Source organism: Salvelinus alpinus, chromosome 27 (assembly GCF_045679555.1).
Source record: "Salvelinus alpinus chromosome 27, SLU_Salpinus.1, whole genome shotgun sequence".
NCBI lineage: Eukaryota > Metazoa > Chordata > Actinopteri > Salmoniformes > Salmonidae > Salvelinus > Salvelinus alpinus.
Window position 1 is genome coordinate 15426411 of NC_092112.1, and position 72089 is coordinate 15498499.

At 42.8% G+C, this 72089-nt stretch overlaps 4 protein-coding genes across 9 annotated transcripts in view; 3 read left to right on the forward strand and 1 right to left on the reverse strand.

The window, feature by feature from the left end:
* Nucleotides 1-32404: 32404 nt before the first annotated feature.
* LOC139556000 (uncharacterized) lies at nt 32405-37985 on the forward strand. The gene is made up of 2 exons (XM_071369458.1): nt 32405-32556; nt 34707-37985. Exon 2 carries the CDS (start codon nt 34841-34843, stop codon nt 36659-36661), a length of 1821 nt encoding a protein of 606 aa, XP_071225559.1. The 5' UTR covers nt 32405-32556; nt 34707-34840; the 3' UTR covers nt 36662-37985.
* A 2079-nt stretch (nt 37986-40064) lies between these two features.
* Nucleotides 40065-46090, reverse strand: LOC139556002 (zinc finger and BTB domain-containing protein 25-like). 2 transcript variants are annotated; one of them, XM_071369461.1, is made up of 3 exons: nt 45422-46090; nt 44124-44260; nt 40065-43560 (listed from the first exon to the last, which is right to left on the reverse strand). In XM_071369461.1, exons 2-3 carry the CDS (start codon nt 44144-44146, stop codon nt 42312-42314), a joined length of 1272 nt encoding a protein of 423 aa, XP_071225562.1. In that variant the 5' UTR covers nt 44147-44260; nt 45422-46090; the 3' UTR covers nt 40065-42311. The 2 variants fall into 2 exon arrangements, with proteins under 2 accessions (XP_071225562.1, XP_071225561.1); XM_071369460.1 differs by having other exon boundaries at nt 44124-44313.
* A 115-nt stretch (nt 46091-46205) lies between these two features.
* Nucleotides 46206-53042, forward strand: zbtb1 (zinc finger and BTB domain containing 1). Its single transcript, XM_071369459.1, has 2 exons — nt 46206-46397; nt 47740-53042. Exon 2 carries the CDS (start codon nt 47744-47746, stop codon nt 49838-49840), a length of 2097 nt encoding a protein of 698 aa, XP_071225560.1. The 5' UTR covers nt 46206-46397; nt 47740-47743; the 3' UTR covers nt 49841-53042.
* Nucleotides 53043-55468: 2426 nt separating this feature from the next.
* The window catches only part of LOC139556005 (coiled-coil domain-containing protein 9B-like), a 17110-nt gene continuing 489 nt past the window's right edge, over nt 55469-72089 (forward strand). Inside the window, exons 1-6 of one of the 5 annotated variants that reach the window (XM_071369462.1) lie at nt 55478-55647; nt 55892-56052; nt 56228-56335; nt 56649-56795; nt 57178-57330; nt 72056-72089. The exon at nt 72056-72089 is cut by the window's right edge and continues 489 nt beyond it. In XM_071369462.1, coding sequence (XP_071225563.1) covers nt 55969-56052; nt 56228-56335; nt 56649-56795; nt 57178-57330; nt 72056-72089 — 526 coding nt within the window. In that variant the 5' untranslated portion in view covers nt 55478-55647; nt 55892-55968. Of the gene's footprint in view, nt 55648-55891; nt 56053-56227; nt 56336-56648; nt 56796-57177; nt 57331-72055 lie in introns of all 5 variants that reach the window. The other 4 variants (XM_071369463.1, XM_071369464.1, XM_071369466.1 and 1 more) reach the window with 4 other exon arrangements.

Sequence of the window (72089 nt, forward strand, 5' to 3'; positions counted from 1 at the left end):
TTCCCCTAGTGCTAGTGCAAGGGGTCCCCAACTACATTCAGCAGCGAGCCGATGTTTCATTTTGCCAATGGTCGGGGGGTCAGAACATAATTACAAAGAGTTTGGACACTGCAAATTGACCGCAAGAAGCCCAAACAGATATAATATTTGAGTAAAATATAATGAGAGAAAGAGAGAGAGAAAGAAAGAGAGCGAGAGAGAGGGAGAGAGAGAGGACTGTTGATGGCAAATCTCTATGGTTGTCAGAATGATGGGAAAAGGAAGAGAGTGGGAAAGAGAGAGAGAGAGAGAGAGAGAGAGAGAGAGACCCAGACCATTTCCTAACACAACAACCCAATACAGCAAAGTGAGGAGAGAGTGAGAAAAAAGAGTGGGCAGGAAAAATAACGAGGGATAAGAGAGAGTGACAGACATCTGGCAGGGGTGTGCCTGTGCACACTAAACGGAAGTTCCCTATTGGTTTTCTCCCCAATCTTTTCCATAGGTCACGACGGGTTCATTCATGGGGAAGTAGTACACAGCGGAGGTAATTTCCCCATGGCTTCACAGCCATGCTCAAAACCCTCCTCTCACCTGCAGCTGCCACAACACACACACATACACATACACACTCACACACACACACATACACACTCACACACACTCACACACACACACTCATACACACTCACACACACGCACCTACTGTATACACACTCACATAAGCACTCCATTCTGTGGAGATAGAATTTGAATTTTAAAACAACCATTGTTGAAACAATTCAACCTATTTTCAACCTATTTGTAAAATAAGTATCATAACAAAAAAGTCTGAAATCACAAATGCTCATATTCCTGCCATCTTTCTGAGCGATACAAAATTAATCTATATTAGGTCAGAGTCAAACAGGAAGTTGTTTCAGAGTCACTTTGAGTTGCTGTGTCTGTCTGCAGAACCTGACTTTACTGAAGAATGGCTGAGGTCACCTGAAGAGGCAGGTGGAGAAGGCCCAGACCTTTGGCTCCTTACCATCAACACCTTCAGGTAAGCCATTGTCTACAGTGTTCATATTCCAGACTGCTGTTTGGTTGTAAATCAGGGGCTTTTCAATAGCATAACTTGAAAAAACTGTGTGTGTCACTGTCTTCAGTCTGTCTCAGGGTATTGGTCTGGTTTTCAGGCCAAGGACGTTACCTTATTCATGAGCTAGTGACTCTTTACAGACCTTTTCAATAGATAAAAGATACTCGTGACTCTTTACAGACTTTTTCAATAGATAAAAATGTATTTCCCAGACTGGGATCTGATTATTTGGATCTGATTATTCCCTTTTCCATTCAGTTCATTCAGAGTTCAAAGGTCCCCAGCGGGATTTAAATGGAATTTACCCCAAGAACACTTTCGTGCCTCCCTGACACTTTCCTGCCTCCTGTCAAAGGTTAAAAAAAATCTTACTGTTTAACCTTGCATCCGCCTCATTGGTATATTTCTCCTTTGTCTACCACAGCACCGACATTGACGCAGAGTTGGACCTGGTCTGTGTACAGGTTTACTGTAACTGTTGGGGGCCATGGAAGCGGTGCCATGCTCACACTGGGCTGGAGGGGGTGCCGGAGCTATGGAGCTGGGTCAGAGGCAGAGGCAAAGAGAGGATTTACTCCGCCCAAAATCATTCCACGAAATAAGACCACGAAGTGAGGAATTTTAGTATGGAAGTCAGTGAGTGCCTTCTCATTGGCAGGTTGGCATTTATTGTCATGAATCTTGCCCTAGAGGCAGCTCTGCAGAGTGGTGACTCGCTGTCACAGCCACAAAGTGTTACAATCTGATTTTAAACCTAACCGTAACCAAACTGCTAACCCTAATGCCTAACCTTAACCTTAAATTAAGACCAAAAAGCAAATGTTTGTTTTCATGAATTTTTACGATATAGCCAATTTTGACTTTGCAGTTGGCCTATCTAGTAGAAATTGTTCAGTTCTGCCTCCAGGGCAAGATGCATGACAGTACACGTTAACATGCCTCTCATTGGCTAGAATGGCTAGAACCTGATCATTGGCCAAAACCTGATCAAACCTCCTCCCATCTGCCTTTCATTTTTGAAGACATGTATTTCCATTCTTAGTCACTCGACTATCGTGTCACTATAATAGACAGAGGGCAGGAGAGACACCACACCAGATTAACTTCCTGTATGACCTGGAGGTCAAAAGGCCCTCACTATCAACCATGGTGTAGGGTAAAGTTTCTCCTGGACGCTGATCTTGGGTCAGTTTAGTATTTTCCCCACTAATGGTTAAGGTTAGGACGGGGGACTTCATTGTAGACTACATCCTCTCAGAAACATGACTGAAAGCACTTGGATCTTGATCAATATGTGAGTGTCTAAAGTGATAAAACTTTTACCTTTCATCAACTCCACATTTAGATGTGTTTCATTATTGCTCCTGTTCCTGTAATGGATGTATTATGGAAATGTCATTGAGACTCTCTAGCTCTTAGCACTTCAATGATACTAGTGGCAAAACTGCTATTGTGTTGTACATTTGTTAGAAAAATGACAATGTAGTTCAAACAAGTTCTGCTTGTGCCAGAGTCTGGCAAAGTGGTTAGCCATGAGTATGACATGAGTATAAATCCCCTCTCAGCCTTTCCTCTCTGTCTCCCTCTGTATCTGTCTCCCCTCTACATTCCTACAATCACTGTCCAAAAAACAATAAAATATATATATATATACAGTGGGGAGAACAAGTATTTGATACACTGCCGATTTTGCAGGTTTTCCTACTTACAAAGCATGTAGAGGTCTGTAATTTTTATCATAGGTACACTTCAACTATGAGAGACGGAATCTAAAACAAAAATCCAGAAAATCACATTGTATGATTTTTAAGTAATTAATTTGCATTTTATTGCATGACAAGTATTTGATCACCTACCAACCAGTAAGAATTCCGGCTCTCACAGACCTGTTCGTTTTTCTTTAAGAAGTCCTCCTGTTCTCCACTCATTACCTGTATTAACTCGCTTTTTTTCTGGCGTCCCCAGTGCTTTTACCTACACACTGCTACTGTGGCAAACCAAGCCAGCTCAGTACAGCTTGGTTTGGCTCGGCTCAGTTTAGTGTGAAAAGCCCCAAAGAAACAAAAACCCAACCAAGAACAGGTCCCCAGACAATCACGCCTCTTCGGATGAAGTCACTAAAATAAAAGGACACGTTCAAATATGTCACGAGGGCTTAGAAGAACCCGCCCCCACCCAAACGCATACGCACACACACATACACACACTTCAAGTGAGGAGACGAATGGATTGAGTTTCTGATAGGTGTTCACATACAGTACGTGGGTGAGCTGTCAGAGCAGTGTGGTGGAGAAGACGAAGCTGAGACACCTTGGTTTCTACTACCCAGAGGATATTTTTACCGAGAGTTGCTAGGTTGCACTGGCCGGGGTTCTGAATATAGATGTTTAGGGAAGAATACTGCTATCAGTTGTCTGTCCCAAGGTGTTATCACTGCTATCAGTTGTCTGTCCCAAGGTGTTATCACTGCTATCAGTTGTCTGTCCCAAGGTGTTATCACTGCTATCAGTTGTCTGTCCCAAGTTGTTATCACTGCTATCAGTTGTCTGTCCCAAGGGGTGTTATCACTGCTATCAGTTGTCTGTCCCAAGGTGTTATCACTGCTATCAGTTGTCTGTCCCAAGGTGTTATCACTGCTATCAGTTGTCTGTCCCAAGGTGTTATCACTGCTATCAGTTGTCTGTCCCAAGGTGTTATCACTGCTATCAGTTGTCTGTCCCAAAGTGTTATCACTGCTATCAGTTGTCTGTCCCAAGGTGTTATCACTGCTATCAGTTGTCTGTCCCAAGGTGGTATCACTGCTATCAGTTGTCTGTCCCAAGGTGTTTTCACTGCTATCAGTTGTCTGTCCCAAGGTGTTATCACTGCTATCAGTTGTCTGTCCCAAGGTGTTATCACTGCTATCAGTTGTCTGTCCCAAGGTGTTATCACTGCTATCAGTTGTCTGTCCTATGGGGTGTTATCACTACTATCAGTTGTCTGTCCTATGGGGTGTTATCACTACTATCAGTTGTCTGTCCCAAGGTGTTATCACTGCTATCAGTTGTCTGTCCCAAGGTGTTATCACTGCTATCAGTTGTCTGTCCCAAGGTGTTATCACTGCTATCAGTTGTCTGTCCCAAGGTGTTATCACTGCTATCAGTTGTCTGTCCTATGGGGTGTTATCACTACTATCAGTTGTCTGTCCCAAGGTGTTATCACTGCCATCAGTTGTCTGTCCCAAGGTGTTATCACTGCTATCAGTTGCCTGTCCTATTGGGTGTTATCACTACTATCAGTTGTCTGTCCCAAGGTGTTATCACTGCCATCAGTTGTCTGTCCCAAGGTGTTATCACTGCTATCAGTTGTCTGTCCCAAGGTGTTATCACTGCTATCAGTTGTCTGTCCCAAGGTGTTATCACTGCTATCGGTTGTCTGTCCCAAGGTGTTATCACTGCTATCAGTTGTCTGTCCCAAGGTGTTATCACTGCTATCAGTTGTCTGTCCCAAGGTGTTATCACTGTTATCGATTGTCTGTCCCAAGGTGTTATCACTGCTATCAGTTGTCTGTCCCAAGGGGTGTTATCACTGCTATCAGTTGTCTGTCCCAAGGGGTTATCACTGCTATAAGTTGTCTGTCCCAAGTTGTTATCACTGCTATCAGTTGTCTGTCCCAAGGGGTGTTATCACTGCCATCAGTTGTCTGTCCCAAGGGGTTATCACTGCTATCAGTTGTCTGTCCCAAGGTGTTATCAATGCTATCAGTTGTCTGTCCCAAGGGGTGTTATCACTGCTATCAGTTGTCTGTCCCAAGGTGTTATCACTGCTATCAGTTGTCTGTCCCAAGGGGTTATCACTGCTATCAGTTGTCTGTCCCAAGTTGTTATCACTGCTATCAGTTGTCTGTCCCACGGGGTGTTATCACTGCTATCAGTTGTCTGTCCCAAGGGGTGTTATCACTGCAATCAGTTGTCTGTCCAAAGGTGTTATCAATGCTATCAGTTGTCTGTCCCAAGGGGTGTTATCACTGCTATCAGTTGTCTGTCCCAAGGTGTTATCACTGCTATCAGTTGTCTGTCCCAAGTTGTTATCACTGCTATCAGTTGTCTGTCCCACGGGGTGTTATCACTGCTATCAGTTGTCTGTCCCACGGGCTGTTATCACTGCTATCAGTTGTCTGTCCCAAGGGGTGTTATCACTGCTATCAGTTGTCTGTCCCAAGAGGTGTTATCACTGCTATCAGTTGTCTGTCCCAAGGTGTTATCGCTGCTATCAGTTGTCTGTCCCAAGTTGTTATCACTGCTATCAGTTGTCTGTCCCAAGGGGTGTTATCACTGCTATCAGTTGTCTGTCCCAATGGGTGTTATCACTGCTATCAGTTGTCTGTCCCAAGGTGTTATCACTGTTAAAGATTGTCTGTCCCAAGGTGTTATCACTGCTATCAGTTGTCTGTCCCAAGGTGTTATCACTGCTATCAGTTGTCTGTCCCAAGGTGTTATCACTGCTATCAGTTGTCTGTCCCAAGGGGTGTTATCACTGCTATCAGTTGTCTGTCCCAAGGTGTTATCACTGCTATAAGTTGTCTGTCCCAAGTTGTTATCACTGCTATCAGTTGTCTGTCCCAAGGGGTGTTATCACTGCTATCAGTTGTCTGTCCCAAGGGGTTATCACTGCTATCAGTTGTCTGTCCCAAGGTGTTATCAATGCTATCAGTTGTCTGTCCTATGGGGTGTTATCACTACTATCAGTTGTCTGTCCCAAGGTGTTATCACTGCTATCAGTTGTCTGTCCCAAGGGGTTATCACTGCTATCAGTTGTCTGTCCCAAGGGGTGTTATCACTGCTATCAGTTGTCTGTCCCAAGGTGTTATCACTGCTATCAGTTGTCTGTCCCAAGGGGTTATCACTGCTATCAGTTGTCTGTCCCAAGGGGTGTTATCACTGCTATCAGTTGTCTGTCCCAAGGTGGTATCACTGCTCAGTTATTGTGTGTGTGTGTGTGTGTGTGTGTGTGTGTGTGTGTGTGTGTGTGTGTGTGTGTGTGTGTGTGTGTGTGTGTGTGTGTGTGTGTGTGTGTGTGTGTGTGTGTGTGTGTGTGTGTGTGTGTGTGTGTGTGTGTGTTCGCATGCATACAAGTGTGTGTGCTTTTGTACTTGTGTGTTCGTGACTGTGTGGTGAAGATTGCACTCAGACCCTACACATTGGGTAGACTGGGGCCAATTGTAAACAGGAGGCAATTGTAACACCTTGAATTTCTGTGATGAGTGATGAAAAGTTACAGTCAAATTTCTCACTATTTATTTATGGGCAAATGAAAAAAAAATATCCTCCGGCTGTATTTTTCTTATACCGTCCTGATCCTAATGTCCAATAATTCAAACTAGCATAATTTTCCTCAATATCTGTTGGCTAAACATTGACATGAATAACATGTCACTGTTGTAGTCTCTTGCTAGGTACATGTTGTCATAGCTGCTGGGTTGATAAAAACAAGTGATTTTAACTTTAAGATTGTATAATTTATACATGAATTATACAAGTAATAACTTTAAATAGCCTTGGGGTCCTGTAGAGTGTCAAATAAGTTGTAAACAGATATATCTGGGTACCATCAGACTATTCAGATGTTTTGAGAGGAACCGAATAGCACAGATATGGGTGTTACTGTAATTGTTTGGTTACAGACATAGAAATAGTCATATGTCTTGCAAAATCATTACATACGTCTATTATAATATGGTAATTTATAAATATGAACGTTTTTGAAGTTAATTTATTTGGTTTATTTTTTTAGGTGTTACAAACACACACATACACACACCAATGAGGTAGACAAAGCTCCTGTTGCTTTTGTCATAATGTTTCTCTAATTTTCACTTCCTTTGTCAATACTCCTCATTCTGGAAACCCTACAGCATACCCCTCCACTACTTTACACCCTGTTAATCACAGTCTGCTCTAGCAACCAGCACTAGAAATAAAAACAGATAGCAACCTGCTGCTCTCCAGTTTGTACTGTTGTATCACCTTATCTCCCTCTATCCGTACTGTACTAGATGAGCGCACCACCCCAATCTCCGGCCTTCTCCTGTTTCTATGACAACGACCTCAGCAGGGAGAGCAAATAGTCCCTGCCTCCTCTCGGGTGAGTTCACAACGGGTTGAATGAGCAAATCACTACCACTACTCTGAACTTTGTTTGATATAGGTAGGTAGCCTAGTGGTTAAGTGCGTTGGGCCGGTAACCGAAAGTTTGTTGGTTTGAATCCCCTAGCTGACTAGGTGAAAAATATTTTCGATGTGCCCTTGAGCAAGGCACTTTACCCTAATTGCACCAGGGTTGCTGTCAATAACGGCTGATCCCTGGCTGTGACCCCACTCTTCGAGGATGTCTCAGGGGGAGTGTGATATGCAAAAACCACATTTCCAATTTACTTGTACATATGTGGAATAGGACAAATGAAATCACCCACCCACCGAATTGATTCATAATTGGAATCAAAATGGAAATTCCCCTACGATCATGAAAGAGGTTGTGTTGTGCCTCCACTCTTGTGAATGATTTGATTGTTTCTCATTTGAAGAGTAATGTTTCGCTTTCAGCCTGTGAGTCAGGCAATAACAGAATCACAATAGTCGCCGACCATATGGCCAATGTTAAAAGACAAACATGCTGGTAGAGGGAAGTAGGCATCGAATCCATTTCAGTTTGAAAGCTAATGGAAAAAACAGGGACTACATCCCAAATGGCACCCTATTCTCTATATAGTCCACTAGTTTTGACCAAGAGCCCTATTAGTGCACTACATAGGGAATAGAGTGCTATTTGGGAAGCAGAGAAAGGATCCGTGTAAGGCTATGAAAACAGATTTTTTATTACGGCATTTATTGCTGACTGTATTGGTTACCTGTTTGTCAACGTGTAAGAGCAGCTAGCTATCGTTCCTTTAAAGATACACTGTGACAACCCCTTTCATTAATGTGGACCAAACAAAGAGAAACATCTAAAAGACATGAGGGAAGAAAGAAGGCAATAATCATTATAAACTGGCTGGTTCGAACACTGAATGCTGATTGGCTGACAGCCATGGTATATCAGACCATATACCACGGGTATGACAAAAAATACACGTTGCGTCATGCCTAAGCACAGCCCTTAGCCGTGCTATATTGGCCATATATCACACCCCCTTAGGCCTTATTGCTTAAATGGACCATGTTCATTTCTCTCCCTTCTACTTACATTTTTCCATGTGAAATAACCCCATTCTCCATGTCCTTTGCAACTTAATCATAGCTATTGATACGAGCTAGGTAAATGAGTAATCCCTTTGGATAAGGGCTTTGTAAATGGTGGTCACACCAGATACTGACTGGTTTTCTGATCCATGCCCCTACATTTTTTTGTATTGATATATTTTATTGTACCTTTATTTACTCAGGCAAGTCAGTAAAGAACAAATACTTCTTTACAATGACGGCCTACCCCGGCCAAACCCGGATGTCACTGGGCCGATTGTGTGCCGCCCTATAGGACTCCTAATCACGGCCGATTGTGATACAGCCTGGAATCAAACCAGGGTCTGTAGTGACACCTCTAGCACTGAGATGCAGTGTCTTAGACCGCTGTGCTACTTAGGTGGTATCTGTGAACAACAGATGCATGTCTATATTCCCTGCCATCTGAAATCCATAGATTAGGGCCTAATGAATTTATTTCAACTGACTGATTTCCTCATATGGACTGTAACTCTTTGAAATTATTACATGTTGTGTTTATATTTTTATTCAGTGTAGTTCCTTTCAGTTGGTATAGCCTACATTAATATTCCCTGTAATTACATTGTTTTCGTTTACCTTAATTTGCTTCCTCTGTAAACGCCGTCACGGCCGTGTGGTTGTTGCTGAGGATCATTAGTAACAGTTGATCATATATAAAGAAAAGACATGTCGGCTAATTAAATCAGTTATGGAGCGGAGCGCAGACCAAGCCGTAACAGTTTGAACCTGACGCATGGCACATTACTTGGCCTTGTCGTCACACAGTTCCATGGTTAGTGCAGGCAATAGACAAGAGTATATTTTACTATTGTACACTATCCTCCCTATTATAATTCTATGTACACTAATCTTTCAATATTACCATGGGTTGAATCATTTTCAGAGTGAATCAAACCACCGTTTTCTTTCTTTTGTGCATAAAGGCTCTCCTAAAAAACAGTTTTTTATGATCCATCAATACTCTCCCAAATCTAAAATATCAGAGTATTTTTTAATATACCATTTGGAGTCTGTCGACAAAATTCAAACAAAAAAGTACAACATAGGGGATGGCTTAAGATACTGTACTGAAAACCATATTGAATGAAAACTCCACGACAACATCTGTTGCCCAGCAAGTGGGAGGGGTTTCAGTAGTAGAGTGAAATGTATTCAATGCGTGCAAGTTAGCCACACCTGCAGAGCGTGATAAGCGACTAAATAAGGTAAACCTGAATACCAAATACTGAGAAGTGCGTAAGAAAGGTGTGCATAGGAAAGGTGTACAATTCCTAAGTCTGAATAGGTCTCTCTCCTCCTCGCCAAGCCTACCCAGAAATATATTTTATTTATTTATTTTTATTTAACCTTCATTTAACTAGGCAAGTCAGTTAAGAACAAATTCTTATTTACAATGACGGCCTACCCGGTAGGGAAGTGTGAAAGTGGTAGGGAAGTGTGTGTGTGTGTGTCTGTGTGCACACATTTGCTTGCTCAAGATTTAATATGCTGTTTTGTAAGCGCTATTCGAGATACCATAGGACCAATGACACGCTGTTAAATATGATCCAATGCAGACTTTAAAAAAAAATAAACAGCACTTTTAACAATGTTAAGTTGATATTTTAATACTTTCGATATCACCAAAGAACCTTAGGCCTTTTCTTACTGCTGCAGGCTTTCATGATTTACTTTTTATTTGTAAATGTCATTTTGACACAAAAGTATTACAGCAATGTGAATACATAACTAAAGACTTGAATGAAAGTTGTCTTGGTGGTTGTCTTGTAGCTACGCTGCCTTTTATTGTCAAAAATTGTATACAGTTCCTTCAGAAAGTATTCACACTCTGTCACGCCCTGACCTTAGTGAGCCTTTTTATGTCTCTATTTGGTTTGGTCAGGGTGTGATTTGGGTGGGCATTCTATGTTCTTTATTTCTTTGTTTCTGGCCGAGTGTGGTTCCCAATCATCATTTCGACGAGCGTGACACACCCCTTGACTTTATCCACATTTTGTTGTGTTACAGCCTAAATACAAATTGGATTAAATTGAGATATTTTGTCACTGGCCTACACATAATAATACACATAATAATACACATGATAATACACATAATAATACACATAATAATACACATGATAATACCCAATAATGTCGACATTTTTACAAATTAATAAAAAATGAAAAGCTGAAATGTCTTCTCAATAAGTATTCAACCATTTTGTTATGGCCAGTCTAAATAGGTTCAGGAGTAGAAATATGCTTAACAAATCCCATAATAAATGACATGGGCTCAATCTGTGAACAAAAATAGTGTTTTTAACATAATTTTAAATGACTACTTCATCTCTGTATCCCACACATAAATTATCTGTAAGGTCCCTCAGTTGAACAGTGAATTTCTAACACAGATTCAACCACAAAGACCATGGAGGTTTTCCAATGCCTTGTAAAGATGGGCACCTATTGGTAGACGGGTTAACATTTTTTTAAAGCAGACACTGAATATCCCTTTGAGCATGGTGAAGTTATTAATTATTAAATACACTTTGGATGGTGTATCAATACACCCAGTCACCATAAAGATACAGATGTTCCGTGTGGCTCATTTGGTAGAGCATGGTGATACAATGTCAGGGTTGTGGGTTTGATTACCATAGGCAACCAGTATTGGAAAAAGTACATAAGAGCATCTACTAAAATGTGTAAATGTATAATGTCCTTCCTAACTCAGTTGCCGGAGAGGAAGGAAACCGCTCAACAATTTCACCATGAGACCAATGGTGACTTTTAAACAGTTGGCTGCGGTAGGAGAAAACTGAGGATGGATCAACAACATTGTAGTTACTCCACAATATTAACCTAATTGACAGAGTGAAAAGAAGGCCTGTACAGAATACAAATATTCTGAAACATGCATCCTGTTTGCAACAAGGCATTAAAGTAATACTGCAAAAAATGTGGCAAAGCAATTCCCTTTTTGTCCTGAATACAAAGTGTTCTGTTTGGGGCAAATCCAACACAACACATCACTGAGTACCACTCCATATTTTTAACCATAGTGGTGGCTGCATCATGTTATGTGTATTCTTGTAATCGTAAAGGACGGGGAAATTGTTTTAGAATTAAAGAAACGGAATGGAGCTAAGCACAGGCCAAATCCTAGAGGAAACCCTGGTTCAGTTTGCTTTCCATCAAACACTGGGAGATGAATTCCCCTTTCAGTAGAACAATGACCTAAAACACAAGGCCAAATTTAGTCTTATTTAGCTCTTATTTAATGTGAAAAAATATTACACCGCTCTGAAAACTCACTAAACTATTCCTGAGATATTTACTTACTAGAAACAATTTTAATATCAAACTCACAATTCCATAGTGTAGCTTGTTATTTACATTTGATTCATTTAGCAGAAGCTCTTATCCAGAGCATTTAGATTACGATTTCTTTCACCTAGTCTGCTCGTGGATTCAAACCAGCGACCTTTTGGTTACTGGCCTAACGCTCTTAACTGCTAGGCTACCTGCCACATGTAATCACTGTGGGATTTGACCCAATTACTGATGTTGCTTGCAGGCACCACACTTACCAGCTCAGCCACACACCATGGTATTACATTCAACCTAAGGCGTTTAAAATCTGTATGCAAAGTAAATAAACTGTTAAGTTAAGAGCTGAAGCAGCAAACATTTGCTTACTGCACTATTGTAAAATGGTCACTGGTACAGTACATCCCACATGAACACATTTACTCACTTATCAACATAATTCAATTCAACCATTTTGCATTTTATAATTGACAATAAATATGCCTAATTAATTAATTAAACATGTAGTCATTCTCTAAATTAAGAAGCTGTGAGAACATGTTCAAAATCACCTTTTAGAGTGATGTCTTTCTGATGTTGACAATCTGGAAAATCCCCAAGAGACAAAGTGTCCTCATGCATAGAACCTTAATGACTGAATGTTTACCCTAACCCTAACCCATAGAACCTTAATGACTGAATAGTAACCCTAACCCTAACCCATTGAACCTTAATGACTGAATATTAACCCTAACCCATCGAACCTTAGTGACTGAATATTAAGCCTAACCCTAACCCATCGAACCTTAATGACTGAATAGTAACCCTAACCCATCGAACCTTAGTGACTGAATAGTAACCCTAACCCTAACCCATAGAACCTTAATGACTGAATAGTAACCCTAACCCTAACCCATCGAACCTTAATGACTGAATATTAACCCTAACCTTAACCCATTGAACCTTAATGACTGAATATTAACCCTAACCTTAACCCATAGAACCTTAATGACTGAATATTAACCCTAACCCTAACCCATCGAACCTTAATGACTGAATATTAACCCTAACCTTAACCCATCGAACCTTAATGACTGAATAGTAACCCTAACCCTAACCCATAGAACCTTAATGACTGAATATTAACCCTAACCCTAACCCATCGAACCTTAATGACTGAATATTAACCCTAACCTTAACCCATCGAACCTTAATGACTGAATAGTAACCCTAACCTTAACCCATCGAACCTTAATGACTGAATAGTAACCCTAACCCTAACCCATAGAACCTTAATGACTGAATATTAACCCTAACCTTAACCCATAGAACCTTAATGACTGAATAGTAACCCTAACCTTAACCCATAGAACCTTAATGACTGAATATTAACCCTAACCTTAACCCATAGAACCTTAATGACTGAATATTAACCCTAACCCTAACCCATCGAACCTTAATGACTGAATAGTAACCCTAACCCTAACCCATAGAACCTTAATGACTGAATATTAACCCTAACCCTAACCCATCGAACCTTAATGACTGAATATTAACCCTAACCCATCGAACCTTAATGACTGAATAGTAACCCTAACCCTAACCCATAGAACCTTAATGACTGAATAGTAACCCTAACCTTAACCCATAGAACCTTAATGACTGAATAGTAACCCTAACCTTAACCCATAGAACCTTAATGACTGAATAGTAACCCTAACCCTAACCCATAGAACCTTAATGACTGAATATTAACCCTAACCCTAACCCATAGAACCTTAATGACTGAATATTAACCCTAACCCTAACCCATCGAACCTTAATGACTGAATATTAACCCTAACCCTAACCCATCGAACCTTAATGACTGAATATTAACCCTAACCTTAACCCATCGAACCTTAATGACTGAATATTAACCCTAACCCATCGAACCTTAATGACTGAATATTAACCCTAACCCTAACCCATAGAACCTTAATGACTGAATAGTAACCCTAACCTTAACCCATAGAACCTTAATGACTGAATAGTAACCCTAACCTTAACCCATAGAACCTTAATGACTGAATAGTAACCCTAACCCTAACCCATAGAACCTTAATGACTGAATAGTAACCCTAACTCTAACCCATAGAACCTTAATGACTGAATATTAACCCTAACCCTAACCCATCGAACCTTAATGACTGAATAGTAACCCTAACCCTAACCCATCGAACCTTAATGACTGAATAGTAACCCTAACCCATAGGACCTTAATGACTGAATAGTAACCCTAACCTTAACCCATCAAACCTTAATGACTGAATAGTAACCCTAACCCATAGAACCTTAATGACTGAATAGTAACCCTAACCTTAACCCATAGAACCTTAATGACTGAATAGTAACCCTAACCCATAGAACCTTAATGACTGAATAGTAACCCTAACCCTAACCCATCGAACCTTAATGACTGAATATTAACCCTAACCCTAACCCATAGAACCTTAATGACTGAATAGTAACCCTAACCCATAGAACCTTAATGACTGAATATTAACCCTAACCCTAACCCATAGAACCTTAATGACTGAATATTGACCCTAACTCTAACTCTAACCCATAGAACCTTAATGACTGAATATTAACCCTAACCTTAACCCATAGAACCTTAATGACTGAATAGTAACCCTAACCCTAACCCATCGAACCTTAATGACTGAATATTAACCCTAACCCATAGGACCTTAATGACTGAATATTAACCCTAACCCTAACCCATAGGACCTTAATGACTGAATATTAACCCTAACCCTAACCCATCGAACCTTAATGACTGAATAGTAACCCTAACCCTAACCCATCGAACCTTAATGACTGAATATTAACCCTAACCCTAACCCATAGAACCTTAATGACTGAAAGTTAACCCTAACCCATCGAACCTTAATGACTGAATATTAACCCTAACCCTAACCCATCGAACCTTAATGACTGAATATTAACCCTAACCCATAGAACCTTAATGACTGAAAGTTAACCCTAACCCATAAAACCTTAGTGACCGAATATTAACCCTTACCCTAACCCATAGAACCTTAATGACTGAATATTAACCCTAACCTTAACCCATAGAACCTTAATGACTGAATATTAACCCTAACCCATAAAACCTTAATGACTGAAAGTTAACCCTAACCCAAACCCATAGAACCTTAATGACTGAATGTTAACCCTAACCCTAACCCAAACCCATAGAACCTTAATGGCTGAATGTTAACCCTAACCCTAACCCAAACCCATAGAACCTTAATGACTGAATGTTAACCCTAACCCATAGAACCTGAATGACTGAGTTTGATGATAATTGAAACACACATACACATATACACACACCACACATGTTATGTTCTTCTGCCCATGTGGGGACCTAAAATTAATTTCCATTCAAAATCCTATTTACCCTAACCCTAAACACTAACCCTTACCCTTACCATAACCCTAACTCTAACCCTAACCCTAACCTTAACCCATAACCCAAACCCAAACCCAAAACCTAAACCTAAACCTAAACCTAACTCCTAAACCTAAACTTAACCACTAACCCCTAACCCTAATTCTATCCCTAACCCTAATTGTAATCTTAACCCTAAACCTAACCCCTAACCTTAAATAGATGTTGTCCTCATGGGGCCTTTGAGGGAGAACTTTTGTTGTTTTACTATCCTTGTGGGGACTTTGGGGTATTTTAGGTCCCCACAAGGATAGAAGAACACACACACATACACACACACACACACACACACACACACACACACACACACACACACACACACACACACACACACACACACACACACACACACACACACACACACACACACACACACACACACACACACACACACACAAACACAAACACAGAGACAACTAAACAACTAAAAGCACAGCTGACAGGGAAAGCACAGAAAAGAGGCAATTGGATTAAATTAGGGCATCACAATGTTTTGTAATAAAGCCTTCTCCCTCAGTGGTGATAATAAGAAATCGGTTGTGTTATTCACCATTAAAATGACCCCCTACCTCAATCTCCCTGCATACACAAACACACAAATATGCATATGCTGTAGACAACCCCCCCCCCCCCCCCCCCCCAAAAACATGCACACACACACGCACACACACACACACACACACACACACACACACACACACACACACACACACACACACACACACACACACACACACACACACACCTTTCCCCATATTGACTTCAGAGAGAGGCCAGTGGAAGCTTTGTTCTCCCAGGAGCAGACTGTGGAATCCCATATCTATTTTATCTTCTCTTGGACAAATGAAATCTCTTTGTGACCTTTTAGAAAGCCTGCCGTTGCTATAGCGACACGACTAATGATGCGATTGCATCGTGCGGATACGCCAGCATTTGTCCTTTATCTGCCCGTATCTCCCATTTCCGAATACAAGTCTGTTGTGGATGCTGTATGGCCATGTCAACTGAGGAAGAATTGGCTTAGCCTCAGGGGGAAGGAGGGGGATTCATTGGGGATCTTCAATGATTTATTTAACGTTTTCTGAATTATTCTGTTTTAATATTTGATGTGGTATAAATGTGTTATTTGTTTAAGGAGCCCGAACAGGAACCTGAGGCTATACAACTTGCCAAAAGACTGTGTTAGCCCAGGCATTAGCTCGGGAGATAATGCAAGTCTTCAGGTTTCACCTCTCACCATCGTTGCTCTGCTCACTAGAACCACCAACCAACAATTTTTCTGCCCTCAAATTTGTTCGTTTACCATCAGGTGCATGTATTCAGCGTGTTCTTCTAAAGGTCAGCATGCTTCTGTTCAGCTAGGTGAACCCAACCAGTGTGCTGGTATACTCCCTTAAAAGACAAACAATATTACCACGGGACAGTAGAGGGCGATGAGCTGGTTATATAAATCTACGGCCAAACAAGAAAGTGACGACACCAAAACAAGGACAATAAAATAGTGTACATAGAGAGACTCTTGACTGGGGGAAGACTACACACATTTGGCGAGCATGGAGAGGTCAGAGATAGCCAAAAATAGTAAATTGGGCTAAGGAAAATAAGTTGGGTATTGGAGAAAGGCCATCAAATCAAATCAAGTTTATTTTATATAGCCCTTCGTACATCAGCTAATATCTCGAAGTGCTGTACAGAAACCCAGCCTAAAACCCCAAACAGCAAGCAATGCAGGTGTAGAAGCACGGTGGCTGGGAAAAACTCCCTAGAAAGGCCAAAACCTAGGAAGAAACCTAGAGAGGAACCAGGCTGTGAGGGGTGGCCAGTCCTCTTCTGGCTGTGCCGGGTGGAGATTATAACAGAACATGGCCAAGATGTTCAAAATGTTCATAAATGACCAGCATGGTCAAATAATAATCAGGAATAAATGTCAGTTGGCTTTTCATAGCTGATCATTAAGAGTTGAAAACAGCAGGTCTGGGACAGGTAGCACGTCCATTGGACGTGCTACGCACTGCGGTGCGTGTTCTGCAAACAATACAGTGGATGATGGCGCGACATGAGCGTGGTGAACGGATAGACGTGGTTATGGACAGGGAGGAAGAAGGAGAAAAGCAGAGCGCAGAAAGAAGTGTGTGTTGAGGAAGATTGGCGCCAAGTACAAACCGTACTCTGCTGTCTCTGATGGCTCGGAAATTGAATCTGACGAGAGTGAGGATGAGTTACCTGCGGTAGTAGGTGTGGTGAAGACCTCCGATTCCGGACTCATGCCGATGGTCATGCAAAGGATGATTCTGGCCCAGTGGGAGTGACATTTTTGGTGAAAGTGGATCTCTGCCTTTTGGCTGACCTATATGTAGTCTCAGGCTGGGTAGAAAATAATTTGGGTACTGTTAAACCGGTGAAGGTAGCTCAAAGTGGACTAGTGAGGATTTTTCTGGGTTTCTTCTGACCAGAGGGAGCAGGGGCTTCACGTCACGCTCCTTGGGACAAGACCTGTGACTTACTTTGCTCTCCGGAACAGGGCACCTTTGAAAGGAGTGCTTACTTTCGTGGCGTTAAGTGTTGAGGTGGAACAATTGAAATTGAAGATTCCCTGTGTCTGTTACACCCGACGTTTGGTGTGATGCAGACCCGGTGGCGAGCGTGGTGAAACTGAGAGGACACTGTCTGTCCTTTTGAGTTTTGAGTCTTTAGCTGACAAAGTGATGTTAGGATATGTCAGTTATCCCATGAGAGCTTTTGTGCCGAACCCACTAAGTTGTTAAATACAGTAAAGATTTTACTGAGTTACAGTTCGTATGAGGTAATCAGTCAATTGAAATAAATTCATTAGGCCCTAATCTATGGATTTCACATGACTGGGAATACAGATATGCATCTGTTGGTCACAGGTACCTTAAAAGAAAGGATGTCATCACGGTATTTCTGTGCATTGAAATTGCCATTGATAAAATGCAATTGTGTTCGTTGTCTGTAGCTAATGCCTGCCCATACCATAACCCCACCGCCACCATGGGGCACTCAGCAAAGCGCCCGCTCACACGACGCCATGCATGTGGTCTGCGGTTGTGAGGCGCAGACCACATCTGAGACATCTGTGGCATTGTGTTGTGTGACGAGACTTCACATTTATAGTGGCCTTTTATTGTCCCTAGCTGTGTAATGATCATGCTGTTTAATCAGCTTCTGGATATGCCACACTTGTCAGGTGGATGGATCATCTTGGCAAAATGCTCACTAACAGGGAAGTAAATACATTTCTGCTCAACATTTTAAAGAAATAAGCTTTTGTGCGTATGGATAATTTCTGGGATCTTATATTTCAGCTCATGAAACATGACCAACACTTTACATGTTGCGTTCATATTGTTGTTCCGTGTAGATCCCAAGCTTATGGTCATGTTGCAACAGTGTGTAGGAGGGAGATTCAGAGATGTGAGACGTATGCAGGAGGGCACGGGACAAAATAATGTGTAGTATCGGTGGAAAAAACTGTGCGTGTCAATTGTGGGTGTGCCCATGTTGATGGGGATCAGATGTGCCCGGTGCGAGAGACAGGCTGAGGTTGCCAGGGAGTAGAGGATGATGGGTCAAGAGTAAATAGGAAGCCTAGGCCAATAGAGTAATACAAATTTGTGCTTCAGTAAGGTTGAATACAGCTCAGTGTTCAACACCATAGTGCCCTCAAAGCTCATCACTAAGCTAAGGACTCTGGGACTAAACACCTCCCTCTGCAACTGGATCCTGGACTTCCTGACAGGCCGCTCCTAAGTGGTTAGGGTAGGTAACAACACATCTGCCAAGCTGATCTTCAACACAGGGGCCCCTCAGCGGTGCGTGCTCAGTCCCCTCCTGTACTCCCTGTTCACCCCAGTCATAGGCTGTTCTCTCTGCTACGGCACGGCAAGCGGTACCGGAGCGCCAAGTCCACCTCAATTACCTTGACTAACCGGTGCCCCCGCACATTGATAAAAGGGGCATATAAGCAGACAATGAAAGCTCTTACAATATTCGATGATGACATTTCTCTAAAACAGGCTACAGGCTTCATGTGCACCACCAAGTCAGAACAGTAGGCTAAATTATGAGGGGTAAAGGTACCAAATTATTAGGATGAGTCACATGGACTACTAATGGCTAACCTTCTTAGCATCATTTATGCATAATTTATGCAGCAGCATACAAGACATTGTTGGACTCACCTTGTTCGGCTGTGCTCACTTGAACAGGAAGGTGGCGCGGCGGTCCTTCGTGGGCAAACTTTGTCATCAAAGTCTGGCATTCTCTGGATTTATGGTGCTTTCAAGACAACTGGGGACTCAGAAATAAACAAGGTAAAAAATGACGTCAGTGATCTTCAGGTCGGAGCTCTAGAAAGAGGCCCGAGTTCCTGACTTGGAATTCCAAGTTGGATGACTGTTCAAAATGTATTTTCCCAGTCGCAGCTAATTTTTTCCCAAGTTCCCAGTTGTCTTGAATTCATTGAAGTCAGATTTCCCAGTTCCGAGTTTCCAGTTGTTTTGAACTCTGCAGAAGTCATGCTGGATTGACAGCATGGCCAATGTTGAATGCTTATCCTTTTAAGCTTGGAAAAGTGACCCTTAAACCCAGACTTGGCCCACACACCATCTCCATTGAATAGCAGGCTAGTGATTGCTTTGCAACGCTTGCAGTTAGCCACTGATTCCTTCCAAACCACTCATTGTTGAATTTGCGATTACCAACTTGTTGTGTAATGTTTATGTCCAATGGCCGATGAGCACCGATATGTTTTATCTATAATTTCTCTTCATCATTAATCTTCATATGACAAGGATTGAAAAGGATTTGCCAGTTTATTGTCGATTTGATTCATGATGATGACTGTTAGCTTGTTAGCTAATATTTTTAAAGTATTGTGTTGACATGATCAGTCCAATCAAAAGTACAGTAGATATAACGTGATTTGATGTAATTTTATCTGTGGCCAATGACCTTGAGTCTTCTTTGATGGGCACTTCTAATGTAACTCTATGGCAGGACCCAAGGGTCTTGAATTTGAGCTCTCCCCGTACATTTTGCGGTGACGTAGTGTCCCCATGAGTGACAGAACACTGAGCCAATCACAGCGCAACTAGAGAACATTACCAACCCCTACGCTCCGTATTTTCCGCTGGCTGCCCCACCACAGAAAGCACTAAGCTAGGCTGAAACACCTGCATTTTGGAGCTGACTTACTCAAGAAAGAAAAAGAGAGACCATGTTTGTATGCGGCTTTATTAACTCAGTGATATTCATTTTTTTTTTTTTTTACATTGTTTGCAAACTGATGTGTGACATATATTAATGCCAAAATAACATGCAAAAAAGGCCCAAAAATAAATAATAATATATATACTACCGTTCAAAAGTTTGGGGTCACTTAGAAATGTCCTTGTTTTTGAAAGAAAAGCACATTTTTGTCCATTTAAAATAACATCAAATTGATCAGAAATACAGTGTTGACATTGTTAATGTTGTAAATGACTATTGAAGCTGGAAACGGCAGATTTTTTTATGGAAAATTTACATAGGCATACAGAGGCCCGGTATCAGCACGTTGTGTTCGCTAATCCAAGTTTATCATTTTAAAAGTCTAATTCATCATTAGAAAACCCTTTTGCAATTATGTTAGCACAGCTGAAAACTGTTGTGCTGATTAAGAAGCAATAAAACTGGCCTTCTTTAGACTAGTTGGGTATCTGGGGCATCAGCATGTGTGGGTTCGATTACAGTCTCAAAATGGCCAGAAACAATGAACTTTCTTCTGAAACTCGTCAGTCTATTCTTTTTCTGAGAAATGAAGGCTATTCCATGCGTGAAATTGCCAAGAAACTGAAGATCTCGTACAACGCTGTGTACTACTGCCTTCACAGAACAGTGCAAACTGTCTCTAACCAGAATATTAGCTAAACTTAGATTAGCTAACACAACGTGCCATTGGAACACAGGAGTGATGGTCACTGATAATGGGCCTCTGTACGCCTATGTAGATATTCCATTAAAAATCAGCCGTTTCCAGCTACAATAGACATTTACAACATTAACAATGTCTACACTGTATTTCTGATCAATTTTATGTTATTTTAATTTCATAGTTTTTATGTCTTTATTATTATTTTACAATGTAGAAAATAGTATAAATAAAGAAAACCCCTTGAATGAGTAGGTGTGTCCAAACTTTTGACTGGTACTGCAGGTGTAGGGTGAGTTGGTGGTATGTAATAGTGGTATGTAGATGCTAGTTGGTGGTATGTAATAGTGCTATGTAGATGTTAGTTGGTGGTCTGTAATAGTGGTATGTAGATGTTAGTTGGTGGTATGTAATAGTGGTATATAGATGTTAGTTGGTGGTATGTAATAGTGGTATGTAGATGTTAGTTGGTGGTATGTAATAGTGGTATGTAGATGTTAGTTGGTGGTATGTAATAGTGGTATGTAGATGTTAGTTGGTGGTATGTAATAGTGGTATATAGATGTTAGTTGGTGGTATGTAATAGTGGTATGTAGATGTTAGTTGGTGGTATGTAATAGTGGTATGTAGATGTTAGTTGGTGGTATGTAATAGTGGTATGTAGATGTTAGTTGGTGGTCTGTAATAGTGGTATGTAGATGTTAGTTGGTGGTATGTAATAGTTGTATGTAGATGTTAGTTGGTGGTATGTAATAGTGGTATGTAGATGTTAGTTGGTGGTATGTAATAGTGGTACATAGATGTTAGAGATTCTTGGACTCTGGAGCAGTGGAAACATGTTCTCTGGAGTGATGAATCAAGCTTCAGCATCTGGCAGTCCAAAGGATTAATCTGGCTTTGGCGGATGTCAGTAGAATGCTGCCTACCCCAATGCATAGTGTCAAATGTGAAGTTTGGTGGAGGATCAATAATGGTCTGGGGCTGTTTTTCATGGTTCGGGATAGGTCCCTTAGTTCCAGTGAAGGGAAATCTTAACGCTACAGCATATAATGACATTCTAGACGATTCTGTGCTTCCAACTTTGTAGCAACAGTTTGGGGAAGGCCCCAGCATGACAATGCCCCCATGCACAAAGTAAGGTCCATACAGAAATGGTTTGTCGCGATCGTTGTGGAAGAACTTGATTAGCCTCAACCCCATCGAACACCTTTAGGATGAATTGGAACGCCAACTGCGAGCCAGGCCTGATCGCCCAACATCAGGAACCGACCTCACTAATGCTTTTATGGCTGAATGGAAGCAAGTCCCCGCAGAAGTGTTCCAACAGCTAGTGGAAAGCCTTCCCAGAAGAGTGGAGGCTGTTATAGCAACAAAGGGGGGACCAACTCCATATTAATGCCCATGATTTTGGAATGAGATGTTCGACGAGCAGGTGTCCACATACTTTTGGTCATGTAATGTATGTTCAGAGAGTCCCTGGTTCGAGCCCAGGTGGGACGGAAGCAACACTGTTACACTGTATATCTGTTCAAACCACGCACATGTTAGAGAGAGAGTGAGAAAGAGGTCTGTTATTGATCAGCTGCCTTTGCTCTCACCAACTCACCAACGGCTACACCCCAGGCAGGCGTGCCAGTCGTCAGATATGAGTGATTTACGACCAATCAAAAACAGCAACACTAATGTGCTCCATTCCTTGCTCTCGGTTAGTGCCAATTATCCTCACACATTAGACACATTTGGGGTGGTCCCGTGTGGCTCAGTTGGTAGAGCATGGCATTTGCAATGACAGGGTTGTGGGTTTGATTCCTACGGGGCACCATTATGAAAACGTATGAACTCGCTCTGGATGAAAGTCGCTCTGGATAAGAGCATCTTTTAAATGACTGAAATGTAATTGATAACAGGAAATATCCTCTTGTTTCTTTCAGGCATTCGAGTTGAGAAGGGGGAATCTCACAGCTTTGTATCGTATGACTATGGACACACATTGTACATTCAATATTCTTAAAAATATAAATGTTATTTTAATTTAATTTAAATATTAGTAGAATTGAATGAGAGTGGAGAGAGAGATGGAAATACAGATTACCGGAGGTTCCAGGATTCAAACTTTTACGCTGCTTTTTGACTGTAACACCAGTGTTCCACTATTGGTGTATACACCATGATGTTATAATAGGGTAATTGCGTTTCCATAGCTATGGTTGACAGTGAGGACTTGTGAAGAGAAGAATCAACAACCTCTGCATTATCAAGACAGTTGCTTTGTTCGAAAGGTGTTAACTGTCAAAGGTGTAAACCCGTGTTCACAAATCAAATCAAATCAAATCAAATTTTATTAGTCACATACACATGGTTAGCAGATGTTAATGCGAGTGTAGCGAAATGCTTGTGCTTCTAGTTCCGACAATGCAGTAATAACCAACAAGTAATCTAACCTAACAATTCCACAACTACTACCTTATACACACACAAGTGTAAAGGGATAAAGAATATGTACATAAAGATATATGAATGAGTGGTGGTACAGAACGGCATAGGCAAGATGCAGTAGATGGTATAGAGTACGGTATATACATATGAGATGAGTACTGTAGGGTATGTAAACATAAAGTGGCATAGTTTAAAGTGGCTAGTGGTACATGTATTACATAAAGATGGCAAGATGCAGTAGATGATATAGAGTACAGTATATACATATGAGATGGGTAATGTAGGGTATGTAAACATTATATTAAGTGGCATTGTTTAAAGTGGCTAGTGGTACATTTTTACATAATTTCCATCAATTCCCATTTTTAAAGTGGCTGGAGTTGAGTCAGTATGTTGGCAGCGGCCGCTAAATGTTAGTGGTGGCTGTTTAACAGTCTGATGGCCTTGAGATAGAAGCTGTTTTTCAGTCTCTCGGTCCCTGCTTTGATGCACCTGTACTGACCTCGCCTTCTGGATGATAGCGGGGTGAACAGGCAGTGGCTTGGGTGGTTGTTGTCCTTGATGATCTTTATGGCCTTCCTGTGACATCGGGTGGTGTAGGTGTCCTGGAGGGCAGGTAGTTTGCCCCCGGTGATGCGTTCTGCAGACCTCACTACCCTCTGGAGAGCCTTACGGTTGTGGGCGGAGCAGTTGCCGTACCAGGCGGTGATACAGCCCGACAGGATGCTCTCGATTGTGCATCTGTAGAAGTTTGTGAGTGCTTTTGGTGACAAGCCGAATTTCTTCAGCCTCCTGAGGTTGAAGAGGCGCTGCTGCGCCTTCTTCACGACGCTGTCTGTGTGGGTGGACCAATTCAGTTTGTCCGTGATGTGTACACCGAGGAACTTAAAACTTTCCACCTTCTCCACTACTGACCCGTCGATGTGGATAGGGGGGTGCTCCCTCTGCTGTTTCCTGAAGTCCGCAATCATCTCCTTTGTTTTGTTGACGTTGAGTGTGAGGTTATTTTCCTGACACCACACTCCGAGGGCCCTCACCTCCTCCCTGTAGGCCGTCTCGTCGTTGTTGGTAATCAAGCCTACCACTGTAGTGTCATCCGCAAACTTGATGATTGAGTTGGAGGCGTGCATGGCCACGCAGTCGTGGGTGAACAGGGAGTACAGGAGAGGGCTCAGAACGCACCCTTGTGGGGCCCCAGTGTTGAGGATCAGCGGGGTAGAGATGTTGTTACCTACCCTCACCACCTGGGGGCGGCCCGTCAGGAAGTCCAGGACCCAGTTGCACAGGGCGGGGTCGAGACCCAGGGTCTCGAGCTTGATGACGAGTTTGGAAGGTACTATGGTGTTAAATGCTGAGCTGTAATCGATGAACAGCATTCTCACATGGGTATTCCTCTTGTCCAGATGGGTTAGGGCAGTGTGCAGTGTGGTTGCGATTGCGTCGTCTGTGGACCTATTGGGTCGGTAAGCAAATTGGAGTGGGTCTAGGGTGTCCGGTAGGGTGGAGGTGATATGGTCCTTGACTAGTCTCTCAAAGCACTTCATGATGACGGAAGTGAGTGCTACGGGGCGGTAGTCGTTTAGCTCAGTTACCTTAGCTTTCTTGGGAACAGGAACAATGGTGGCCCTCTTGAAGCATGTGGGAACAGCAGACTGGGATAAGGATTGATTGAATATGTCCGTAAACACACCAGCCAGCTGGTCTGCGCATGCTCTGAGGACGCGGCTGGGAATGCCGTCTGGGCCTGCAGCCTTGCGAGGGTTAACACGTTTAAATGTTTTACTCACCTCGGCTGCAGTGAAGGAGAGCCCGCAGGTTTTGGTAGGAGGCCGTGTCAGTGGCACTGTATTGTCCTCAAAGCGGGCAAAAAAGTTGTTCAGCCTGTCTGGGAGCAAGACATCCTGGTCCACGACGGGGCTGGTTTTCTTTTTGTAATCCGTGATTGACTGTAGACCCTGCCACATACCTCTTGTGTCTGAGCTGTTGAATTGCGACTCGATTTTGTCTCTGTACTGGGACTTAGCCTGTTTGATTGCCTTGCGGAGAGAATAGCTACACTGTTTGTATTCGGTCATGCTTCCGGTCACCTTGCCCTGGTTAAAAGCAGTGGTTCGCGCTTTCAGTTTCACGCGAATGCTGCCGTCAATCCACGGTTTCTGGTTTGGGAATGTTTTAATCGATGCTGTGGGTACGACATCGTCAATGCACTTCCTAATGAACTCGCTCACCGAATCAGCATATTCGTCAATATTGTTGTTGGACGCAATGCGGAACATATTCCAATCCGCGTGATCGAAGCAGTCTTGAAGCGTGGAATCAGATTGGTCGGACCAGCGTTGAACAGACCTGAGCGCGGGAGCTTGTTGTTTTAGTTTCTGTTTGTAGGCTGGAATCAACAAAATGGAGTCGTGGTCAGCTTTTCCGAAAGGGGGGCGGGGGAGGGCCTTATATGCGTCGCGGAAATTAGTATAACAATGATCTAGGGTTTTTCCAGCCCTGGTAGCACAATCGATATGCTGATAGAATTTAGGGAGTTTTGTTTTTAGATTAGCCTTGTTAAAATCCCCAGCTACGATGAATGCAGCCTCAGGGTGTGTGGTTTCCAGTTTACAAAGAGTCAGATAAAGTTCGTTCAGGGCCATCGATGTGTCTGCTTGGGGGGGAATATATACGGCTGTGATTATGATTGAAGAGAATTCCCTTGGTAGATAATGCGGTCGACATTTTATTGTGAGGAGTTCTAGATCAGGTGAAAAGAATGACTTGAGTTCCTGTGTGTTGTTATGATGATCACACCACGTCTCGTTAATCATAAGGCATACCCCCCCGCCCCTCTTCTTACCAGAAAGATGTTTGTTTCTGTCGGCGCGATGCATGAAGAAACCAGCTGGCTGCACCGACTCCGTTAGCGTCTCTTGAGTTAGCCATGTTTCCGTGAAGCAGAGCACGTTGCAATCCCTGATGTCTCTCTGGAATGCTACCCGTGCTCGGATTTCATCAACCTTATTGTCAAGAGACTGGACATTGGCGAGTAGTATGCTAGGGAGTGGAGCGCGATGTGCCCGTCTCCGAAGCCTGGCCAGGAGACCGCCTCGTTTGCCCCTTTTACGGCGTCGCACAGGGTCGCCGGCTGGGATCAGATCCATTGTATTGGGTGGAAGGCAAAACACTGGATCCGTTTCGGGAAAGTCATATTCCTGGTAGGAACGATGATGAGTTGACGTTAATCGTATATTCAGTAGTTCCTCCCGACTGTATGTAATGAAACCTAAGATTACCTGGGGTACCGATGTAAGAAATAACACATAAAAAAACAAAATACTGCATATTTTCCAAGGAACGCGAAGCGAGGCGGCCATCTCGTTTCGGCGCCGGATGTACGAAGGGGCTCAAAGGCTCATTGTTATGTAAATGAGGCTGAAAAGTACCAGAGGCCCAACCTCTGCTCCACGTCAGAACAAGTCCTCTGGAGACATTACAGGGAGATGTTTATGTGCTTCAGGCAGCGGCTTTTAGCTGCTCGACCAGCCCCAGGAAATATATTCAATATATTCAATGTTATTCAATACGTTGACTCAACTCACATGCTGTTCATTTGGCCAACGCATCAGAACGACCAACCCGTATTCAGTACTGTTGTCATCTCATCATGCATAGCTAAGACAAGGGATCCTTTGAAGGTTGCATTATCTCATGTCTCTTTTATCCCTCATAATGATGCACTGAGTCACCCTGACGTTGCTCGTCGAGCACTTCCCAATGGCACCTCATTCCCTACATAGTGCACTGCTTTCGACTAGAGAACTAACGGTCCTGGTCTAAAGTAGTGCCCTATATAGGGCATTTGATTCCTACGGGGCACCATTACGAAAATGTATGCCGTTTGGGATGCAGACATTAACTCGTCAGCAAGTAACTGGTGACTCTTTTAAGCTTTGCTTGTAAATGATGCTTGTGAATTATTTGATGAAAGGCAACAGTATTGATAGTGTCACTATTATTATGATCATATAGTGGCACCACATTCCACATACAGTAAAAACACTCTCTGCTTAGTGGCCCTTTGTTAAACTATTGTGGTAGTACAAAGAAAAGTGTGTAGTGTGTTTTTAACACCAATCCTTAAATAAGCTTGAATATTAGTTGGTTCGTTCAATCACGTGTACTAGTGCAGAGCTACAACTAAAGCCTGCCCACTCTGTACGTATACAGCACCAGATCACCAGGGTAAAATCACACATTTTCTCTCAAAATGTTTTAGCCAAGAGCTGAAAAATAAAGTTAAATAGAGAAAGTTCACATTTTCATTCCTCTCAGCTGCAGGCTATACTGATGGTTTTTGTTGCTGTTCTGTTCCTACCCAGGAGACCTTGGAGCACATTATGGTCCAAATATGGCCCACACCTAACCATTAACCGATATATTACGGATGCTGAATCCATCTTATTACCTTGCAAGAGATCTAGATACAGTGCCTGAATTCAATTCATGACGCAGCCAACACCATGCTTGAAAATATGAAGACGTACTCATTGATGTGTTGTGTTGGATTTGCCCCAAACATACCATTTTGTATTCAGGACAAAAAGTTAATTTCTTTGCCACATTTTTTGCAGTATTACTTTAGTGCCTTGTTACAAACAGGATGCATGTTATCGAATATTTTCATTCTGTACAGGGTTCCTTCTTTTCACTCTGTCAATTAGGTTAGTATTGTGGAGTAACTACAATGTAGGTGGAGGATCCTCAGTTTTCTCCTATCACAACCATTAAACTCTGTAACTGTTTTAAAATCACCATTGGTGTAACGGCTGTTGGTGGAAGAAGGAGTGGACCAAAACGCAGCGTGGTAAGTGTCCATGTTAATATTTATTTTAACTCAGAACACTAAAACAAAATAACAAAAATAGACCAACACAAAACAGTTCTGTCTGGTGCAGACACAGAGACAGAAAACAACTACCCACAAACACAGGTGGGAACAGGCTACCTACGTATGGTTCTCAATCAGAGACAACGATTGACAGCTGCCTCTGATTGGGAACCATACCAGGCCAAACACAGAAATACAAAACATAGAACAAAACATAGAATGTCCACCCCAACTCACGCCCTGACCAAACCAAAATAGAGACATAAAAAAGGAACTAAGGTCAGAACGTGACAGTACCCCCCCCCCCCCCCCGAAGGTGCGGACTCCGGCCGCAAAACCTGAACCTATAGGGGAGGGTCTGGGTGGGCATTTCACCGCGGTGGTGGCTCTGGTGCGGGACGTAGACCCCACTCCACCTTAGTCCTGTGGCGCTTCTGGAGCGGGGACCCTTGCAGTGGGAGCCGGACAGGCGGGAGACTCTGGCAGTGCCGGACAGGCCGGACCCTCTGGCAGCGCCGGACAGGCTGGACCCTCTGGCAGCGCCGGACACTCTGGCAGCGCCGGACAGGCGGGAGACTCTGGCAGCGCCGGACTGAAGCCCGTCACTGGAGGCTCCGAACTAGAGGGTGTCGCTGGAGGCTCCGGACTGATAGCCTTCGTTGGAGGCCTCGTGGCATAACTTCTCACTGGAGGCTTCGTGCCATGGACCATCACTGGAGGCTTCGTGCCATGGATCATCACTGGAGGCTTCTTACCATGGATCATCACTGGAGGCTTCGTGCCATGGATCACCACTGGAGGCTTCGTGCCATGGATCAACACTGGAGGCTTCGTGCCATGGATCACCACTGGAGGCTTCGTGCCATGGATCATCACTGGAGGCTTCGTGCCATGGATCATCACTGGAGGCTTTTTGCCATGGATCATCACTGGAGACTTCGTGCCATGGATCATCACTGGAGACTTCTTGCCATGGATCATCACTGGAGGCATCGTGCCATGGATCATCACTGGAGGCTTCTTGCCATGGATCATCACTGGAGGCATCGTGCCATGGATCATCACTGGAGGCTTCGTGCCATGGATCACAGGAGGCTTCTTGCCATGGATCATCACTGGAGTGGAGAGACACACAGGAGGCCTGGCTCTTAGCACAGGCACAGAACTCACCAGGCTGGGGAGACATGCAGGAGGCCTTGTCCTTGGCCGAGGCACCAGATGCACTGGGCCATGGAGGCGCGCTGGAGGTCTCGAGCAACGAGCCTGCACAACTCATGCTGGCTGGATACCCCTGTAGCCCGGCAAGTGCGGGGAGTTGGAACAGGCCGCACTGGGCTGTGCTGGCGAACCGGGGACACTGTGCGTAGGGCAGGCGCAGGATAACCCGGTCCAAGGAGACGCACTGGAGGCCTGGAGAGCAGGACTGGCACACTCCGTCCTGGCTCAATGCCCACTTTCACCCGGCCAATGCAAGGAGCTGCGATGTAACGTACCGGGCTATGAACACGTACTGGAGACACCGTGTGCTCCACCGCATAACACGGTGCCTGACCAGTATGACGCTCGCCACGGTAAGCACGGGGAGTTGGCTCAGGTCTCCTACCTGACTCCGCCAATCTCCCCGTGTGCCTCCCCCCCAAAAGAAATCTGGGGCTGCCTCTCGGGCTTCCTTGCCAGCCGTGTTCGTGTCGCCAACTCCATTCTCCGGTATCCCTCCTCGCACTGTTCCAGAGAATCCCAGGCGGGCTCCGGCACTCTCCCTGGGTCGACCGACCACCTTTCTATCTCCTCCCAGGTTGTCTCATAGTCCACATAGTGCTGCTCACCTGTCTAGGAGTCCCTTTTATCACGCTGCTTGGTCCTTTGGTGGTGGGTAGTTCTGTAACGGCTGTTGATGGAAGAAGGAGTGGACCAAAACGCAGCATGGTAAGTGTCCATGTTAATATTTATTTTAACTCAGAACACTAAAACAAAATAACAAAAATAGACCAACACAAAACAGTTCTGTCTGGTGCAGACACAGAGACAGAAAACAACTACCCACAAACACAGGTGGGAACAGGCTACCTACGTATGGTTCTCAATCAGAGACAACGATTGACAGCTGCCTCTGATTGGGAACCATACCAGGCCAAACACAGAAATACAAAACATAGAATGCCCACCCCAACTCTGACCAAACCAAAATAGAGACATAAAAAAGGAACTAAGGTCAGAACGTGACAATTGGCCTCATGGTGAAATCCCTCAGCATTTTCCTTCCTCTCTGGCAACTGAGTTAGGAAGGATGCCTGTATCTTTGTAGTGACTGGGTGTATTGATATACCATACAAAGCCTAATGAATAACTTCACCATGCTCAAAGTAAAAACCTACCTGGACTTTGTGGTTGAATCTGTGCTTGAAATTCAGTACTCGATTGAGGGACCTTACAGATAATTGTATGTGTGGGGTACAGAGATGGGGTAGTTATTCAAAAATCATGTTAACCACTATTATTGAACACAGAATGAGTCCATGCAACTTATTATGCAATTTGTTAAGCACATTTCTACTCCTAAACTTATTTTGGCTTTCCATAACAAAGGGGTTGAATACTTACTGACTCAAGCCATTTCAGCTTAAATGTTTTATTAATTTCAAAATATTTCTAGAAAGAAAATTCCAATTTGAAATGATGGGGTATTGTGTGTAGGCCAGTGACAAAACATCTCAGTCTAATCCATTTTAAATTCAGGCTGTAACACAACAACATTTATGGATAAGTCAAAGAGTGTGAATACTTTCTGAAGGCACTGTAATTGTCTTTATGATGTCAATATCCATTCATATGGTTATGGTTATATGGCCGTGCCATCTGTCCATGGTCTATTTCTGCTCTCAAGATGGTACAGTATCATGATCAGGTGGTCAGTTGTAGTTGCCAATGCCCCCAATGTGTTTTGTTTGACTCTTTCATTCATTTCTTGGAACACTTCACAATGTACCTTCTGCCATAGAAATATACTGAATTGATTATATTTACATGTATAAGCCTTTAACCACCTCCTCACCTCCTACCTCCTTACCATCTACCTCCTTACCTCCTACCTCATCTTCAGTTGACTCTTGTTCAGAGGTTAGGGTGACTGTAATTAAAGAATTGAGACATGGGCAATAATAGTGACAGCTTGGGTAAAAATCTATGGTTAATTAAGACCACTGTTGGTGACATGTCTTATCTTAATCAATATGTCAATGAGATGCTGTACTGTTTGTCTACAAAAATCGACTTACTCTATTTTCTATATAGGTTATGTGACCTTTAACCTACTTGAATGAGGGAACTCTGATGTGAACTCACAGTGGAAGTTGAAGTCGCAGTGTACAAAAATAAAACAGATAGGCCTATAGCTAACTCATCTTCCAGTCTTCTTCAGGGCTAAACATGACACATTTCATGAAATAAATTAGGCTATTTTAGTGACATGGTTACTAATCTATGGTTATTTTTAAGGTTATTTTGTAAAACACTGTAGGTGGGGCGTGTCTGATTTGAAAGATGGGATGTTTTTTTATCATGGCTAGGGATTTTCTACTTTAAAAATGTTTATTTTACACTAAAGAAAATGTCTCTTCCACTGTCAGTTCTGATTTTTTTTTAAATATGGTGTCAGTGCATTTTTCATTGCATCTAAATCTTGATATCTCACATGCAATCATCTGCACACAAACATGCTAAAACATGTATTAATGAATTGAAGGTACTCTTATACGTTTTAAATTATGGAAACGTGTGTTTTCATGGATGGAGCAACTGAAAGAGACAGAACTGAATATTAAATGCATACCATCTAAAGACATTACAGAAATTGGATAGCAAGGCTACTCTAGTCCATTCTGTCCTGCCTCGGTAACGTTTATATGATTAGGAGGCCTCCACACATTCTATATTTTTATTGAATGACATAGTTCTCTAAATAAACTGTCAATCACCTGGTTTCCATGGAAACTGGGCGGTACACTACCTGCGTGCTGCTCGCCGGAGTCTCGCTCGCTGTTGGCAGGGAGCAGGCATGGGTTTGAAAAGGATACTCAAGCCTGGCAGTGACAGGGGCGCACTGTAGTTGAAGGAAACTGGAGATTTCTACTATAGCCGTCAACGCCAACCGATAACCTCCGACTAATTTCGTCCTTCAGGATTAGGCTTTATCAGGTAGACCCAGGTAGGCTATACGTGTATTTCCAGGATATTATTGTTGACCAGTAAATAGATTTAAAACTCAACCAAGCATGTCATCTGTCCGTTTCGCATGTGAAGCAAGGTGCAGGGTTAATCGTTTAGTTGGTAAAGATCATTTGGCGCCATAAATGCAAACAAGCTTCATCAGCCTAGATGAAAGGAAAAAGATAAATTGTAACCAAAAAGATAAATTACAGCATATTACTGATAGCATGATAACTGTCGCATGTGCTTGCATAATCCAATATCCTAAACTCATTCAATTCAATAGCCTGATGAGAGCTTGGATCATTGGAATTAGCTTAACTGAAATGTATTAGATATTAGAAATTAAAAGCTGATAGCCTGTCTGATATTGAGCCAATGATTTTTCAATGAATTCATTATAAAGGGGACAACATTATAATACATGATATGCCAGGTGATGCTTGAAATATGATTATAATGTTCTGCCTTCAGATAGGCTAAATACATTTTTGGTTATGCATATTTGTCTCATTTTCAGATCAATAAATTAATTAATATAGTAATTTAATCTTAGATAAAGGACACAGCAATATACTAAACTATAAACTAAGCAGCCATTTATAACAAGGTAAACACGGTGAGTCAACTGAGCCAGCCTGTAATTGTCTTGTCCATCATTCTAAGAGGCATGTTTATGAAAACATCTGTGTAATTTAATTATACATTATCAGATTGATCGCTTTTTCTGGGAACAATGTGATATGAAACTGACAACTTAAATGTTTACTTCAGTTATATCATACCCGAAAGCTGTCTCAAAGACTAACTTCTGTCAGTCAGTTTATGAAAATACTTTGTTAAATTTGCTCATGTGATCTTATATACAGTGAGCTCCAAAAGTATTGGGACAGTGACACATTTTTGGTTGTTTTGGCTCTGTACTCCAGCACTTTGGATTTGAAATGATACAACAACTATGAGGTTAAAGTGCAGACTGTCAGCTTTAAATTGAGGGTATTGTCATCCATATCGGGTGAACTGTTTTAAATTACAGAACTTTTTGTACCCTGTCCCCCCATTTTAGGGGACCAAAAGTATTGGGACAAATTCACTTATATGTGTATTAAAGTAGTCAAAAGTTTAGTATTTGGTCCCATATTCCTAGGACACAATGATTACATCAAGCTTGTGACTCTACAAACTTGTTGGATGCATCTGCTGTTTGTTTTGGTTGTGTTTTAGATTATTTTGTGCCCAATAGAAATGAATGGTAAATAATGTATTGTGTAATTTTGAAGTCACTTTTATTGTAAATAAGAATAAAATATGTAAATAAGAATAGAATAACACTTCTACGTTAATGTGGATGCTACCATGATTACGGATAGTCCTGACTGAATCATGAATAATAATAAGTGATCAAGTTAGATGCACAAATATCATACCCCCTCCTAATGCTAATCTCCCCTGTTATTGTAATGGTGAGCGGTTAGCATGTCTTGTGTGTCTGTAACTTTGCCACTCATCATTATTCCCAATTCATTCAGGACTATCCGTAGTCATGGTAGCATCCACATTAATGTAGAAGTGTTAAGAAACATACTCTATTATTATTTACAATAAAAGGTAACTCCAAAATGACACAATACATTGTTTACCATTAATTTCTATTGGGCACAAAATAATCTGAAACACATCCAAAACAAACAGCAAATGCATCCAACAAGTTTGTAGAATCACAAGCTTGATGTAATCATTGTGTGCTAGAAATTTGGGACCAAATACAAAACTTTTGACTACTTTAAGCTTGTCCCAATACCTTTGGTCCCCTAAAATAGAGGAACTGTGTACACAAATGCTGTAGTTTCACCCGATATGGATGACAATACCCTCAAATTAAAGCTGACAGTCTGCACATTAATCTCATAGTCGTTGTATCATTTCAAATCCAAAGGGCTGGAAACAACAACAAATGTCTCACTGTCCCAATACTTTTGGAGCTCATTGTATTTTCTGTAGACTAATGGCTTAATGCTCTACATACATTATTACAGTAGCTTTGGGCATAACTGAAGGTTAATCAGCGTTTGGAATTAATTAATTAACATAGCAATGTACATGACAATTACAATTCTAATTTAGTCATTCTCTGTTGATGTTCCCCAGGTTTGAGGATTTTCCTTGTTGGTAATTAGAAGAGAGAACTTTTCCATGACAGCTTGCTGTGCATAAGTGAGGTGCGTTCTTCATTTCTAAGCAATCGGTAGCATTCACTTTGGTGCTGGGCTATAAACTAACCAATGGCGACTGAGGGGGGCCAAGATGGACAGCGTCAGGAAAAAGTTGTCTTGAAGAGGAAGTTGACCGGTCCACCCAGACTCCTCCTGGGCAAATCAAAATCCAACAACCAGGGAGGTGACAGGTCTGAGGCTCATTCTAAGAAGAGAAACAAAAGAGTGAACATCATCAATGGAACTCAGATGGATTCCTCCATCAAACAGTCAAATATAGAAGCTGGAGAGACGGGATCATCACAACTTGTAGCCACTTCAGACGACATCTGTACAACCTCAAAAATGGATGAGGATCAAGCTTCATCTGAACTACCCACTGAGCCCTCAAGGTGGCGCTCCACCTCAGATGAGGATGAGACCAGTGAAGGCCAATTGGAAGGACACAGTAAGACGAGGAAAACAACAAAGCATGGCTGGAGAAGGTTATTTTCCCCGGCTCTCATTTGCGTCAGAAGACAAAGGAAGAAGTACACTGCAAAAACTTCAATCCAGGATGGTGACCAGGGAGTTGTACAAGCTGAGAGACTAACTCATACTGAAGCAAAGTCAATGGGAGAAGACACCATCTCCTTGAGTGACAAGTGTGTCCGCGATGCTCCTGACATTGACAATGTCATGAAAAGGAGGCGAAGGTTTACCATCCGGACGGGGCCGACCTTCAAGCGGCTCTTGACAGTGTCTTACGTCCGCGGCCAAAGGCCAAAACAGGGAAATGTTGTACAGGAGGTCTCTGAAGACGTCCAACAACAACCGTCAGTGACCTTCAGGAAGACATTTCAGCATTTTTTGATGTGTGGAAGAAGGGCACCTTCAGCTGTGCTCCCTCTGGGAGACAATGACACCCAGGACACTGGAGACAAGGACACCCAGGACCCTGGAAACAAGGACACCCAGGACACTGGAGACAAGGAGACTGAGGTGGAGCCAATGGGGACACAAGACACGGGACAACAGTGCACATCTGACATCCAGGGGATTGAGCTTCTGGAAAAGGGGGCTGAGGTTAGAGGACAATGTACAGAGAGAGTGACAGTGTGTGCCGACGTGAGCACCCTGCAGCCCGAGGACGGAGGCCCAACAGACACCCCTACGAGCCCAGAGTCCCTACTAGTGACTCCCATCCCGACAAGAGTTGTAAGACCAGTGGTAGATACAGAAGACACAGTGACCAGTCCAACGAATGATTCAAAGGAAACAGAGATATTGGAACCTGAGACTTCTTTAAAAACTAAGTTATGGGAAACTGAGATTTGTACCAAAACTGGCACAGACTCAAACCTCAGTGAGGTCATCAATGTTACCATGGATGCTAACGAGATGCGAGTAGATGAACTGTATCATATCCAGTGTTTAGAGAAGGACAAGGTCATTGAGTCAGACTGTGCGATAATCGATACACTCAACAGCGTTGCCATGGACACTAATGAGTATCCCTCAGACTCAAATCAGATAATTTCTTTAGAGAATGCTGCCAAGGACACTGCTGATGCATCTGAGAAGAATGACACGCTCTGCAGGATCACGGAAGATAACATTGTGCAGAATGGCCAGCCCTTGACCAACGTCAGCATCACCCCCGGGGCTGACTCAGACCAGGATGTGTCCGACCAGGATGGCCATGAGGTGGGGGATGAAAGCGGCAAGAGTGGCCTCCTGACGGATTACGACCAGGACTTGTTGTTGTGTGGAGAGAACCTGTTAGTGCAGACGGCTCGCTTCTTGGTCCAGGCAGCCATGAGCGCTGCCATGGAGCAGCTCTCAATGGAACAGAGAGGCACTCCCACCACTGTCCACAGGGAGGCGCAAGGGAGTCGAGATCACGCTTGACACCCCTTTCCGGCATGTTGTGACAACACGTATGTATGACCCCATTTGGATCAGCAGAGTTGCATTCATTACGGCACACAGTGGGAAATGTTTTAAAACATTTTGCAACAGAAATTAAACATTTGAGTTTCTTATTGAACCAGTAGTTTCTGTTTCAATCCGTTTTCTTCCGTTTTGTGTCTAATGAACACGACCCAGGATTATTGAAAAAATATATTTTTAAAATTAGACAAGTATACATTTGTAAACCACTTTTAAAGTTATTGTTGGTTACAACTTGTTGTTAACAGACCAAACTGCTGCTGTGCATATAAATCTAAACCAGAGAACCGTATTGACACAATACATTTTTACAATATATTCTCTTATATTGTACAAGAGGTGGCACTCAATTTTAACAATTACCATCACAAAGATTTTAACTGTTCAGTGTGACTGTGTTTTGAAAATGGTGGAACTAAGGGCTCTATTCAATCCATATCGCAGAAATTCAGCGTTACTGCGTGATTTAATTTTCAAGGCAATGTTCCCGCGTTAGTGGAGACTGCATTCTCAGTCAACTCTGCATATGTCACCTCAATCGGAAATTACCTTTACATTTCTAGCGCACAATCTGTAGCGCTTCAGTGATACAGATTGAATATTGTCCTTATACCTAAATTACGGTTTATTTACCTATAGAACTGAAAGTCTCCGATTCTCAGATAAAGTTTATCTGTTAATCTGAATAAATTATAGTTCTTAAAAAACTGAGATCCGCGATAGGGAAACAGCGCCACTGGCCACCCCAGGCGCATTTGTTATTGTATTTGTTTTGAGCCAATGAGCAACCAGCATCGTGGTACATTACTCTGCTGTTCTATCGCACGCGCAATGACGTGTAACGATGTCAGAGGGGAAAACAGTGCTGGTTGTTGATGTAACGTCTTCGTTGTTGTAATATCGCAAATGGACACGGCAGTTTCACCGCTACCGATTCCAATTTTAATTAATCAATTATTTGATGATGTATTTAAGATATGGTGATTATTTCACACAATGAGAGTCTTAGGCTCTTATTGAATAGTGTCTTGCCCTCTGGTTGCTGTTTAATAGATGTTTAAGCATACATTGCTCAGTTAAAAAGCTTTCTCTCGTATGTGTATAGAGACTATACAACGCTTAACGTTACACCTGTAACTTGTCATAAGAAAATATTAGGTACTCTAGTCCGAATAGAACTCTGTGCTGTCGTTTTTCTGTGTGAATGTCATTCTGTCATGGGAAAATAATGATTACACAGTTTGACACCTGGTGTATCTGGATAAATACAACCTAGTCTCTAGGTGGCTATTTGTTGTCATTCTGTCATCATAGCTTGACCTCCTGGACTTCAGAGGAGATTTTGCAGTATTTGTAAACAAGACCAGCAAACATCTGTCTTGGTGCAGCACAACATTCAATACATGGAGGCTTGCTGGTTTCCCAAAGGCCTCTTTTGGAGGTGGGGGACTGTGAGGCAAACACAATGACATCATTAGAGGTGGATACCAGGCTCTCTTAACCAAAATAATGTGTCATCCAATGATATGAGCCAACTCTCTGGTATGACCATGAGCAGTATGTCCTGTATGTGTGATCACCCCCTTGAGATCTGGCTACGGAGTTAATCACTTCAGAGGAGTGAAGGGTGTGACAGTCTTTTAATGTGACGGGTGAGGATTAATTCAATTGTGAAGAGAAACATTGTCTTTTCTAATTGAGTTATGTGAGTAATATCTGGTTGATTTGTTGTTGTGTTATGTTAAATGTGTATAACGTGCTGGTGGATATTTATTTATCAATATAACTATATTTTCTGTTTGAAAACTGTCACCAATTAAATGATCGGACAGACATGCATAATCTCACTCCCGATCTACCTATTTTTAGCTTCAATATGTGAAAATGATCTTCCCCAGTGAAGTCTGCAGTGTGTTTCTATAGCAATAGAGCTATCTTATATTTAGTTATAACCTACCTATCATCAAGAAACTACCCATTTGAACCATTACAGTTCTGTTTAGTTTCTCAGTTTCTTCTCATCGTGTTTCTTCTCTGTTAATTAAGGCACAATAATAGTTTTCCATTTGATTGGGAAGGTGGGGTACTACTTATTGTTCTTACAGCCTCACCTTAATCTTACTTTATGGCAGATTGTAACAATGTATTTTTGGACATTTTGTTATTATCACAAGTAAGAGTTTGATGAGTTCCAGCACTAGCTGTCCTATATTAAATTAGAATATACTTAACCTAGTGCTTGAGAGAGAATTGTGCTGTCTCAGGGCCAGAAGCCATCTGTCAGTTTTAATATTTTAATGTTGAGCTCCAGAGGGATACATAAAACATTCTGTGTAGCTGGTCCATTAACCTGCTTCACTCAGAGGACCATGGCTACATCCCAATTCTCCACCCTTTTCCAGAAGTGTGTACTTGTACACTCCCCATAATGGATTTAAAAGCACATGATTGGTGTAAGCATTGGCTTGGAGGGAGTTTCCACCTTTGTTAAATCCATGTCGGGAACGTGTGCAAGTGCACACTTGTGGAAAAGGGTGGAGAATGAAAATTGTGACGCAACCCAATAAGCACGGGGTAGAAGAGAGGCCTGATGGTACCTTTTGGGGATGAGTCCTTCAGCTCTTAAGTGGCCTCTGGTGGTAAGAAGTTGTTACTACAAGAACAGGGAACATAAAGCCTGGTTCCAGAAATGTTGCTGTTCTTGCTTACTCATTTTCAGTCCTTGTCTAGCAAAGTTTGGCATGACAATGAGTGACAAGGAGTCGATATGATATAACACAAACAGACTTGCACTCAGGCTAGGGAACATACTAGGTGTGCTCTATAAATTGAGCTGTGTTGAGATTCTCCACCCTTCTCTAAGAAGTGTGTCCTACTTTCTCTGTCCTCACTGGTTTAAAAACATTGTATTGGTGTAATCATAGGCTGATTGAAGTTACCACTGTAAATCTTGCTTTTACTTCCATGAGGGTGAGTGAACGTGTTTTTACACTTCGGGGATAAGGGTAGAGCATGGGACTAAAGCAGTGGAGGCTGCTGAGGGGAGGATGGCTCATAATAATGTCTGGAACGGAGTCAATGGAATGGCATCACATTGAAACTATGTGTTTGATACCATTCCAACTATACCACTCCAGCTATTACAATGAGCCCATCCTCCTCAATTAAGGTGCCACCAACCTCCTGTGGACAACAGCCATTGTTTTTAGACACTGGTATGTGTAACATTTACCTCATCGCAATTACATGCAGCATTAAACAAACAGAAATAGTGAGAGGGAAAGGAATTCCGATATCGGAAACAGATGTTCGGTTTGTAGAAACTAAACATTCCTATCAATAAGACGAGTTACATGAGACAATCTGTTAAAAAATATATTTATTTACAAAACATTTTCCATGTATGGAAAAGTGACACAGATTAATGAAAACATGAAACCACAGCCATGTGGTAACGACAAAGTGTATGACAAAGTGGAAAAGTAGCCAACTGAAACATACCAGAGGTCACACACACCAACAGGATAGAATGGAAACAAACCCAGAAAGGTAAATTTAATAATCCTAGGTTTATACTGTCTATCGCAGTACATACAGGTTCCTGGTTCAACATTACTAGATGCATTCTTCTACACACTCTGATAGCCATTGCCACATATCCGTCAAATATGAATCTACAATCGCACAATCATAAAGCTTTAGAGAACTAAGTTCAGAGTATCTCTTTTAGTCACTTCTACTCTTGCCTGGCTACCCGAACTCTATGCTCCAGCCAAACGCAACGCAACGCCCACGGACTTTAGTGGACTCCGTCATGAGTCTTGAACTGAGTACCTCCCCAACCCTCCACCCTTTACCAAATGCGAACACTTTGTTTTGTACAATGCCCCTCGTCACCAAAAACGACTTCAATGATGGCCGTCTCAGACTGAAGTATGTAGCGAACGACAAAGCAGCGGAAGAACTTAGTGTGAGTCGTCAGGCTACTTCTACTCATGTTAGCCTGTTATGAGCTAAAATAAGTCCTTCTTTGTGTTGTCAAGGATTACATTTTAACATTTTAAATTTAACTAGGCAAATCAGTTAAGAACAAATTGTTATTTACAATGACGGCCTACCCCAGCCAAACCTGGATGACGCTGGGCCAATTGTGCGCCACTCTATGAGACTCCCAATCATGGCCGGATGTGATACAGCCTGGATTTGAACCAGGGACTGTAGTGACGCCTCTTGCAGTGCCTTAGACCGCTGTGCCACTCGGGAGCACAGGATAAAGTACATTCAACAGGTTTCCTCTGTAGTTAAACACTGCTAAGGGTCGTATGTGTCATCTCAGAGGAGGAGTGCTGATTTAGAATCAGTTTTGCCTTTCAGATCTAGAATGAATAAGACAGGGGGGGACCTGATCCTAGATCAGCTCTCCTGTGACGCTTGAATACATCCCCAGGTTTTCCAGCTTTAAAGGTTTTGGGATGACACTTGTGACTTTGTCTTCTTTTGCATCCACGTCCATTTTCATAGTTAGTACACACTTCTTGAAGGTGAATGAAGCTGGCCAAGCAAATTCTCTGCTAATTATCAAGTTTAGGTATACTGTGCTAGTTTGTAAGTGCTAGTAAGTGCTAGTTTGTTGAGATTAAAGAAAGAAAAAGAGGAACACCAAGCCCCTGCTCATGATTTTGGAGGGAAATATTTAAATGTTCCAATATGTGTAATGATGTACTACCATACATCAATTGTGTACTGCAACATTGTGGGCGTGAGAATTTGTCCCTTGCAAATTCCTGTAACCCTGACAACCCTCCATAACAACAAGCCAGGCTCCATTTCAACAGCTACTTATTTCTGAGAGTGCACATTTTCAGAAAACAATGCAGATACATAGTATTTGCTAATTTCCAATCAATACACCAGCTGGTAAAACATGACAACTGAGAGAGAGACAACACATTCCTCCTTTTAAATACCATGTTCTATTCTATTCAACCGTTCACTGAATAAAAGAACATACACTTTACACTGGATTCACATCACAGGTTTTCATCTAACCGACAGAGAGATGACGGTATTGACAAAAGGACAGGATACAACCGGATCAGTGGAAAGATAATGACGAAAGGTAAGGAACGCAACTGAAACAGGGTCATGTTCAGTCGGAATTAAACTGAAGAAAACAAACTCAAACAGGGTGAAACAGGAGGTACTATCTGGAATCGTTAAATAAGAATCACTAAGTTTCGTTTTCCATTGCAAAAAACGTTTTACTATTGTTGTGCCCTAATGAAGACGAACCAGATGTGCACAGTCTCTGGTGAGTGCAGATGGGAGAATGAAGATGTATTCGCAAAACACTTCTTATTACATAGCTGTTATCCCCGGGTAACTGTAAGGGTATAACTTATGTCAATTACCTTGTAACAAGTATAAGTACATAGTTCTTACCAATTACCATTGTTAATCCAGTTTTCTAAGAAAACACACAAAAAAAGAGAGGCTACTGCATAATCACACAAACAAGAGTTATCAAATTAGGTGGTGACTCCAGCACGTCACCTATGTAAAATGGGAGTTGATGTATTTCTTTCATTTCTACAGTTTGTTTTCGCTTTCATTCCACAGCGACGTTGTCCACGCTCTCCTGCGAGATCTCAGAGTCTAGCGAATAGCAGGAGCTGCCATTGTCCTGAGCTTCCCTGTTTGCCTCCTCCGCCAGCGCTACTGTAGTGCTTGCCGCCACCCCGCCGCCCTCCGGTGGCCCCTCACAGAAGTGCCCAGAAGCGTGGATGAGCTGGCTGCAGAGGCGGCTGTAGCGATGGTAGCGCGACGGCTTGCCCGTGTGCGTGTACATGTGCTCCTGCAGCTGGCTCTTCTGGGTGAAGCGCAGGCTGCACACGGAGCAGGTGATCTTGCGCTTTCGTGTGTGACTGATAGTAGAGGTGGTCATGGTGGTGGTGGGGGGTGTACTGGTGCCACCGGCTATACCCCCCCTGCTCCGCCTTAGCTCGGTGTCTAGCTCGTCAGCTAGGGCTTGGCTCTGTCTCAGGGCCTCCTCCAGGTAGCCTGCATCCTGCTGATCCTGGGGGCACCCCCGCTGCTGCTGCTGGTCCTCAGGGCCCACTGTGTCCCCTCCCCCGCCCTGGGAGAGGCCCTCCATTAGTCCGCTGGGGTCCAGGGCGCAGGTGGCGTGGCTGAACAGGTGCTCGCGGAGCCCCTCGGGGGACGAGCAACGCTCGCCGCACCGGGGGCACGGCAGCGCATGGGGGCCATCCTTGAACAAGAGGCCCTGGCAGGGGTTGCCGCCCTGGGCCAAAGGAGACGTTGGGGACCCTCCCCCGCCTGGCGCCTGATGGCACTCCTCTCCCTCTTCCTCCACCCTCTCCTGCTTGATGCGCGTTGAGATGTCTGAGTCGTCGCCGGAAGCCACAGAGGAGACACCACGGAGGAGACCAGAGAAGGGCTGACGGCCTGATAAGGGGACGCCCTCCATCCCCACAGTCATCGAAAACTGGGTGGCGTGGGAGCGACCTGCCCGAGTGGACGAACGCACGTCCTCGGGGCCGCCCCCTCCTCGGGCCCCTGCACTACCTTTAGGGACCCCAGTACCCTCCTTGTTTGCTAACTGGGATGAAATCTGAATGCCGTACAGGTTGGACATGCGGACAAGGTCGGCGGTGGCGGCATCGGGCCCACCCTCACCAGGCTTACTGCACAGCTGGTAGGCATGGAGGAACTTGATGCCCTCCTGCAGGCGGCCCTGATCCACCGGCTGCTTGGGGCCCATGCCTGTGTACATGATGTGGAGCAGGTAGCTGAAAACGTCTGGCTGGATGTCCGTGGGCTGGATCTTAATGCACTCACTATGAAGATGACGATAGACAGTGGGAGAGTATATTAGCCTTTACTCTCGAAGCACATTCATATTTCCTGTCTCTAATAACAAAGTATCCCTTGGATTTTGTTAAGTTAAATATATGTATACAAACTAGTCAAGACCTTCTCTCGTGCAGGACATTCAGGTAATACAATGTACAAAAACAAACACACAAGTAAGTGCATTACCAGTCTCAATTCTATTCTATTAATCTATTCTTGCAGCCGAAGAAACATGTGGTTAACAATCAGTGCAATGTGAGACAACTAACACAACACCCCTTCTAATCCCCAATATCACTGAAACAACCTCTGATGGTCTCTAGACCCTGGTACTGTACAACAAGACCAAAGATCGAATCCCTGAGCTGACAAGGTAAAAATCTGTCGTTCTGCCCCTGAACAAGGCAGTTAACCCACTGTTCCCTGGTAGGCCGTAATTGAAAATAAGATTTTATTCTTAACTGACTTGCCTAGTTAAATAAAGGTCAAATTAAATAACACCCTTAGTGTGTCACAGAATGCAACAGTCATGCAGTATGCATCTAACCTTGACTGATGAATGAAGATCATCTTGAAGTAGTTGGAGAAGGCAGCAAGCACAGCCCGGTGGGCCTTGAAGTACACGTTGCCAATGGCGACTGTGCAGTCGCACAGGAAGCCAAACTCCCTCTGGATGTTGAGCTGCTGCAAGAGGAACAGGCTGTGGCTGGAAACGTCCATGATACCCCCCACTCCACCTCATGTCACACACATAAATATACGCACATAGTAATTCATAATATAAAAATTAGGTTCAGGAGAGGATATGTTGTGCAGACCTGGGTTAAAATAGTATTCACTTCCTTTCAAATAGTTTGGGGCGGAGTTTGCACTTCTGGGACTATTCAAATTGGTTCCATAGTGCCAGGTAAGCTCAATAAATATACACAAATACTATTGGAACCCAGGCCAGGTCTGATTGCTGTGCAAAGACAACATGTGATTCTATATGATCAAACTATTTTCTCAGCCTCTAGAGCACACCCAACATATGTTCATAAAATGTCACACCTCTGAAGCATGCATTAAGAAATTTCTGAAAGTGCTGCTGAAACAATGGCGTACTCTGCTGGTCAAAAAACTGAAAGAAGCACCCCGCCCCCCCTAAAAAAAAAAGACTATTGGCCAGATGTTGGCATCTGCGTAACTTTCTACCTGTTGACATCTTAGGTAATAAGAGTTTCACTTCCGGTGTGAAAAGATGAAACATTGAGGAACCGCAACCTAATAATTACTTTGACATAAAAACAGTTCATTTTATGTCGATGTATACTTACGGCAAGGTTACTACATTGTAACAGAGAGTGGGCCGATATAATATACCGTTACATTGTTGTAATAGATAGGGCATGTTTATATTGTAGCAAACCCTTTATTTAATTGTATCCATTTATGCTGCCTACTTCAAATCAGACGGGGCAATATGATGGACTGTCAGACATAGCAACGCATGCATTCTTGCAACCGCCACAGATAAAGGGGTCAGCTTTCGAATGAAATATGCAAATAACCGAAAAATACCATCCTAAATGATGGTCAACATGCCAGTCCCCTATGTAGCCTACAACCCACAGGAGGTCTCAAAATATATTCGTCAGCTTGTTTCACTACAGCATCACATCGATTCACACACGTATGCGTTGTAGCCTATCAAGTGTTCCTGCCGACCGAATCAAGTGTTCCTTCCAGACAAAATCAACAACCGTGAACAGCCTCGATAACCCACACCGGCCCCAATGCATGCATTTGGATATCCCCTCCTATTTGCAAAACAAAGCAAATACGATAATCGGAAGTCTTTCTTACCACCTATTTGCGAAATATATATTAAATAAAGGTTTATATTTCGTACGTAGCCTATTTGTTGCCACAGAGAAATTCTCGCACGGTCTCGCGCGTCTTCCTATGTGATTGTCTCCTGAGGTTGTTATTCGTCACGTGATTGTACAGTACTGTACATTTGCTGTTCTGTCATAAAAGGTGAACATTTTGTAAATACCGTGTGTAAAAAAATAAATTGTTCAAATTGTGTAAATACCGTGTGTTTTACTTTCCCCGGAAACATATGTCGTTGGTTGACAAACATTGAAGTAAGGGTAACATTCTAAATATATTTAAAAAATTGACATGACATGTTCAGTCAATTTAAGAGCGCCTCAAAGTTCTAATAACCAAGCAGTACAGCCTCATAAACGCACGCCGTGGAGATTTGATCTTTTTCTAATTTGCCTTTATGCTGAAATGTAGCCTTAACATCCTATCAAGATGTAAGCCTACTTCTGTAAAACTTTAAGATTAATCAAATGTGTACCTACACCATCCTTATCGGTGGGTTATTATAGTAAGTGCATATGGAAATAAATAGGCAATAAAATTAGGCTTTTAATCAAATTTATGCGGAGGAAGATAAACCTTGTTAAGTTTATGCATTGGCGCTATTAACCTAAATAGCCTATGCCACAGTCACAGTCTCTATGTTCGTCCATTTTACTTGTAAGCGTCCAGCTGAGCAGCCTAGTCACTGCCTTGTTTCAGTACACCCAGTCTCGGGAGGTTTGGATTTGCGTGAGTGGGGCTGGATCTCGCTCAGTGCGGTGAACGAGCTCGGCAGAGCGGCTGTGCGGAAGTTCTTTCATCCGTGCTGCAGAAGGGGCTTGCTTCGCCCTCGCGATTATTCTCGTCACAAGTTTATGGTTGGATAAAAGCGGTTCAGGTGGAACTTCTGGACAGTACACCCCAACTTGAGTTTTACTACATCCACAGTCTTCCTCATTTATTGTCGGTGAGTATTTATTCAGTGTTTTCACAGAGTAAACATTCCTGCTTTCGGAAAAACCCTGTGCCTTTTTTCTCATAGAGTGAATGCGGGTAGGAGCGCGGGGGTGGCAGTGCGTGCTTGCGTGAGATTTCCGACAACACTGCCACTGCCGTGGAGGTCTCTCCATTTTGGTTTCACATTGTTTGGTCCTCCCATATTTTCAACAAGAAATAATAATCACTAATTTACGCTGATGCTCCGATTGGAATGATTGTAAAGCTGTTTAGGTCATCGTTACTTTTAGTGAGGTATGATTGACAGCCACGATGCCCGCACGACTTAGTCTCCAAAACAGGCCAATGAAAATTGGTGGGTGGGAGTTGAGCAGTCAACGAGTACCGACAAAGAAACGGCTATTTTTGAGCCATAAATAAGAGGACATCACCTCACTGCACATTATCAAAGTAGACCATTGATATGATAGACTAGTCTACAGCTGTTAGACAAACAGATATTTCATTGTGATCAACTAAGTTCAAGTACATTTTATGTTATAGGCTTTAAAAAAGGCTACAAATGCAGTGCAGACTGAACTCCACTTTGTGAACCCTATTACTGTAGACAATCTGTAATTGACATCACTGTAAATCTGTAAATTAAATAAAAATGTTAAGCTAGCTATATACTGTAGATATATGTAATTTTTGCTTCCAGAGGAGCACGGCTTCCTGGGGAACGCTTACACAAACACACACACACTGAGCGTTTGGAGGCCAGGGTCTGTTACAGTGTAGCATTAAGGGATTAGGTGCCTTGCTCATGGGCACAAAGTCAGGAGATGGAATACCTGAATCCCGACCGACATTTCCCCATCATACGTGGGATTCAAACCAGCAACCCTCCGATTGCAGGCCCACCTCTCTAACCTCTAGGCTTTATGCCGCCACACTAGTTCAAGACATAATGTGCTCTACTGTATATTATAAAATTAGGCTAGATCGTTTTGAAATCGTCAATTTGATAATATAGTCCTGTGTGAATACATACCTGGGTGACAAAAATTATCTTTAGGGTGATGTTATTTTACGTATGTGCCACAAGCAGACCTTTTAAAAATACTTTACTTCAACATGCAATGTTTAGCACTATTTTGAGAACTTAATTAAGGCATAAGAGTTTACATTTTTCTATTTCCTTTGTTTTATTTAACCTTTGTTTTTAATTAGGGTTATTGTACAGGGATAATAACCACTTAATTAAGCTTAAGATGTGCAATTGTGTTTTCAAACAGATTTGATACATCCTAAATAACTAAATGTAGGATCTTTAGATTGCTAATTCGCTGCTCTCCCCTTCACTCTTCCAGGGTGATGGCGAGGCCGAGCCACAGTGAGCATGTGCTGCAGCAGCTCAACAACCAACGGGAGTGGGGCTTCCTGTGCGACTGCTGTATCGCCATTGGCGACATCTACTTCAGGGCCCACAAGGCAGTGCTGGCTGCGTGCAGCTCCTACTTCCGCATGATGTTCATCCGGGACCAGCAGGGGACAGCTCGCATGGATCTCAGCAACATGCAGATCAGCGCAGAGTGCTTCGACCTCATCCTGCAGCTCATGTACCTGGGCTGCATCGTGGTGGGCAGCTACGAGTTTGAGGAGCTCAAGGTCTCAATGGCCTCCCTGCAGATGTACTACATCCCAGACACCTTGGAGGACCTCAGGGACATCAGGAACACCTCCAACCTCACACCGTCCTCCTCGGCCTCCTCCTCTTCCTCCACCACCTCATCCAGCTCCTCCTCCTCCATTGGCCCGGCAATTGCAGGAAAAATGATGTTTGGAGTCCGCATGTACGAACAGCAGAAGCCAAGCACCCCAGAGGGGGAGCCCAAAATTTTGCCCAAAGTTGCCATCACTGCTGTGCCTGTGCGACCAAGCATTCCTGTCCCAGTCAACAGGCCTCCACTTGTGGTGGAGGATGTGGCGTCCCCTTTGGTAGTAGTTGCACCACCGTTTCTAGACAGTGTGGCTGAGCAGCCTTGTGACCTGCGCAAGAGGCCCGGTGGCCGGAGTGCCACCATGAAAGAGCGCCCCCGCTTCGGGCGCACATACACCTGCGACGACTGTGGCTTTGTCTTTAGCTGCGAGAAGTTGCTGATCGAGCACATCCTCACCTGCACCAATCGTAAGGCCTTTCAGGTCCCCAGGACCAGCTCCGAGGCAGACAACGACTCCAGCAAGGTGGAGAGCTCGGCCTCTGAGGGGATGGAGGAGCACAGGGTGGTCTGCAAGGGTGAAGAGGATTGGCCGGACCACAAGTCAGACGCTGACACAGTGATCAGGTCCATGACAGTTGGTACGGATAACGAGCCTGGTTCTGCTAGGAATATCACCATCAAGGTGGAGCTGGAAGAAAACGTGGTGTCTGAGATGGATGGCATTAAAGTAGTTCAGGTGGGAGAGATCAGTGCGAGGCACAGTGCACTCAGCGACACTATGAGGGAACCGATTAAATTTAACCGGGAGGCCGAGGCTTGTGTTTCAGTCATGGGCGACAGCAACGAGCCATTCGAGGGGCACATGTCCAGCAACAAGGATTCTGGCATACCTGTTAAGATGCGCAAGATTAAAGAGGAGAAGCAGGACGGGGACAGCGCACCGTGTGAGCTGTGCGGGGAACTGCTCACAAAGGAGGACCAGTCAGCTCACTACATCTCTAGCCACATGGGCCACATCTGTGCCTGCGGGAGGTGTGGCCAGGTCCTAATCAAGGGGAGGCAATTGCAGGAGCACGCTGAGCGTTGTGGCGAACCTCAGGGTGCGGACACCGACTCCCATGGGGAGGAGGCAGACTCGCCCCTGCCAGAGGACCCGCAGGTCATGGACGATGGGCTGCTGGAGGGGGGTGACCTGGCCTGCCCCCAGTGTGGCTTGCTTTTTCAGAGTGAGAGCCTAGCATTGGAGCATGCTCTGGCCTGCCACGAGCAGGAGCTGTTCCGCCCCGCCCTGCTGGAGGATGGCGGCGTTGAGCCGGACCACCGGCGCAAGCACTTCTGTGCCATCTGTGGCAAGGGCTTCTACCAGCGCTGCCACCTGCGGGAGCACTACACCGTCCACACCAAGGAGAAGCAGTTCACCTGCCAGACGTGCGGCAAGCAGTTCCTGCGTGAGCGGCAGCTTCGGCTGCACACCGACATGCACAAGGGCATGGCGCGCTACGTCTGCCCCGTGTGCGACCAGGGAACCTTCCTCAAACACGACCATGTGCGCCACATGATCTCGCACCTGTCGGCCGGCGAGACCATCTGCCAGGTGTGCTTCCAGATCTTTCCCAGCGGAGAGCACCTGGAGAAGCACATGGACGTGCACCTGTACATCTGTGGCGTCTGCGGGGAGAAGTTTCGCCTTCGCAAGGACATGCGGAGCCACTACAACTCCAAGCACACCAAAAGACTGTGTCCTGCCTGAATTTAATGCATCTGTTACTTAAAAGCCATAAATGTGAGAACAAATTTATGCACTTGAACACCAAAAAAAGAAAACCTATAAAATCTGCACTTTCAAATTTGTATGAATAATCAAAATGTGTTATTGCCTCAAATTTTGGCCATTTTGTCATTTAGTTTCACACCCCTGTACTAAACACACATTACTGCCATTTGTTGACAGTGCCACAGTAGACAAATCCTTGGCTCATCTTTTAAGGCTTTTGGAATCTGGTGTTTCTCAGCAAACAGCCTATGCAATACACAGTTCATGGAATGAAGTGGATTCAACTTAAGTTCCTTGCAAAGAGGTGTGTTTTGATTGTAATATGAATCCACACTTCAATATAGTCTTTATGAGTAGTTACTGTACATAGCACTTGTGCATTTACAATGAAGAATGGCCTTGCCTTTGCTTTGGCGGTGCCGTGCTCTTGCTTTACAGGTGTGCATGAGAGTGGCATTGCATTTCTGAACATTGTCTGCCAGTCGATGCCACTTTGCAACGCTCACTTCTTTGTCATTTCAATGTAAAGCATTAGGGACATGGACAAGCATAACTGAATATCTCAACAAATTGACTGATCTGGCTCCTTGTATTTTAAAATGATGCTACGAAATGGAAAGAGAGGCATCGTTTGTTTAGCCCAATCATAACATAGGCTACATCACGGTTTTCCAAAATTCTGTTTTAGACTGGCTCAGAAATTCCTGTCTTTAAAGGCCCAGTGCAGTCAAAAACGTGATTTCCCTGTGTTTTATATATATTGCCACACTATGAGGTTGGAATAATACTGTGAAATTGTGAAAATGGTGATATAATGCCCTTTTAGTGTAAGAGCCCATAGGGACCAGCACAAAAAAAGTACAAAAATGTATGCACTCACTACTGTAAGTCGCTCTGGTTAAGAGCGTCTGCTAAATGACTCAAATGTAAAAGACTGGTTTTGGTGGGGTGGAGTTTTGGCCTGCCTGGTGACATCACCAGGTGGTAAATTAGTTAATAGACCAATAACAAAGAGTTCCAAACCTCTCTGCCAATAACAGCTAGTTTTCAGTTTTCCCTCCGCACTCAGACCACTCCCAGACAGTCCTAGCAAATTTCTTGCTTGAGAAATTCCTCTTTGCTAAGAAGCTATTTTTGTTTATTTTTGACCATTTTAATTGAAAATAATCACAGTAAGATACTTAATTGTTACCCAGAAATGATTTGATATTGAGATAAAAACAGCTGCATTGGACCTTTAAGCCCCAAATGATAGTTTTTACACCATAAGGTTGATTTATTTTCTACCAGAATTGATACACATGACTACAACTCATATCAGATATGAACACTTTTTTTTCATGAAAGTTGCTTTTTAAGTGGAAAGTTCAATAGCTGTGAGAACTTCAGATTGTAAATAGGACACAAAAAAACACTAGAATGCTTTACTCTTGACAACGGTTATCACCTAATTCCATATGAAATCTTTCATGCCACCAAGGCAAGATCATGCACTCGCTCTTTTGCTTAATCAATTATTTCACGTGTTTACTATGCAATGTTGGGCTATACACAACTCTGAAACTTTCATTCGCTTTTCAAACAGCCTTCGATTCAAAGGATTTCTATTGTTGATATACAGTAATTAATTACTTTTATCACTGTGTGAGAAAACAGTTATGTCTACATTGATTCTTATTCAGTTTTCCTGGTAAGGAAACAATTAGCAACATAACTTTGACCCAGTGACTATAGGACAGTAATTTGGCTTTATAGACAATCAAAAATTGTAATATTTCATTTTTGCATACTGTACACAGACTAAAACTATGTCTGAATCCACTCTTGGGAACTTTTATGTGCTAATCGATGACTTCATTCATGTTACATTTGCTTTCTCTTCAGCTTGGATAGATTTAGTCGGAAGCTTCCTTTAACATTTGCCGTTGTATGAACTTTTGTTTGATTGCATTACACAGCCAATATTAAGCTTTGTCCTACATTGGTAGTGTTATATTGCGGGGAGTTACTTGAGCAGTATGTCTCCTGCATGTTGGACAATGTCACACGTGTTGCTATTGTGAAATGCTAATCCTTTTGTTTGTTTGCCCTGCAGAGAGAACATACTCTAAAACATCTTGAAACAACATGCAGTAGTGTGGAAGCTGGTAAAGCCTCTTAAAGTAGCTATCCAGTGTTTCCAAATGTCTATGAAATATGATCTATAATTAATTACTATAGCTAGGTTTCCATCTAATGGTGACAGATTTCCATGTGAATATTTAAAAAAAAAAAATCTGCATAAAAACAAAATGCGCATTTTTCCACCAGAGATGTTGCAGATGAAAGGCTATGCGTGATGACGTAGTGCGGTAAAAATAGCTTTCGCGGTTAAATTCTCATGTACCGACAACAATTTTTTTTTTTTAAATGGGTTTCCATCACATTCAACTCTTTTTATGGTTTTCTCACCCAAAAAATGCCATTATATAGCTGAGTGTTCCCACTCCGGTATTGGCAGTGTGCTCCAGCCAACAGTGCACAGATACAATACTGTTGGCTAGAGCGCACTTATAGCCTACATCAGGGATCAGCATCTAGATTCAGCCGTGGACGGATTTTTTCTTTTCTTGAGTGGATGGTCAGGTGGCCAGAACATAATTACAAATAATTTGTCAACTGCAAATTGACCTCAAGAAGCCCAAACTATATAATATTTAACTAAAACAGAATCGTTTCAAACTTTGCTTACATTTGTATACGATCACATACTGTATATCTCTCTATTTACAAATCTAAAATCACTTGGAGCTGATTTGCTGGTGTTTGTACAGTCTTTTTTGACCAACAATAAAAAAAAAAATACAAATTTTCGCAGAAAACTTGGGACAAATTTGTCCCCCAGGCCGCCAGTTGGGGAACCCTAGCCTACATGATGACATTATTATTAAAAGCGTTTCCACTGACATTTCTCACATAATTTATTTTACAGACAAAAAAGATCCCACCTTGTCTAGTGTATTTTGTTTTGTCGACATTTGGAAAGTTTACCGAAAACCTTTCAGTTTCCATCAGGCCTGTCATTACATTTTATATCTGACATATACTTTACTCGCATAAAAAGGTTAGTTGGAAACCTGGTTAATATGAGTGAAATATCTTTCTTGAAAAAAAAAATGAATAAAAAAGTTAAAAAGCAGCTTTTCTGTGTTTGAATGGTGTGGGCGTATACTGGTCGATAAAAATATCCATGACAAGTAAACAGCTGATTGGCCAGCTCAGCCAATGAGTCAGTGGGTAGATTCGATTATACTGAGCAGCGGGGTACCTGGCAAAGGCACATTATATCATCGTGCGAAAGAGGGGAGGGAAGAGCGCCCTTCTCAAATGGAACAGTAATCTACGCGGCTCGGTCATTTTGTCAACAAGGCAACATGGTGCATCGTCCAGAAACATACATATATTTTCCATAAAACAAATGTTAGAATTTGCTAACTCATTTTCATTGGGAAGCCAGATAAAGCTCAAAAGCAATCACTTTTGCATTTGAAAACACAAGAGTCCTACTCATTACTCCACGTTCTCCTACGTCGCACCTAGCTCATGCCTGAACTTTCACCCGGTGCAAAACATGCCTACATGGGCGCCTGGGCGAAATTAATCAAACCCCTCATTGAGACGTCTTGGCCAAAAACTTTGGCCACAAATACAAGTATAGAATGAGTCAAAATTATTTGGGTACGAGTTAACAGATGAGCAGTTATTTTAAGCAATCATAATGTAGGCCTACAACATGACCATGTACAGATGTAGGATCTTAATTTGATCACTCTTTTGTTGCAGAGAATTTTACTGAATTTTCCTGAACTGTAAATTCACTGAAAACTCACACTAACAAACGGTTATATTAACAGTAATGGCATTTTCATGTAGCCTACTTTTGGCCAGCTAATAGCCTAACCACAGACCAAGAAACATTGCGTTCAAATACTTTTGCTGCAGGATTATTTTAGCTATATAGGTCAAATTTAAGATCCTACATCTGTATGGAGGTTGTATTTTAGTAACCTTAACAGGAGTGACATCCCTTCAGGGGATAAATTAAGAATTATTAATGAGCAAGCAAGCTAATTTCTGTTTATGATCTACTACTCAGGGCCCTATCCAATCAAAAGCAAGGTAAAACAAATTGAAATTATCCTCTCTTTTTTTCTTCAGACAGTAACTGTACCTTGGTTGTGAGGAAGAAGAAAATAACATGGTTGTGAGGGGGGAAAAATGGTTTTCTTTCATTAAGTATATTAGAGTGAGATGAGTTTGAAAACCAAACCGGTGTTAAACAAAAGCATAAGTCATTTCTGTGTTTTCACTGCTGCACTTTAAATGTGTTATTGCTTTTTAGAACCGTTAAAGTAAAGCAAAATGGGTACGAAAATGTGTTGGTATGCATACAATCTGGTAACTCATGTCACCTCAAGTGAGGCTTTTATAGAGTTAACCCACTTGGGAGAGATTGTAAGGAGCCTACCATGGCAAGGGTTGTAGTATTTTATATTTCATGAAGGAAAAATATACAAAGGCTGTTTACACAGGAAGACTAATTCAGATTTTATATTTTGACAGATGAAATCTTTTGCCAATAATTGGGCAAAAGACCAGAATTGGGTCACCTGTGTAAACACAGCCATAGAGCTATGTTCATTTGCATTGCAAATCGTATATGATGAGTGATTTTGCTTTAACTACACACAGCCAAACTAGGACTAGCTCCTATGGTCTGCACCTGACAACAATCCAAGATATATATCGGAGGGAGCACTGATTTGTTCTCTAATCCACACACAGGGCAGAAAACAAAGGCTGCATTTACACATGCAGCAAATCTTTTCACCCTATAATTGGTCTCTTGACCAATCAAATCAGCTCTTTTGCCAATAACTGGGCATAGATCAGAATAGGGTTGCCTGTGTAAATGCAACCATAGCGCCATGTTCATTTGCATTGTAAATTGTATATGATGAGTGGTTTTGCTGTAACTACACTGTCGATATGAGACATTTTTAGGATAAACAATAGTTGATGGTCATGATACAGCAATTGATTGCATGAAATGAAAATTAAATAAACAAGATTGATAATAAAGATGTTCACCAACCAAGTGTGGTGTTTTGCAAACTTATTTGATCTATCACCATGCAGGTAGGTAGCTAGAGAAGGCTTGGCCTACTATGCTAGATTTGACTAGGTGCTAAACAACTACAGTCAAAAGTGACTTTTCGTAGCAGGTTGGAGAACTTACGCAGCGGGTTAAGGTTAGGAAAGGTTAGCAAAAATGCTAAAATTCTCCTCCAACATGCAAATTTGGACGTCCCTTTGGCTGTGTTTACACAGACAGATGAATTTGGATATTTTTTTTACCACTAATTGGTCTTTTGATCAAATAGATCAGCTCTAATGCCAATAATTGGGCAAAAGATCAGAATTAGGCTGCTTGTGTAAATGCGGCCTTTGACATAAACTGTATCCCATCTAGCCAATCGCATCAGATTTTTTTTTAGAACTGATCTGATTGGCTAAAATACCAATTAGTGGGGGGAAAATATTAGAATTGGGCTGCCTGTCTAAATGCAGCCTGTTGACCAGGTTGATTAGATAATTGATTACTGGTAGTTGCTTGTTTGTACCTCGTGCTCTGACTCACTCAACTCCTCCCAAAAATATTGCTATCGGTGGTTAGTAGCTACCAAAGTGTTCGCGCCAAAGTGTTTTTGTTTACAAATTCGCCAAGGCCCAAAGTATTGAAGGTAAGTTACAAGTAAATGTAGGTAACTAGGTAATGTAGTTTCTACAAACAGTTATGGCTAGATAGTGAATTTACTTAAATTTCTCACACTCTAGCTCCATGCTTGCGTTGGCTAAACTGGCTTTAGTAAGCTATTTAGCGGTGCACACTTAGTTACTCAATATTTCAGTTTCAAAAAAAATACTGTAGTCACACAATTATCCAACCTTTTCACCATGTTTTGTAAACATGTTGATGGTCTGCAGGTGACAAGCGCAGGTCGGGTCAGACTGGGAAAAGTCTATGCCAATGCAAGAGTCCCCATGACAACGATAATGTGGTCATGCACGACCCTGAATGCAGCGCCATACTGGAACTACATTCAAAAGAATCATCTGAGGAATCTTCAGAAGAAGACATTGTGAAGGCAAGGCTTTAATTTAGTTATTGCCGGTGTTCTAGTAAACTCGCCTAGTTACTTGCTCAGGAGAATGGCACAAAAGGCCGATGGTGGTGGATCTCTCATTCAAATTGCTTTGCCTTACGTAAATTTGTCTAAGATGCTATACTTGTTAATAAACCCATTGCTTTCCCCTTGCTAGTGTTCTGCCGAGCCAGAGGTTGTAGGCCCAGCCAATGCAGCCATGGAGCTGGAAAGGAGGATTGAGGAGATGAGGAGGCGAAATGAGGCTTTGCTGAAACGGTTCAATGTAAGTCTATCAGTAGCTAGTGCAGCGCCCTGTCTGAAACTGATATCATACAAAGGTAAACACTACATTGATATGCTACTATTTTGAAAAGGTTTAGTTAAGAAATTTGAAACTGAAGCCTTTCATCATATTCGGAAGCATTTATCTGAATGTTCAATGGTGTATTTTCAGTAGAGGCTTTGTCACCTAAAAAGCGGAATGCAAATGGTCACTGAATTGGTTACCTTTACATTTTCCTCATGTCTTTGGCTGCATTGAGGCCTCAGATATAGTCACCTCACCTAAGTCACATGACATGTCTCATTCTTCATAGGAAGTTGAGGAGGACAGGAGAAGGGCTGAGCGTAGGGGGGCAGCCCTGCTGCCCAAAAGCACCAAACTGGTCAAAACCAGTTATTCAGCTCATACCACTGATGTGTCGGACCAGTGGGAGAGCCTCAGCATCACCGTAATGAACCAGGTGCCAACCCAGGTGTTTCCTGTGCAGCCCACTTGGGGGAGACATTGCACTTCTCACTTGCTACTCGACTGCAAGGAAACATAAGAAAGCAGTAACCTGAGTCATGAAATTAATTGGTTTGAAATGCAAATTAATTGAAATGCATCAAATGGACTGAAAGATTCCTGAAGTTGACCTGGATTCATCCAGTTGATCGCACCCCCACCGATAAATAATATGGGATAACTTGTAGTTACAGTATCAACATTGCTCTTCCCATTATATCTATTGATGGGGTGACATTGCAGGTGACATACAGTTTTCCCTCTGAAAATTAATAACGCTTTATATTTATTAATTCAATGCACCATATAATATCCCCTCTCCTATGTGTCATATGGAGAAGGACTCCCGTTTGGTGGCAAGGCGGTCTAATGGAGGCAGCAGGCAGCCCAAATCACGGAGGTTGGAGGACCGCCTGGAAAAGAGATGTGGGGAGGAGAAAAACATTTTGGAGGAAAGGCAGCTGATAATCTGCACTATAGACAACGGTGAGGTAAGTGCTTTTACCAACACGGGTCAGAACTGGCCACTATGACATGGACTCTGCTGTCATTGACAAGGGTTTAAGCGTTAAGTGTGATTTTTGGTTTTGCTCAAGAAACATACAGGCAATAAAATATCTAAAATATTGACAGGGAAGGTCCATCCCTGCTCTCATGAGTAGGAAATTACCCTTGAAAAAGAGGCTGTCTAATGACTAATGTGAGGTTAACATCAATGTTTGTCGTTTTGAGTGTTTGAAAAGCTTAGCGGTTCTTCTAATGCGTCTCTGGAAATGTAGATGAATGCGACGTAAAACCTTTTCATGCGGCCCTGTCTACTGAAACATGAACATGTTCGTCAGCTTTCAGTGCAAAGCTCAAACTGAAGTGATTTTCACAGCACCTATCTGGTATATATGACAATAAAAAAATATATATTGACGTCATATCCCTCTTGAACCCGCATGCCATTGAGCTACATGGGTCGTGTCCCAATCCAATAGACCTAGCTTCCTTTCCCCCGTGGGAAATGTTACGCAAGAAAAGGTTTACGCCATTAACTGATATTTCAGACTCTCGACCATGTTCTACTCATGTTTCTATAACAGCTGTCTTCGATCCCCATGGAATGCTGAGAAACCACTCACAGGCAGAGCACAGTGCCCTGTAGGCTGCCAAGTGCAATGAAAGCAGCATGTCATCCACTAGGCCCGAACTGCATGGCACGCTATCCCATGCTAACTGGTAGGAGCTAGTGCTCTGCCATGTAGTCTACTATATGGGAAGCTACTATAGGGCCTACAGCTATATCATAGGGCCAGCAGTAGTATACACTACTGTGGAACCCACTGTACATTGGTTGTATCCAGTGTGTAGTCCTGTTGAGAATTTGAACTTGATATTGGATTTATAGGCAGCTAGTGGTGCTCTTGGCACCTAAAATTGTATGGGGAATACTCTCCTCATCCACCGCTAATGTGATGTACCCACCTGGATGATGCCATGGCAGCCATTTTGTGGCAGAAAATGCTCCACCACACATCAGGATGGTGTTTATTAGGGCACTGTGTGGCAAATTGTTTTGCAATGGGGAAACTATTGGACAAGATCACAGTACGTCCCCGTTTTACTGTTTTGGAGCATTTTCTACCATTTTGTCCTTTTTGAGCACGGCCCAGACAAGGCCACAGAGAACATAAATGCCCCACTTTTAGACACTTGAGTAACTGGCTGTGACAGTGGAATCGGGCTGGAATGGAAGCTCAGGGATGGATGCCAATCTGACCTCTAATTATTCAACTGCAGCAGAGTTGCTATTTATTCCCCATGGGGATTGTTGTTGGACTAGTTGAATAGATCCCTGTGAAGGCATGTTACCGCCATAATCTGTTATTGCGAAATGTGTTGTCGAAGGGTCGTCCTTGATTAACACAGTAGGCCTAGTGTTTGATGGTGCACTCTGTTCACTTTCTATATGATGCAATATAGGAAGGATGAATGAATCATCCTGGTGGTGATGAATTAAGGTTGTCCTGTCTTTACATTTTTGACATTGGTACACTGTGTTGTGGTTCCTATCTTGTCCACTTGAGTGTGCTGTTGCACACTGAGCAGGTTTCTCCACTACTTGTTTGTTTGAATTAGGCCAGGGCTATTCTACTGTATGTTTTAGTCATATGTTAATTTACCCATGTAGCAGCTTTTTAGTGAAGTTTATTCTACTTTTCACTTGTTAAAGTGCATGATCGGAAGCTATTAAATGTCACCAATTGGACCAACAACTAGTGCCTCTTGCGTTCTGTTGGGTGGCTGTGGAGCCCTCTCCACAAAACAAAACCCATCAGAAAGCTGCTACGTCTTATTTCTCCCCCACTGAGACTGAAGTCTCTCTCTCAGTTTCCTGTTTCCTACAATTATGCCTTATTACACCCACCGGTCAAGACATGACGCAGAATTCACTGCTGGCCATAAACTGCCGACTGATATACACTGGTATAAATGTGCGTAGACCATACATGTCACACTAGGCCTAGCAGTGTTCACTTTAATTTTATAGTGCATACCCTGTTAGTATAATGGGCCTATATCATGCCAAGTTCAGTGTTGTCAATGAAAATCTAACAATGATTCTATGTATTGCATACTGTTGAATCCATAGGCTAAGGCTATTGTATGTGTTGTGGTCTGAGTGTTGGGTCGTTCTGAACAAGCCTCTCGGTTATACAGCCCTGTAGGTTGCTGGTGTCGTCTACCACCTTTTGATGTTTGGGCAAATCTTTGTGGGGGCCGAATCCTAACTTGAGATATGTGCGTGTAATTCCAAACCCACGTGTAGGCTAAATCATGCATTGATGTCAATGGGAGATGTCTCATGTTAGGCTTGAGGCCTATGATCACAGGTTGATTGGAGGGAGGTGCCAGGCTTTGATGGACAGCAAATCATCTTGTAGTGAAGGCCAACTGTTTTCATTTGGTAGGTGCTGAGCTTTCTCATTGGTGCGTTGCTTTGCGTACTGACATCAAGCAAGGTGCAGGAGGCTGCCTTAATCAACGTCCATGTCATCGGCTCCCAGGGAGCAGTTGTTGTTGGGGGTATACTGCCTTTCTCAAGGGCAGGGCGGCAGATTTTTCCACCTTGTCGGCTCGGGGATTCAAAACCAGCGACCTTTCGGTTGCTGGCCCAACGCTTCTAACCGCTAGGTACCTGCCGCCTAGTCTTCCAGTCACTGCGCTAGTTAGTTAACATTGGCTCAAGAAACTACCTCGAACTTGCTGTCTTAATTAAACAGTTTTGTACCACCACCACTTAGGATGTTGTACACAAAAAAAAAATTGACGGGGGGATAGGAATCTCTGTTCATGTCTTATGATAAACTTGGGCAAGTACATTTATTTGATTCCCTACTAAGTTAAATACATCTTTGAATTCTGGTTTGTCTGTATTCCTGATTCATCATTCTGCCCCCACACCCAGCCTGCAAATGGAGATGAATTATGGGCTATGACAGGGCGACCCTAGTCTCCGGAGATTGTGAATAACGGACGCTAGGACGCTCGCATGTGCACAAACACCTTCTCTGGTGTTTCTTGGGAACAAATGACACTGATCGTCACGACAGGGGTAATATAAGTCTTTTTAAAGGGGATAGGTGTGACACACACACAAATGGAAGCGCACAGACTTTTTATTCTACAAGTTATGCAACTGGGGCGTTGTCTGCCTCTACGGACACCGCACACACACACACACACACACACCGTGACCCCGGAGAAAGAGGGAAATTGAAAGCAGTAGTTGCTGTGGGAGCCTGGTGAGGCCTGGGAGTGAGAGTGTTAATCCGTTGACTGTCCCTAGGGCTGGGCAATATGGTATATACTGGTATGGATTCACATACTGGTATGAATGTTTGGTAAATAAATGAAAACTCCGACAAATTGGACTAATTCACTGTCAGTTTTGTTCTCGTCTGGTTGAGTATTAAACAGAGTGGAGAACCCAGTAAAAACCACTTAATTTGTCATCCTAGGGTCCATGCCCTACTCGTAAAACATATTTAGAACTTCACAAACATGAAATACCGCCATACCATCAAATGTTGTGGTATGATATTCTGGCCATATCGCCCAGCCCCTAGTGTCCCTCACGCTGGCCCCCAGAACTAATGGAAAATACCTCTCCCCCACCCAAATCTCAGGAGATGGGCACCCCATCATGCAACAACCTTTCTCAGCATTTCTCATCTCTCTCCCTCCATGCTTTTACCTCGACCGATTCCAGATTTCTCCCTAGCCCTGCTCTCATTGGTTTTCTTTTCTCTCCCTGTGAAGTCCTCCTTTTAAACCAAAATATGACAACTTTTTAGCTGTAACAGAAGAGGGAAGTGAAAAGGATTTGCTATCCAAACATCAGGGCTGCAGCGTTCACCCAGGGGGGAAATAACTGAATGTTGTAGCTAGAGCCAAACCGATGTCAAAGGCTTGTCTGCTCTACGTTATGTTTCTATCTGAACGCCAGCTGTGTTCCCTGCCTGTTTCACATCCCCTCCACCCCTCTCCTTAGGGATAAGAGGGGGAAATATCTACTATTTCCCAGCCGCTGACTCTCATCTCCCAGGCACTGAGCCCTAGACCAGTGGTTTTTAAACCTGTCCTCTGGGACCCCGAGACATTTCACAATTTTTTTTGTAGCCCTTAACTAGGTCACTTGATTGTCCTATTCGAGGGCTTGATTACAGTAGCTGTCAAGTTGAATCATGTGTGCTAGCTGTGGCATAGTTAAAATACGTTGAACGGCTCGGGATACCCAAGGAGAGGTTTGAATAACCCTGTCATAGACCACAGTGCTTACGGTCCCAGTTAATCATCCGTGACTAGGGTTGTGTTCATTAAGGCTAGCAAAATATAACATTTTAAAATGCTTTACAACATAAAACAAAAATAGGTATTCCTTATTGGGCAAGCCCTGGTAGTCCCTCCCAGTTTCAGTCAGTTTTCTTCCATTTGATGCCCAATGAACACAACCCAGGCTATGTGTGGGATTTTATGGTTGGCATCAGAGGATATATTTGTCCTTGTTACCAAATTACTAACTCCTCAAATATAATTTTTCACATGCTTGGTAAACCGGTGTAGACTAATAGTGAAATGCTTACTTACAGACCATTCTCAACAATGTAGAGAAATAATAGAAAAATAACACAAGGAACACACAAATAACAAGTTATCAATACACACTGATAACTTGACTCGGTACTGGTACCCTGTGTATGTAGCCAATGTGCAGGAGAACGAGGTAAATATGTACATTAGGGCTGTCCATGAAACATGTTTTTTTTTCTCTATGTCAACACACCCTATGTTTAAATAAAATCAACTGTATGTAGGCTACTGAGCTTGTCTGATGCTTTAAGCACTGTGATTTAAAAATGAAGATGCACAAATTACTAAAGAAGGAGCCAGAGATCAATATCGCCTAATCAGAACGGGGGAAAAACTGAACTTGAAACATTGTATCAACTGTTAACTTGGTTCGGCCAGAAGCTAGTGCAAACTTGAAACATTGTATCAACTGTTAACTTGGTTCGGCCAGAAGCTAGTGCAAACTTGAAACATTGTATCAACTGTTAACTTGGTTCGGCCAGAAGCTAGTGCAAACTTGAAACATTGTATCAACTGTTAACTTGGTTCGGCCAGAAGCTAGTGCAAACTTGAAACATTGTATCAACTGTTAACTTGGTTCGGCCAGAAGCTAGTGCAAACTTGAAACATTGTATCAACTGTTAACTTGGTTCGGCCAGAAGCTAGTGCAAACTTGAAACATTGTATCAACTGTTAACTTGGTTCGGCCAGAAGCTAGTGCAAACTTGAAACATTGTATCAACTGTTAACTTGGTTCGGCCAGAAGCTAGTGCAAACTTGAAACATTGTATTAAAGCTCATGCAGTTTTTTTCTCCAGGTGTTGCATGTTCGCCAACAGAACGGAGGGTAGAGGCAGTTTATCCACTCGCCGACGTAGTCTGTTCAGGTAGCCCACACGACGCCTCGATAGCACAGTCGACGCCGAGTGTCAGAAATTTGGGACTGGTCCGGGAATAATTATTTTGCCTCCGACTAATTGAAGTAAAGTCCATGTCCAAATCGAGGTTAATAAAAAAATGTATATCTCACTTAGCATTTTATATTCATTTAGGCTCGCAGGAGATGAATTGGCCTCAAGGCCAATTTTTAGGCCATAACTGTCTGGCTGTGTGCATTTATGGACGAGGATGCATTTCAAAAGATTTTTAGGAAATGCAAACATCGTATTAGAGAACAAATTATTTTATTAATTCATCATAATTAGCCATATCACTAAGAACCGTCCTTTTCATCATTAGACTTTGCAATGTGCGAGCTCTCCTTTTCCTCAGCGCATAACTCTGCAGAGAAGAGGGGAGATGTTAGTGAGAACTTGGACAAGGTTTTAATAAACAGTTAATAGCGATCTATACTAAATTGATAAATTACATTCTAAATCAATGCTAAATGTTGCCTAGTGTCCCTTTTTTTAAAAATATATATATATAATAAATTTAAGCATATGTTAGGGTAAGTGACCTGTGACTTCGTCGTAGGAATACTGTGCAGGTTGAGGATACTCAAGGCTTTTTGGAAATTCTCCAGCTCTGACTCCGGCAGTGTCCTGGTCTTACCTAGAAAGAAACAAAGAGAAACTTGTTGGTTACATGACTTGATTGACTTCAAGGTTTCCAAAAGCTTTTGGGTAAATGTTTGGTATTATCTGGCCATTTGTAGGGTTCTCAAAAGCACACGCATACCAAAGATCTAGAAATATTGATTATGAACTCCAGCCATGGTGCTATTGAAGTCCATGATGAGACAGTCAGGACAGGTTTGAATGAAGTTTCCCGTTGAAGTCACATTACTGTCTACGTAAGAAAACAAAACACACCACTCATTTCTATTTGATAATCTGGCATAGGATGTTGAATTGAAGCAGGCCAGCCAGTCAACAATGTTTGACTTACGTGTGACGTGGATGGTGTTTGAAAAAGGTATTTCAGAGAAGGTTATGTTGTCAGAGTCGTTGAAGCATTTTCCATCACTGGCAGAGGAAAGGAGATGATTGTTAAATACTTTTCTTAGATCTGTATAATGTTTCTTCACAGCCACTTTCTAATGATATATGACACAAGTCATTAGTGACAAGGCTGTGGAGGGTTACTATTGCTTACAACATGTTTCTCTCTTTGAAAAACAGTCTCTGTGTGATGTGGGAAAGATTTCAATCGAGGAGCTGTTACTCTTTCTCAGTACCGCATTGAACATCTCATGGTCCGCAAAACCCTCAATGAAGATCCAAAGATCTGTGGGAAAATTATATTGGTCTTTCATTTCCTTTTAATACTTTATCGTTTGTTCTATTTGTCTGTGGAGCATTGTGCCTGAGGGCCGACGCTGTATTCTGCCTATCAGCACAAAAGGGGGGGAATATATATATATATATATTTTTTTATACCTACCTCAGCATGGCTTAGCCCCACTCCATAAGTTATGTACTTACTGTATGTTGGTCTGCTGGTGAGTGTAACCCTACACAACAGTTTCCCAGAGTCAGCAGAGCAAGGAGAGGGAGTATGTAAAGAACACATATCGTGTAGATCACAGTAAACTGAGCCTTCAGAGACGTAATGGTCTTACCAAGACGGAAGCCTTGATTGGAAAATGAAACACCTGAAAAATCTTCCATTTTTTATAGAGATGTGTTTCGAGAGTTTCTCCCTAAATGAAACACTGAAGTTACACAACTTGGCGCTTAAATAAATAACTTGCATAAGTAAATATGATAAAACCGTAATGAGGGGAGGCGCGACTTCCTCACATTACCCAAACTAGCTTGTTCATTGATCCCAATTTACATGTGGTTTACATTTACATTTACATTTAAGTCATTTAGCAGACGCTCTTATCCAGAGCGACTTACAAATTGGTGCATTTAACTTTAAGGCGCAGGGAAATTCCAAAAGTACCCTAGTAAATTATTTAAAGGTCCAATGAAGACATTTTTATCTCAACATCAAATCATTTCTGGGTAATTAATTACCTTACTGTGATTTTGGCAGTTGATTGTGCCCTGTGCAATGTTGTCCCACTCTTCAATGGCTGTGCGAAGTTGCTGGATATTGGCGGGAACTGGAACATGCTGTAGTACATGTCGATGAAGAGCATCCCAAACAAAGAACTGGGACATTTTCAGCTTCCAGGAATTGTCTACAGATCCTTGCGACATGGGGCTGTGCATTATCATGCTGAAACATTAGATGATGGCGGCGGATGAATGACACAGCAATGGGCCTCAGGATCTTGTAACGGTATCTCTGTGCATTTTGTATTGCCATCTCTAAAATGCAATTGTGCTCGTTGTCTGTAACTTATGCCTGCCATAACCCCACCGCCACCATGGGGCACTCTATTCACAGCGCTGCCGTTGGTCCGGTACAGTTGAAACCGGGATTAATCCGTGAATTCTCCAGCATGCCAGTCGCCATAGGTAAGCATTTGCCCACTGAAGTCGGTTACGACGCCAAACTGCAGTCAGGTCAAGACCCTGGTGAGGACAACAAGCACGCAGATGAGCTTCCCTGACACGGTTTCTGACAGTTTGTGCAGAAATTCTTCAGTTGTGCAAACCCACAGTTTCGTCAGCTGTCCGGGTGGCTGGTCTCAGACGATCCCGGATGTGGAGGTCCTGGACTGGTGTGGTTGAGGCCAGTTGGACATACTGCCAAATTCTCTAAAATGACTTAAGAGGTTGCTTATGGTAGAGAAATTAACAGGACAATTTCTGGCAACAACTCTGGTGAACATTCCTGTAGTCAGCATGCCAATTGCACACTCCCTCAATTTGAGACATTTGTGGCATTGTGTTGACGCAACTGCATATTTTGTAGTGACCTTTTATTGTCCCCCAGCACAAGGTGCACCTGTGTAATCATATTAATCAGCTTCTTGATATGCCATACTTGTCAGCTGGATGGATGGATTACCTTGGCAAATGAGAAATGTTCACTAACAGATGTAAACAAATGTGTGCATATGGAACATTTCTGGGATCTTTTATTTCAGCTCATGAAACATGGGACCAACACTTTACATGTTGAGTTTTTTAATATTTTTGTTCAGTATAATTTACTGCCTTGTGACTAGACAGGCCAAAACTCCATCCCACCAAAACAGGCAGAAAATCAAACCTCTCTTACACTAAAAGGGCATTATCATTTTCACAGTATTATTCCAAACTCATAGTGTGGAAATATACACTGAGTGTTACAAAAAAATTAGGAACACCTTCCTAATGTTGATTTGCACCCCTGGTTTGCCCTCGGAACAGACTCAATTCATTGTGGCATGGAATCTACACGGTGTCAAGTGTTCCACAGGGCTGGCCCATGTTGACTCCAATGCCTCGCCTGGTTCACTAACTACATCTCAGAGTTCAGTGTGTCAAATCGGAGGGCATGTTGTCCGGACCTCTGGCAGTCTCTGGGTTCAATTCTCAGGCCGACTCTTCTCTGTATATATCAATGATGTCGCTCTTCCTGCAGGTGATTCTTTAATCCACCTCTACGTAGACGACACCATTCTGTATACATCTGGCCCTTTGGACACTGTGCTAACATCTCCAAACGAGCTTCAACGCCATACAACACTCCTTCTGTGGTCTCCAACTGCTTTTAAATGCTAGTAAAACTAAGTGCATGCTCTTCAATCGCTGCCCGCACCTGCCCGCCCACCTAGCACCACTACTCTGGACGGTTCTGACTTATAATATGTGGACAACTATAAATACCAAGGTGTCTGGCTAGACTGTAAACTCTCCTTCCAGACTCATAAATCTAGAATTGGCTTGCTATTTTGCAAAAAAGCCTCCTTCACTCATGCTGCCAAACATACCCTCGTAAAACTGACTATCCTGCCGATCCTTGACTTCGGCGATGTCATTTACAAAATAGCCTCCAACACTCCACTCAGCAAATTGGATGCAGTCTATTACCCTGCCATCCGTTTTGTCACCAAAGCCCATATACTACCCACCATTGCTACCTGGATGCTCGCGTCCTCACTATATATTCGCTGCCAAACCCACTGGCTCCAGGTCATCTATATGTCTATGCTAGGTAAAGCTCCGCCTGATCTCAGCTCACTGGTCACCATAGCAACACCCACCCATAGCACGCGCTCCAGCAGGTATATTTCACTGGTCAACCCCAAAGCCAACACCTCCTTTGGCCGCCTTTCCTTCCAGTTCTCTGCTGCCAATGACTGGAAAGAATTACAAAAATCACTGAAGTTGGAGACTTATCTCCCTCATTAACTTCAAGCACTGGCTGTCAGAGCAGCTCACTGATCGCTGCAGCTGTACACAGTCCATCTGTAAATAGCCCATCCAACTACCTACAGTGGGGAGAACAAGTATTTGATACACTGACAATTTTGCAGGTTTTCCTACTTACAAAGCATGTAGAGTTCTGTAATTTTTATCATAGGTACACTTCAACTGTGAGAGAAGGAATCTAAAACAAAAATCCAGAAAATCACATTGTATGATTTTTAAGTAATTAATTTGCATTTTATTGCATGACATAAGTATTTGATACATCAGAAAAGCAGAACTGAATATTTGGTACAGAAACCTTAGTTTGCAATTACAGAGATCATATGTTTCCTGTAGTTCTTGACCAGGTTTGCACACACTGCAGCAGGGATTTTGGCCCACTCCTCCATACAGACCTTCTCCAGATCCTTCAAGTTTCGGGGCTGTCGCTGGGCAATACGGACTTTCGGCTCCCTCCAAAGATTTTCTATTGGGTTCAGGTCTGGAGACTGGCTAGGCCACTCCAGGACCTTGAGATGCTTCTTACGGAGCCACTCCTTAGTTGCCCTGGCTGTGTGTTTCGTGTCGTTGTCATGCTGGAAGACCCAGCCACGACCCATCTTCAATGCTCTTACTGAGGGAAGGAGGTTGTTGGTCAAGATCTCGCGATACATGGCCCCATCCATCCTCCCCTCAATACGGTGCAGTCGTCCTGTCCCCTTTGCAGAAAAGCATCCCCAAAGAATGATGTTTCCACCTCCATGCTTCACGGTTGGGATGGTGTTCTTGGGGTTGTACTCATCCTTCTATTCCTCCAAACACGGCGAGTGGAGTTTAGAGCAAAAAGCTCTATTTTTGTCTCATCAGACCACATGACCTTCTCCCATTCCTCCTCTGGATCATCCAGATGGTCATTGGCAAACTTCAGACGGTCCTGGACATGCGCTGGCTTGAGCAGGGGGACCTTGCGTGCGCTGCAGGATTTTAATCCATGACGGCGTAGTGTGTTACTAATGGTTTTCTTTGAGACTGTGGTCCCAGCTCTCTTCAGGTCATTGACCAGGTCCTGCCGTGTAGTTCTGGGCTGATCCCTCACATTCCTCATGATCATTGATGCCCCACGAGGTGAGATCTTGCATGGAGCCCCAGACCGAGGGTGATTGACCGTCATCTTGAACTTCTTCCATTTTCTAATAATTGTGCCAACAGTTGTTGCCTTCTCACCAAGCTGCTTGGCTATTGTCCTGTAGCCCATCCCAGCCTTGTACAGGTCTACAATTTATCCCTGATGTCCTTACACAGCTCTCTGGTCTTGGCCATTGTGGAGAGGTTGGAGTCTGTTTGATTGAGTGTGTGGACAGGTGTCTTTTATACAGGTAACGAGTTCAAACAGGTGCAGTTAATACAGGTAATGAGTGGAGAACAGGAGTGCTTCTTAAAGAAAAACTAACAGGTCTGTGAGAGCCGGAATTCTTACTGGTTGGTAGGTGATCAAATACTTATGTCATGCAATAAAATGCAAATTAATTACTTAAAAATCATACAATGTGATTTTCTGGATTTTTGTTTTAGATTCCGTCTCTCACAGTTGAAGTGTACCTATGATAAAAATGACAGACCTCTACATGCTTTGTAAGTAGGAAAACCTGCAAAATCGGCAGTGTATCAAATACTTGTTCTCCCCACTGTACCTCATCCCCATATATATAGATTTTTTTTTTTTTTGCTCTTTTGTACACCAGTATTTCTACTTGCACATCTGCACATCTCACTCCAGTGTTAATTGCTGAAATTAATTACTTCGCCACTATGGCCTATTTATTGCCTGTCCTCCTTACTTCGTTTGCACACACTGTATACAGATTTTCTATTGTGTTATTGCCTGTACATTTGTTAATCCCATGTGTAACTCTGTTTTTTGTTGCACAGCTTTGCTTTAGCTTGGCCAGGTCGCAGTTGTAAATGAGAACTTGTTCTCAACTGGCCTACCTGGTTAAATAAAGGTAAAATAAACGCTTCCCACAGTTGTCAATTTGGCTGGATGTCCTTTTGTGTGGTGGACCATTCTTGATACACACGGGAAACTGAGTGTGGAAAAATCCAGCAGCATTGCAGTTCTTGACACAAACCGGTGCACCTGGCACCTACTACCATACCCTGTTCAAAAGGCACGGCACACAGTCCATGCCTCAAGGCATTTTCACGCTCAACAGTTTCCTTTTGTGTCACAAGAATGGACATTCAGCCAACTTGACACAACTGTGGGAAGCTTTGGAGTCAACATGGGCCAGCATCCCTGTGGAATGCTTTCTAAAACATTGTACACTCCATGCCTCGACGAATTGAGGCTGTTCATAGGGCAAAAGCGGGTGCAACTCAATATTACGGTGTTCCTAATGTTTTGTACACAGTATATGAAAACTGTACATGTGCAGATGTTTGAGCGACATCAGCAAAACTACAAACGGGTGTTGTACTACTGATCAGCAACGGCAGTGGTGTACACAGAGCTAACAATCATATGCATGTCATTCTCTTCTGGCTCAAAGTGGAGGAGGGATTGACTTCATCACTTCTTGTTTTTGTGAGCGGTATTGACATGTTGAATGCACCAAGCTGACGGTTTTGAACTACTGGTACACAGCTCGGACACCCATGCATGCATACCCCCCCCACAAGACATGCCACGAGGTCTCTTCACTCCCCAAGGCCAGAAGACTATGGGAGGTGCACAGTATTACATGGAGCCATGACTACATGGAACTCTATTCCACCACATCAAGTAACTCATGCCAACAGTACAATGTAGATATACGAAAGTACAATGTAGATATACGAAAGTAAAATGTAGATATACGAAAGTACACCTTATGGAACAGCGGGACTGTGAAGCAACACAGACACATGCATGCAAATGCACCATACACACATGTAGACATGGTTTTTGTGTTAAAGATATGTGGTAGTAGAGGCCTGAGGGCACACACTTAATATGTTGTGTAATCTGTGAATGTATTGTCATGCTTTTTAACATGTATAACTGCCTTAATTTTGCTGGACCCCAGGAAGAGTAGCTGCTGACTTGGATCCATAATAAATACAAATACAAACTCCCAGGTGCTGTTCTCTACTATGAGCAAGCTTCTCCAACCTACCTCAGCCTCCTCAGAACGGTGCCATCAATACCTGTTTTTCTTACAAATTTTAATATTGGAAACCACAACATCCTGTTCTCTCCATCCCCTGGTGGTGATCTACCGAGTTCCTCTGATCCCTGAGTCAAGGTTCTCCTTCAATTACTGCAGCTGATGTAACAAGCCGGTTAGGACAATGAGGCTCACCACTTGCTCACTAGACCCTATCCCCACTTCCCTGCTTACCTGCTCTGGTGCCTTCACAGAAATCTGTATGTGTACCCCCTCAGCTCAAACACGCCACAGTCACACCAGTAGTTAAACTGTCCAGTGAAATCTTTTTTGCTCTTACCCAAATAGTTGTTGACTTGTCCTTTTACTTATAGTTGTGGCCAAAGCATACAGTGCATTTGGAAAGTATTCAGACCCCTTCCCTTTTTCCACATTGTTACGTTACAGCCTTATTCTAAAATGGATTAAATAAATAAAAATTCTCAGCAATCTACACACATACCCCATAATGACAAAGTGAAAACAGGTTTTTAGAAATTATATTAAAAAAACACGGTAACACTCATCAATTTAAAAAAAAAAATAATACTTGTATGCTTTTAAATTTGCTTGGAACATGACATCATCCTCTTTGGCTTACACAGGCCTGTAGGTGATTTGTCCAGCAGCTTTCATTTATTTAATTTTTTCCCACTTAAATTCTCAGGTGGGGAGAAGGAGCCTAGGGGAGACATGGGCTCAGGAGTGCACACTGCACACATGCTATCTAGCAAGCCAATCAATCCACAGCTGGTGTTTAGTTATATAGGCTTTGTCCTTTTTGCTATCTCGCCAGTCACTACTTTTTCAAATTGTTGTTTGTAAGAGTTGGTCTGCTGGCTGTTTTTAGAAGCAGTTGGCTAGCATGCTAATATTAGCTATCGTGGCTAACTTAGCTGGCTGGCTAGCCAACAAGAAAGCAAGTCAAAGCAGAATCTTCACTAGTCTTTCCATTGCCTTCAATTTTAAATCTTGTGGTTTGTACCTAAAAGTTGAATGTCAAGAGGAAACCTAGTTGTTGTTTTTGACTGATATACAGTCAGGTCCATAATTGTTGGCACTCTTGACAAAGATGAGCTAAAAAAAAATACTGTATAATGCAAATGCTGAGATGTATTCTGAAAGTATATTTTAGACCAATACAATTGCTCAGATTTTGTTGAACAAGTAAGAAGATGTGGGTCAAAATGATTGGCACCCCTGTTTTCAATTCTCTAGCACCCTCCCCTTGTGAGGATAATGACTGAGCCTTTTTCTAAAATGTTTTGAGATTGCAGAACACGTTGGGGAGGGATCTTAGATCATTCCTCCACATAGACGCTTTCCAGATCCTTGATATCCTTTGTCTGCGCTTATGGAATTCCTCAATTCAACCACAGGTTTTCAATGGGGTTCAAGTCCACAGACTTAGACAGCCATTGCAAAATGTTGATTTTTGTAATCTTTTAACCATTTCTTTGTATATTTTGGTGTTGTTTTGCTGGTAGAGCCACTTGCGGCCAAGTGTCAGCTTCCTGGCAGAGGCAACCTGGGTTTTGGCTAAACTGGCACTTGGTAAAGTTCATGATGCGTTGACCTTAACAAGGGCCACAAGACCATTGGAAGCAAAATAGCAGCGTAACATCAGAGTTCCTCAATTGGCTGCTATTTCTAAGTAATCTCTCTTTATCTCACAGGATGCAGGAGACTACTGCACAGACCACAATGGCA

Bases quoted from the DNA above. Each gene is read 5' to 3' on its own strand.
- zbtb1 (XM_071369459.1), top strand. From the start codon at position 47,744: ATGGCGAGGCCGAGCCACAGTGAGCATGTGCTGCAGCAGCTCAACAAC.
- LOC139556000 (XM_071369458.1), top strand. From the start codon at position 34,841: ATGGCGACTGAGGGGGGCCAAGATGGACAGCGTCAGGAAAAAGTTGTC.
- LOC139556002 (XM_071369460.1), bottom strand. From the start codon at position 44,296: ATGGACGTTTCCAGCCACAGCCTGTTCCTCTTGCAGCAGCTCAACATC. The intron at 43,561-44,123 runs GTTAGATGCATA...TCATCTTCATAG, and splicing joins ATCTTCATTCATCAGTCAAG to TGAGTGCATTAAGATCCAGC.